This window comes from Triticum urartu, chromosome 2 (genome assembly GCF_003073215.2).
Source record: "Triticum urartu cultivar G1812 chromosome 2, Tu2.1, whole genome shotgun sequence".
NCBI classification, from domain to species: Eukaryota; Viridiplantae; Streptophyta; class Magnoliopsida; order Poales; family Poaceae; genus Triticum; species Triticum urartu.
In genome coordinates, this window is record NC_053023.1 from 478,856,625 (window position 1) to 478,928,713 (window position 72,089).

The window sequence follows — 72,089 nt, forward strand, 5'->3', positions numbered from 1 at the left end:
CCTGGGCGTGCCTGGGGGGGCAGGAGCGCCCTGTTGGGTTGTGCCCACCCAGGTGCCCCCTCTGATGGTTCTCAGCTCCAGAAATACTCTTTTATTGTATAAAAAATCCTCGCAAAGTTTCATTCCATTCCGAGAACTTTTATTTCTACAAAAAAACAACACCATGTTATTCCTGCTGAAAACAGCGTCAGTCTGGGGTTAGTTTCATTCAAATCATGCAAATTAGAGTCCAAAACAAGAGGAAAAGCATTAGGAAAAGTACATACATTGGAGACGCATCAACTCCCCCAAGCTTAAAACTTTGTGTGTCCTCAAGCAATTTAGTTGATAAACTGAAAGTGAAAAAGAAAAACTTTTACGAACTCTTTTGCTCTTGTTTGCATAAGTAAGCTTAAACAGCACCCAAGTTTTCAGCCAATATTATAACTAACCATGGCGACAATAACTCTTAAAAAGTATACTAACTCATATCAATGACATAATCAGCTAGCGAGCAATAATAAGATCTCTCAAACAGCAACACGTTGTCAAAACAACCATGATATAATATGACAATAGTGGTATCTCGCAAGCCCTTTCTGAGACCGCAAAACATAAATGTAGAGCACCTCCAAAGTTCAAGCAGCGACTAAACATTGTAATTCATGGTAGAAAAGATCCAGTCATGATGCACCCAACTTTAGGTACACACAATGCATCACCATGACAACAATGCTCTCAGGTTCTGGCGCTTATTTTAGAGGGTGATGACCCAACATAAAAGTAAATAGATAGTCCCTTCGCAGAGGGAAGCAGTGATTTGTAGAGGTGCCAGTGCTCAAGTTTTTAAAATAGAGGTAAATGAAATTTTAAGACATGCACCCTTCTTGTTTACTTCATGACCATCAGTTATCAATATCTTCCATGCTAAGCACGCTAGTGGCGGTTCCCAAGCAATAATAGCAAAGGTTTACTCCCCCTCGACCAACAATCACACTCCACGGCTTGTCCGAAACAATGGGTGCCGTCCATACCAACAGCAGTCCCGGGGGAGTTTTGTTTAATTATTTGCATTTTTGAGTTCGGGATGGGAATCTCTATTGCCACCCAACCTGAGAATAACCCGCTTAGCATGGAAGATACGGACCACCTCCTGTCGTTCCATGAACGATCCAGACACACAAAAGGGATATTTATTTGAAGTTTTTAGAGGTGGCACATGCAAATTTACTTAGGACGGCAGGGTAATACCGCATATAGGTAGGTATGGTGGACTCATCTGGAATAACTTGGGTTCAAGGTTTTTGATGTACAAGCAGAATTCCCATTTAGTACAGGCGAAGACTAGCAATTAGGTTGAGAAGCGGCCAGCTAGAGAGCAACAACGGTCATGAACATGCATTATGCATAAGTAACATTGGGCACTAGCATGAGTAGGATATGAACACCATGAACATAAATATCATATAGGCTATGTTGGTTTTGATTCAACTACATGCATGAACATGTGCCAAGTCAAGCCACTCGAACATTCAGAGGAGGATACCATATCATCATACTACATCACAATCATTTTAATGTAATGTTGATATCCAAGATAAATCATTATCCACCCCTAGCTACTTATGCATGGCATGAGAAACTATAATCTCTAATTGTCATTGCAAACATGTTTAATCATAATGGGCTGAATCATGGATACTAGGTTAAACATATTTACAAAAACAGAACAAGTCAAGTTCATACCAGTTTCTCTCTGCCACGGCCAGTTCATCGAATATCGTCATTATTGGCTTTCACTCGCACGACCCAACAATAGGAAAATAATAATAGTGCAAGAGTGTCGTGGACTAAGCTGGAATCTGCAAACATTTTATTCAACAGGAGAAGACAAGGTAATATGGGCTCTTTGTTAGATCAACAATAATGCATATGAGAGCCACTCAACATTTTCATCATGGTCTTCTCCTCGGTATGACTCAATAAAAGAAAGAAAAGAAACTCAGAAAAACACACTGAAATATTTTTGGAGTTTTTGGTTTTCTTGAACAAGCAAATAAAAGGGAAAGGCAAAAAACGAGAAAAACTATTTACACGGGAAAGCTCCCAACAAGCAAAAGAAGAACAAGGAAATCTTTTTGGGGTTTTGATACGTCTCCAACGTATCTATAATTTTTGATTGCTCCATGCTATATTATCTACTGTTTTAGACATTATTGGGCTTTATTACCCACTTTTATATTATTTTTGGGACTAACCTATTACCGGAGGCCCAACCCAGAATTGCTGTTTTTTGCCTGTTTTAGGGTTTCGAAGAAAAGGAATATCAAACGTAGTCCAAACGGAATGAAACCTTCGGGAACGTGATTTTCTCAACAGATAAGACCCGTGAGACTTGGACCCTACGCCAAGGCACATAACAGGAGGCCACGAGGTAGGGGGGCGCGCCCTACCCTACCAGGCGCGTCCCCACCCTCGTGGGCCCCCTGTTGCTCCACCGACGTACTTCTTCCTCCTATATATATCCACGTACCCCCAAACAATCAGAACATGAGCCAAAACCCTAATTCCATCGCCGTAACTTTCTGTATCCACGAGATCCCATCTTGGGGCCTGTTACGGAGCTCCGCCGGAGGGGGCATCGATCACGGAGGGCTTCTACATCAACACCATAGCCCCTCCGATGAAGTGTGAGTGGTTTATCTCAGACCTACGGGTCCATAGTTAGTACCTAGATGGCTTCTTCTCTCTTTTTGGATCTCAATACAATGTTCTCCCCCTCTCTTGTGGAGATCTATTCGATGTAATCTTCTTTTAACGGTGTGTTTGTTGAGATCGATGAATTGTGGGTTTATGATCAAGTCTATCTATCAATAATATTTGAATCTTCTCTGAATTCTTTTATGTATGATTGGTTATCTTTGCAAGTCTCTTCGAATTATCAGTTTGGTTTGGCCTACTAGATTGATCTTTCTTGCAATGGGAGAAGTGCTTAGCTTTGGGTTCAATCTTGCGGTGTCCTTTCCCGGTGACAGTAAGGGCAGCAAGGCACGTATTGTATTATTGCCATCGAGGATAACAAGATGGGGTTTTCTTCAAATTGCATGAGCCTATCCCTCTACATCATGTCATCTTGCTTAAGGCGTTACTCTGTTTTAACTTAATACTCTAGATGCATGCTGGATAGCAGTCGATGAGTGGAGTAATAGTAGTAGATGCAGGCAGGAGTCGGTCTACTTGTCTCGGACATGATGCCTATATACACGATCATGCCTAGATATTCTCATAATTATGCTCAATTCTGTCAATTGCTCAACAGTAATTTGTTCACCCACCGTAGAATACTTATGCTCTCGAGAGAAGCCACTAGTGAAACCTATGGCCCCCAGGTCTATCTTCATCATATTATTCTCCTACTACTTTGCTATTTACTTTGCCTTTATTTTACTTTGCATCTTTATCATAAAAATACCAAAAATATTATCTCTATCATATCTATCAGATCTCACTCTCGTAAGTGGCCTCATAGGGATTGACAACCCCTATTTGTGTTGGTTGCGAGGATTTATTTGTTTTGTGCAGGTACGAGGGACTTGCGCTTAGCCTCCTACTAGATTGATACCTTGGTTCTCAAAAACTGAGGGAAATACTTACGCTACTTTGCTGCATCATCCCTTCCTCTTTGGGGAAAACCAACACAGTGCTCAAGAGGTAGCAATTTTATTTTTAGTGCTACAGCTAACAACTCTAGAAAGAAAAATAAAAAAGAAGCAGGAAATATTTTTGGATTTTCTCAAAGTTTTTCAAACACACAGGAAGAAAGCGAGAAAATGAATTTAACATGGATAATACAATAAAAGAGTGTGGACACCGACAAACGAAATATGTGAACATGAATATAATGTCGGTGGAAATATGTACTCCCCCTGATAACCCACAAGTATAGGGGATCGCAATAGTTTTAGAAGGTAAAGTATTCAACCAAATTTATTGATTCGACACAAGGGGAGCCAAAGAATACTCTCAAGTATTAGCAGCTGAGTTGTCAATTCAACCACACCTGGAAACTTAATATCTGCAACAAAGTGTTTAATAGCAAAGTAATATTATAGTAGTGGTAACGGTAACAAAAGGTAACAGTAGTAAAACCAATGTTTTTGGTATTTTGTAGTGATGATAGCAATAGCAACGGGAAAGTAAATATGCGAAGAACAATATATGGAAAGCTCGTAGGCAATGGATCGGTGATGGAGAATTATGCCGGATGCGGCTCATCATGTAACAGTCATAACCTAGGGTGACACAGAACTAGCTCCAGTTCATTGATATAATGTAGGCATGTATTCCGAATATAGTCATACGTGCTTATGGAAAAGAACTTGCATGACATCTTTTTCCTACCCTCCCGTGGCAGCGGGGTCCTTACGGAAACTAAGGGATATTAAGGCCTCCTTTTAATAGAGAACCGGAACAAAGCATTAACACATAGTGAATACATGAACTCCTCAAACTACGGTCATCACCGATAAGTATCCCGATTATTGTCACTTCGGGGTTAACGGATCATAACACATAATAGGTGACTATAGACTTGCAAGATAGGATCAAGAACACTCATATATTGATAAAAACATAATAGGTTCAGATCTGAAATCATGGCACTCGGGCCCTTGTGACATGCATTAAGCATAGCAAAGCCATAGCAACATCAATATCAGAACATAGTGGATACTAGGGATCAAACCCTAACAAAACTAACTCGATTACATGATAGATCCCATCCAACCCATCACCGTCCAGCAAGCCTACGATGGAATTACTCACGCACAGCGGTGAGCATCATGAAATTGGTGATGGAGGATGGTTGATGATGACGATGGCCACGGATCCCCCTCTCCGGAGCCCCAAACGGACTCCACATCAGCCCTCCCGAGATGTTTTAGGGCTTGGCGGCGGCTCCGTATCGTAAAACACGATGATTTCTTCTCCCTGATTTTTTTCTCCCCGAAACTCAATATATGGAGTTTGAGTCGGAGAGGCAACAGGGGGCCCACGAGGTAGGGGGCGCCCTAGGGGGCCAGGCACGCCCCCCACCCTCGTGGAGAGGTGGTGGGCCCCCTGGCCTTCATCTTTTGCAGGTATTTTTCTTATTTTCTGAAAAGTGGCTCCGTGAAGTTTCAGGTCATTCTGAGAACGTTTGCTCCTGCACATAAATAACACCATGGTAATTCTGCTGAAAACAATGTTAGTCCGGGTTAGTTCCATTCAAATCATGCAAGTTAGAGTCCAAAACGAGGGCAAAAGTGTTTGGAAAAGTAGATATGTTGGAGACGTATCAACTCTCCCAAGCTTAAACCTTTGCTTGTCCTCAAGCAATTCAGTTGACAAACTGAAAGTGATAAAGAAAAACTTTACAAACTCTGTTTGCTCTTGTTGTTGTAAATATGTAAAGCCAGCATTCAAGTTTTCAGCAAAGATTATAACTAACCACATTCAGAATAACGCATAGTTCTCAAGTTTACTCATATCAATAGCATAATCAACTAGCGAGCCATAATAATAAATCTCGGATGACAACACTTTCTCGAAACAATCATAATATGATATAACAAGGTGGTATCTCGCTAGCCCTTTCTGAGACCGCAAAACATAAATGCAGAGCACCTTTAAAGACCAAGGACTGACAAGACATTGTAATTCATGGTAAAAGAGATCCAGTCAAGTCATACTGAATGTAAACTAACAATAATGAATGCAAATGACAGCGGTGCTCTCTAACTGGTGCTTTTTAATAAGAGGATGATGACTCAGCATAAAAGTAAATAGATAGGCCCTTCGCAAAGGGAAGCAGGGATTTGTAGAGGTGCCAGAGCTTGGTTTTGAAACATAGGTGAATAATATTTTGAGCCGTATACTTTCATTGTCAACATAACAACCAAGAGATGGTGATATCTTCCATGCTACACACAGTATAGGCGGTTCCCAAACAGAAGGGTAAAGTTTATACTCCCCCTTCCACCAACAAGCATCAATCCATGGCTTGCTCGAAACAATGAGTGCCTCCAACTAACAAGAGTCCCAGGGGGAGTTTTGTTTGCAATTATTTTGATTTAGTTTGCATAAAGCATGGGACTGGACATCCCGGTGACCAGCCATTTATCTCGTGAGTGAGGAGCGGAGTCCACTCCTCTTGAGAATGACCCGCCTAACATGGAAGATACAGACAACCCTAGTTGATACATGAGCTATTCGAGCATACAAAACAGGATATTTATTTGAAGGTTTAGAGTTTGGCACATACAAATTTACTTGGAACGGCAGGTAGATATCGTATATAGGTAGGTATAGTGGACTCATGTGGAATAACTTTGGGGTTTAGGGGATTGGATGCACAAGAAGTATTCCCGCTTAGTACAAGTGAAGGCTAGCAAAAGACTGGGAAGCGACCAACTAGAGAGCGACAATAGTCATGAACATGCATTAAAATTAATCAACACCGAATGCAAGCATGAGTAGGATATAATCCACCATGAACATAAATATCATGAAGGCTATGTTGATTTTGTTTCAACTACATGCGTGAACATGCGCCAAGTCAAGTCGCTTAAATCATTCAGAGGAGGATACCACCCTATCATACCACATCATAACCATCTCAATAGCATGTTGGCACGCAAGGTAAACCATTATAACTCATAGCTAATCAAGCATGGCACAAGAAACTATGATCTCTAGTTGTCATTGCAAACATGTTTATTCATAATAGGCTGAATCAGGAACGATGAACTAATCATATTTACAAAAACAAAAGAGGTCGAGTTCATACCAGCTTCTCTCATCTCAGCCAGTCCATCATATATCATCATAATTGCCTTTCACTTGCATGTCCGAATAGTGTGAATAATAATAATAGTGCACGTGCATTGGACTAAGCTGGAATCTGCAAGCATTCAATAAATAGGAGAAGACAAGGCAATATGGGCTCTTTTGTCAGATCAACAATAATGCATATAAGAGCCACTTCAACAATTTAATTACGGTCTTCTCCTATCGACCCCCAAAGAAAAGAAATAAAACTATTTACACGGGAAAGCTCCCAACAAGCAAAAGAAGAACAGGAAATATTTTTGGGTTTTCTTTTTAATTACTACTACAAGCATGGAAACTAAAACTAGCTAAAAGCTGCAACTATTTTTTTTGTTTTTATTAAGGTTTATTAAACACACAAGAAGAAAGCATAAAAAGGAAATTAAACTAGCATGGATGATACAATGAAAAAGTATGAGCACCGACATCTAGCAATGAGTGTGTGAACATAAATGTAATGTCGGTGGGAAATACGTACTCCCCCAAGCTTAGGCTTTTGTCCTAAGTTGGTCTATGGCCACGGCTGGCCTGGCGGGTATCCATAATAATAGTTTTGGTCGTACTGAGATGAAGAAGAGGAAGATTTCAATTGCCACCGGCTGACAATCATCTCCAGATCCCACTGGTAATTAGACTTAGGATCAACTTGTGGTTCCGGCTCTGGCTCCTCGGCTGGTGCATGGTTCCGGTAGGCGTGAATAGCCTTCAATGGAACAAGGTACGTGCCTGAAGATAAATCAAACAAAGAAGGAGCAGGCAGGGTAATAGCCTTAGGATGATGTTTATTAAAGAACAATTGATATTTAAGCTCTCCTTCCCTATTCTTAACAATAAAATCATGTGCCACCACACTTCTATAATCTAGATAAACACGAGGCAGCACCTTTTCTTCCTTCTCAAAATGCCTAATAGGTATGTTAAAATGTGCAGCTAGGCGTGAAGCGTAGATGCCTCCAAAGATGGGGCCCTTGGTACAGTTCAGGCTTAACCGTTTGGCAATAATACCGCCCATACTAAAAGTGTTATCACTGTATAAATTGTGGAGCAGAATAATAATATCAGGGATACTAAGGTTTCCACAGTTTCTGCGACCAATTAATCAACGACTAGCAAATAATGCAAAGTAACGTAAAACAGGAAAATGTATGCTAGTGATTCGTGCATCGGAAACCTTCCTTCTTTCCCCTACAGTTATAGTATCAATAAACCCCTCCACATCATCATGATGTGGTTCGTCTGTCTTGCCCTCAAAAGGGACTAAACAAATCCACAAAAATCATAAAGTGACATCTTCTTATGCTCATCATATAAATGAAACTCCACCGTAGGTGGCGAGTTCCTAGAATGGAAATGAAAGTTTTGCACAAAGGTATTTGTGAGTAAGAGATACTGATCGCGTTGGTCGTGGAGGAAAGCGATGCAGCCTGCATTCTAAGCCAATTCATGAAAATCTTCATAAATACCGGCTGCTCTCAAGAAATCATCGGAAGGCCATTCACACGCCCGAATCTCCGCGGTGCGCGGCAAATTATACTTAGGCTTTGGTGCCTTTTCCTTCGAGCTTTGGCTCGATGAGCCCCTCAATAGTCTCCTCATCATTTTCTGAAAAATTCTGAAATTTTTAGTGACTTCAAAATAAAAGTAAACCAAACTCAATAATATTGATAGCAACTACTCCTACAAGTGCCTATGGCCTATATCATGCATCAAAACTACTTTTGACCATATAAATTTGACATGCAAGCTCAAGAATAGGGTCACCTAAGCAGCAAAAATTTGCAATGAATAAAACACTAGAACAAAAACTATTGGACCAATGGAGGAGTCACATACTAAGGAACAATCTCCCCAAGCAGTTTTGTGAGAGGTGCTTTGATCAAGGAGATCGAAAATGGCAGCAAGATGAGCTAGAACTCATGCTTAAGCTGGATATTCGTGTTTGTGGGAGGAAGGAGAAGTGTATGGGTGAAAGAATAAGTGGAGGAGGGCCACCGTGGGCCCACGAGGAAGGGGGCGCGCCCAGGGGTTAGGGCGCGCCCTCCACCCTCGTGGGCAGGTGGTTGGCCCCCCTGTTGTGTTCTCAGTGCCAAATATTCTCAAATATTCTAGAAAAAAAATCATATTTAAATTTCAGGGCATTTGGAGAACTTTTATTTTTGAGGTATTTTTATATTGCACGGATAAGATAACAGACATAAAAATATTTATTTTTATTTTATTTAATATAAATAACAGAAAGTAAAAGTGGGGTACAGAGGGTTGTGCCTTCTAGTTTCATCCATCTCATGGTCATCAAAAGGAATCCACTAACAAGGTTGATCAAGTCTTGTTAACGAACTCATTCCGAATAACATGGAACCAGAGAAATTTTGAGTAACACTATGTTACCTCAGCGGGGATATGCACATCCCCAATAATAAGAATATCATATTTCTTCTTGACAGTACGAAGAGGAAATTCAAAACCTCCGAATATAATCGATGGAATTTTTCCAATAGAGTTGATACTATGAACTTGAGGTTTTTTCCTCAGAAAGTGTACCGTATGCTCATTACCATTAACATGAAAAGTGACATTGCCTTTAGTGCAATCAATAACAGCCCCTGCAGTATTCAAAAAGGGTCTTCCAAGAATAATAGACATACTATCGTCCTCGGGAATATCAAGAATAACAAAGTCCGTTAAAATAGTAACGTTTGCAACTACAACAGGCACATCCTCACAAATACCGACAGGTATAGCAGTTGATTTATCAGCCATTTGCAAAGATATTTCAGTAGTTGTCAACTTATTCAAATCAAGTCTACGATATAAAGAGAGAGGCATAACACTAGCACCGGCTCCAAGATCACATAAAGCAGTTTTAACATAGTTTCTTTTAATGGAGCATGGTATAGTTGGTACACCTGGATCTCCAAGTTTCTTTGGTATTCCACCCTTAAATGTATAATTAGCAAGCATGGTGGAAATTTTAGCTTCCGGTATCTTTCTTTTATTTGTAATGATATCTTTCATGTACTTAGCATAAGGATTGGTTTTGAGCATATCAGTTAATTGCATACGCAAAAAGATATGTCTAATCATTTCAGCAAAGCGCTCAAAATCCTCATCATCCTTTTTCTTGGATGGTTTGGGAGGAAAAGGCATGGGTTTCTGAACCCAAGGATCTCTTTCATTACCATGTTTCCTAGCAACAAAGTCCTTTTTATCATAACGTTGATTCTTTGATTGTGGGTTATCAAGATCAACAGCAGGTTCAATTTCTATATCATTATCATTACTAGGTCGAGCATCATTATGAACATTATTATTAACATTATCACTAGTTTCAGGTTCATTACCAGATTGTGTTTCAGCATCAGAAATAGAAATATCAGTTGGATTCTCAGGTGTTTCAACAATAGGATCACTAGAAGCATGCAAAGTCCTATCAATTTTCTTTTTCTTCTTTTTAGAAGAACTAGGTACATCTATATTATTTCTGTGAGAATCTTGCTCAATTCTCTTAGGATGTCCTTCAGGATACAAAGGTTCGTGAGTCATTCTACCAGTTCTAGTAGCCACTCTAATAGCATAATCATTATCCTTAGTATTCAATTCATTGAGCAAATAATTTTGAGCTTTAAGTACTTGTTCTACTTGAGTGGTAAGCATAGATGCATGTTTACTAATAAGTTTAAGTTCACCTTTGACGTTGGCCATATAATCACCCAAATGTTCAAGCATATTTGAATTGTATTTCAATTGTCTACCAAAATAAGAATTAAAGTCTTCTTGCTTAGCCATAAATTTATCAAACTCAACTAAGCATGGGCTAGCAAATTTAGTAAATGGGATTTCAGCTTTATCATATCTATAGAGAGAATTTACCTTTACTACCTGTGTCGGGTTATCAGGACCATGCGTTTCTTCAATAGGAGGAGGATTTGGATTATATGTTTCTTCAACAGGCGGTAAATTAAGACCATGTATTTCTTCAATAGGAGGTAAATTCTTAACATCTTCAGCTTTAATACCTTTTTCTTTCATAGATTTCTTTGCCTCTTGCATATCTTCAGGATTGAGAAATAGAATACCCCTCTTCTTAAGAGTTGGTCTAGGAATAGGCTCAGGAATTGGCTTCGGAGGTGTCCAATTATTTTCATTTGTCAACATATTGTTCAATAAAATTTTAGCTTCATCTTGTGTTCTTTCCCTGAAAACAGAACCAGCACAACTATCCAGGTAATCTCTGGAGGCATCGGTTAGTCCATTATAAAAGATATCAAGTATTTCATTTTTCTTAAGAGGATGATCAGGCAAAGCATTAAGTAATTGGAGAAGCCTCCCCCGAGCTTGTGGGAGACTCTCTTCTTCAATTTGCACAAAATTATATATATCCCTTAAAGCAGCTTGTTTCTTATGAGCAGGGAAATATTTAGCAGAGAAGTAATAAATCATATCCTGGGGACTACGCACACAACCAGGATCAAGAGAATTAAACCATATCTTAGCATCACCCTTTAATGAGAACGGAAATATTTTGAGGATGTAAAAGTAACGAGTTCTCTCATCTTTAGTGAACAGGGTGGCTACATCATTCAACTTAGTAAGATGTGCCACAACGGTTTCAGATTCATAACCATGAAAGGATCAGATTCAACCAAAGTAATTATATCAGGATCAACAGAGAATTCATAATCCTTATCAATAACACAGATAGGTGAAGTAGCAAAAGCAGGGTCAGGTTTCATTCTAGCACTTAGAGATTGCTTACTCCATTTAGCTAATAACCTTTTTAGTTCATTTCTATTTTTGCAAGCTAAAATAGCGAAAGAAGCTTCTTGATCAAAAACATAACCCTTAGGAATAACAAGTGATTCTTCATCATCACTTTCATCAGTATCATCAGATTCAATATTTTCAATTTCTCTAGCCCTAGCAATTTGTTCATCGAGAAAATCACTAAGTGGCACAGTAGTATCAGGCATAGAGGTAGTTTCATCATAAGTATCATGCATAGCATAAGTGGCATCATCAATAACATGCGACATATCAGAACAAATAGCAGAAGAAGGTGTAGGTGTCGCAAACATACTCATAACAGAAGTTGAATCAAGTGCAGAGCTAGATGGCAGTTCCTTACCTCCCCTCGTAGTTGAGGGATAGATCTTGGTTTTTGGATCTCTTAAGTTCTTCATAATGATAAGCAGATATATATCCCAAGTGACTCAAAGAATAGAGCTATGCTCCCCGGCAACGGCGCCAGAAAATAGTCTTGATAACCCACAAGCATAGGGGATCGCAACAGTTTTCGAGGGTAAAGTATTCAACCCAAATATATTGATTCGACACAAGGGCAGCTAAAGAATACTCGCAAGTATTAGCAGCTGAGTTCTCAATTCAACCACACCTGGAAACTTAATATCTGCAGAAAAGTGTTTAATAGCAAAGTAATATGATAGTAGTGGTAACGGTAACAAAAGGTAACAGTAGTAAAACCAATGTTTTTGGTATTTTGTAGTGATGATAGCAATAGCAACGGGAAAGTAAATAAGCGAAGAACAATATATGGAAAGCTCGTAGGCAATGGATCGGTGATGGAGAATTATGCCGGATGCGGTTCATCATGTAACAGTCATAACCTAGGGTGACACAGAACTAGCTCCAGTTCATTGATATAATGTAGGCATGTATTCCAAATATAGTCATATGTGCTTATGGAAAAGAACTTGCATGACATCTTTTGTCCTACCCTCCCGTGGCAGCGGGGTCCTTACGGAAACTAAGGGATATTAAGGCCTCCTTTTAATAGAGAACTGGAACAAAGCATTAACACATAGTGAATACATGAACTCCTCAAACTACGGTCATCACCAGTAAGTATCCTGATTATTGTCACTTCGGGGTTAACGGGTCATAACACATAATAGGTGACTATAGACTTGCAAGATAGGATCAAGAACACTCATATATTGATGAAAACATAATAGGTTCAGATCTGAAATCATGGCACTCGGGCCCTAGTGACAAGCATTAAGCATAGCAAAGTCATAGCAACATCAATCTCAGAACATAGTGGATACTAGGGATCAAACCCTAACAAAACTAACTCGATTACATGATAGATCCCGTCCAACCCATCACCGTCTAGCAAGCCTACGATGGAATTACTCACGCACGGTGGTGAGCATCATGAAATTGGTGATGGGGGATGGTTGATGATGACGATGGCGATAGATTCCCCTCTCCGGAGCCCCGTACGGACTCCACATCAGCCCTCCCAAGAGGTTTTAGGGCTTGGCGGCGGCTCCGTATCGTAAAACGCGATGATTTCTTCTCCCTGATTTTTTCCCCGAAACTCAATACATGGAGTTGGAGTCGGAGAGGCAACAGGGGGCCCACGAGGTAGGGGGCGCGCCCTAGGGGGGCAGACGTGCCCCCACCCTCGTGGAGAGGTGGTGGGCCCCCTGGCCTTCATCTTTTGCAGGTATTTTTCTTATTTTCTGAAAAGTGGCTTCGTGAAGTTTCAGGTGATTCCGAGAACATTTGCTCCTGGACATAAATAACACCATGGTAATTCTGCTGAAAACAGCGTCAGTCCGGGTTAGTTCCATTCAAATCATGCAAGTTAGAGTCCAAAACAAGGGAAAAAGTGTTTGGAAAAGTAGATACATTGGAGACGTATCACCCCAAGCTTAGACTTTTGGCCTAGCTTGGTAATCAGTCAGTAGCCTGGATAATAGTCGGTGTGGTAGCTCACAGAGGCTCTCGGTGCGGTTGCCTCAGCCTGCCATGCGGCCACAACCGTCGCGTTGTGAGCTCAGGCCTCACTCTCAAGAACGAAATATCTCCCCCTATTGTGATAATCAAAGAGTGCAGGTGCAGGAAAATATGTGTGCACAACAGAGTCTTGATTAAACAACAATTTATAAGTGAAATTATGGGGTTCACCTTTAAGGATCTTATGGCGTTTCATAACATCAAAGCCTAAATACTATGCGGGTAAAATAGGGTCATAGGGCAAAGGTGTAACACCCAACTCTCATGCTAAGTGTGTGTCATAAATGCCACCATAGAAAAACCACTATTAGCGTTGTGTTGCAACCTGCGTGCAACGACCTGTGAGAGCGGTGCATATGAGGCTCAAGTCTGGAGCACAAAGTGTACTACAATCTTGTTGGCCTACAATACACTTTCCATTAAATAATGTGAAGTACTAAATTGCGGGAAAATGAATGCTCTTTATTCTACCTTGCGTCACTCCCCTCGTCTCACTATACCAAAGACTAGTCAAAAACGATTGGTACTCGACTCTTGGTGGTTCATCAAGCGAACCCAGAATGGGATTTTGCAGTGGTAAGCAAATATCTCTAGTGATATGGTAAAGGGATTTTTATACAATTTAAATGACACCCTAGACTCGCGGGGATGGAATCTAAATCCTTTGACAAATGATTCAGTGAGAGTGTGGTGTTGGTTGCACTTATCTGAAATGTAGGGACCAAGAATGGAATTGTGAACATATTGCTCAAATTCCTCATTAATTCCCACATGCACCATTAATCATCGCATGGCCATAGGCATGTTTTGGTGGCGGCATCTCATATGGAACTTTCACTCGGTTCAACATAAGACCGACGAACGGAACTGTCACTAGAAGATGCCCTCGAGGATCTTCTCCTCGAAGAACTCCTTCCAAAGAGGTTTATCATATTCGCGTACAATTTTCTGGGAAAAAAATTTGGGGGTGAAAAAAATTTATCCACAAAACTTTACAAGATTGATAGCAAGTACTCATAGGGATACATAGAGGCCATATCAAGCATTCAAACTACTTAAAAATCTAAGAATTCAACATGCAAGCTCATCTATAGCAGCGCCAAGAGTAGCTAATTATTCAACATATAAACCACTAAAACAAAAACTAATTGGACAAACGGAGGAGTCACATACCAAGTGAGGGAGTCCTGGATTAGGGGGTGTTCGGGTAGCCGGACTATACCTTCAGCCGGACTCCTGGACTATGAAGATACAAGATTGAAGACTTCGTCCCGTGTCCGGATGGGACTTTCCTTGGCGTGGAAGGAAAGCTTGGCGATGCGGATATTCAAGATCTCCTACCATTGTAACCGACTCTGTGTAACCCTAACCCTATCTGGTGTCTATATAAACCGGAGGGTAGTAGTCCGTAGGACATCAACTCCATATACAACAGTCATACCATAGGCTAGCTTCTAGGGTTTAGCCTCCTTGATCTCGTGGTAGATCTACTCTTGTAATACCCATATCATCAATATTAATCAAGAAGGAGTAGGGTATTACCTCCATCGAGAGGGCCCGAACCTGGGTAAAAACATCGTGTCCCTTGTCTCCTGTTACCATCCGGCCTTGACGCACAGTTTGGGACCCCCTACCCGAGATCCGCCGGTTTTGACACCGACATTGGTGCTTTCATTGAGAGTTCCTCTGTGCCATCGCAATCAGGAAGGATGCCTCCTCCCGTCTTTAAAGACGGCGCCGTTGCTAAGGGAGCCTTGGCTGTCGGCCAAACTCTCCGACTAGGTGGATTCCTCATGACCGCCTGTTCGGCTGTTGCGCCGATGGTGACCTCTCGGGTCATCAAAAGCAACCTACACGTCAGCTCGGAGCTCGTCGAGCAGCTAGATCCAATGGAGCTCTCTTCCGTAAACGAGCTCTTGGATCGCATCGCCGCCCCGGGGGTCGCTACGGATTACGACCAGGTTGGGCTTAAACCCGATCTAAGAGAAATTAACTCTCCCCAAGTCACCCACCACATTGCCGTGGTAGAGGCGTAGTGCGGCGACCCTTCATCTATTTTAAGGACTAGCTACGTCCGAATTCCCGACCCCTCCAAGCCGGATACCCGCGGAGGGGAGGATGTAACTCAAGGCCTGAGCTTAGGATCAGGCAACGAGCCAGATTCATTGGACAACATCCAAGAATCCGAACTTCAGAGTTCGGAAACTCTTCGGCCTCCGAATCTTGGATTGGGTGAGGTTTCAGATTCAATGACACCCGCCCACCCGAACATAAGCGATCTCTCCCAAATCAGGCAGAGGCCCGAGGAAACAGTACATCATTACTAGGCCAGATTCCTCCTGGTTATGAACAGAATAAAGGATTGCCGCGAGGGAGACGCAATCTCAATTTTCTGCAGTAATTGCATGGACGAGGGAATCCTTAACGTCGTAAGTCATCGTGATATTACACGCTTCGCTGACTTGGCGTCCATAGTACAAAAATACTGTGCGATGGAAAGCGCCTGGAAAACCGAAATAAAATTTTGGGATAATCCGGCCTTGAATAGTAATCCCGTCCGAACTAAGAGGGTGCACCATCATAGGACGCCCGGGATAAACACGAAAAAGCCAAAACCCTCTACAGGGCATGGAACCGTACTGGAAAGGTGGCTTGATGGACCCTGTAGAATTCACAGTACAGAGGACGCCACACCAACTCACAGCCTTAGAGCATGTTGGATACTCCGGCAGGTGGCCAAAATTGGCGAGGACCTCTTAATTCTGGAGGCCGCAGAAAGCCAGCCCGAGGACACCAGTACCGTTCTCACAGTCTTCGAGACTTTCGCATCAAACAATATGCGAAAAAGAACAATCCGCAGCCTCGCTGAAGTCTATCAAGTTGCAACAATAAATCCATGGAGCGACACTGTTATTACCTTCAACGCAAGTGATGAACCTAGATTCCGAACAGCCCGAGCGCCAGCCGCATTGGTCCTCAGTCCCATAGTGGACGGCTTTCGCCTCACCAAGGTGCTCATGGATGGAGGCAGCGGACTGAACCTCATTTATGAGGAAACCCTTCAAAAAATGGAAATAGACTGGAACCGCATCGAGCCAAGCAGCACAACCTTTAGAGGAATAATCCCCAGTCAGGAAGCGCATTGCACAGGAAAAATCACACTAGATGTGGTGTTCGGCATGCCGGATAATTACAGGTCCGAAGAAGTCACGTTTCAGGTGGCCCCGTTCAAAAGCGGATATCACGCTTTACTGGGGCGGGAAGCATTCACAATCTTCCAAGAAATACCCCATTACGGGTACATGAAGCTTAAGATGCCCGGGCCGAATGGAATTATCACTCTAGCTAGTGATCCGGACATAGCACTCCGCGCCGAAAACAAGACGGCCGCATTAGCCCTTGAGGCACTATCCGAAGCCTTAGCGGCCGAGGAACTGACTGCGCTGCGCTCCACGGTTAGCAGGGATGATGTCATACTCGACAAGAGATCCAAATCCACATCCTTCAAGCCAGCTGACGAAATAGTCAAATTCCAGGTCCATCCAATGGACCCCAATAAAACAGCTTCCATCGGGGCACGACTGAACCCTGATGTAGACGCCGCACTGCGAGAGTTCCTACGAGAGAACTGGGACATTTTCGCCTGGCACCCTTCAGACATGCCAGGGATCCCACATAGGCTGGCCGAACATAGCTTAAATATCCTAAAAGGATTCAAACCTGTCAAACAAGCCCTTCGGTGTTTTTCCGAACCCAAGAGACAGGCTATGGGAGAGGAGCTAGCCAAGCTATTGGAGGCCGGATTCATCAGAGACATAAAACATCTGGACTGGCTAGCAAACCTGGTGATGGTACCAAAGAAGGACAAATCCTGGCGCCTGTGTGTCGATTTTAAAGACCTTAACAAGGCTTGCCCAAAGGATCCCTTCCCCCTCCCTCGTATCAATCAAATTATCGATGCCACCGCAGGACACGATTCGTTGTGTTTCCTCGACGCATACTCCGGTTACCATCAAATCAAGATGGCAGAATCAGACCAAGCCGCAACAGCATTCATCACACCATATGGCCCATTCTGCTTCAACACAATGCCCTTCGGGCTGAAAAACGCCGGCGCAACATATCAGCGCATGATCCAGACATGTCTGGCAAACCAGATCAGCAAAACAGTGGAGGCGTATGTGGATGATGTGGTTGTCAAATCAAGACATGTCGAATCTCTAGTAGACGACTTGAGGCTTGCATTCGATAACCTCCGAAAATATGACATCAAGCTCAACCCGGAAAAATGCGTCTTCGGCGTTCCAGCCGGAAAGCTCTTGGGCTCCATTGTATCCGGTAGAGGAATTGAAGAAAATCCAGCCAAGATCCAAGCTTTGTCACAATTGGATATCCCAAAGGACCTCAAACAAATACAAAAATTAACCGGATGCGTGGCGGCTTTAAGCCGCTTCATCTCCCGCTTGGGAGAAAAGGCACTACCCCTCTATCGCCTCCTTCGGCGCACCGAACACTTCGAGTGGACGCATGCCACCACGGCCGAACTTGATGAAATAAAAGTCATATTGGCAACAAACCCAGTCCTGGCCACGCCAAACACCAGCGAACCAATGTTATCGCACATTGCAGCAACACATCAAGTTGTCAGCGCAGTGCTCGTTTTCGAGCGAGAAACGGATGGACACAATTCCCCCTTCAAAGGCCAGTCTACTATGTATCCACTATCCTCACTCCATGCAAATCACGGTACCCGCATTATCAAAAGATTGCATACGCGGTATTCATGGCATCCCGGAAGCTATGACACTACTTTCAAGAGTGTTCCATAACAGTAGCCTCGGAAGTACCACTCAACGATATTATCAACAACTGCGATGCAACGGGCCGGATTGCAAAATGGGCCATCGAGCTTCTCCCGTTCGATATAACCTATAAGCCACGACGAGCTATTAAATCGCAAGTTTTGGCCGACTTCGTCGCAGAATGGACGGAGGCCGAGCTCCCTAAAGAGTACAGCACATATTCAAACTGGATTATGCATTTCGACGGCTCCAAAATGTTGGCCGGACTGGGGGCTGGCGTCGCCCTGACGTCCCCCACAGGAGACACAGTCCAATATGTGCTCCAGATCATGTACACGGATTCCAACAATGCAGCCGAATATGAGGCCCTCCTACATGGTCTCCGGATAGCAGTATCCATGGGTATCCAGCGCCTAGAGGTATGCGGGGATTCAAACCTCGCGATATCCCAAATAAATGGAGACTTCGATGCCAAGGACCCAAAAATGGCAGCTTACCGCAACGCCGTCCTAAAAATGTCAGCTCGGTTCGAAGGGCTGGAGTTTCACCATATAGCCCGAGAAAACAATCAAGCAGCGGACGTCCTGGCACGCATCGGAGCAAAACGCGATGCAGTCCCCCCCAACATCTTTCTGGAAAGATTGTTCAAGCCATCCGTAGCATCGGAGAGGGAACCTGCAAATAACAGCCCGGACCCAGCCGCACCACTCGACGCCGAACAATCTGAGACAATTGGAGGCTCTGCCAATGAAATTACACCTTCAGCCCACGTAATAATGGCGGTTATCGCCCCGTGGACAGAACCATTCCTAGCCTACCTTACTAGGCAGGAACTCCTGGAGGACCAAAACGAGGCCCGCTGCATAGTGCGGCGATCTAAGGCCTACAGAGTCCATGAGGGAGAACTTTATAAGAAAAGCACTACCGGAGTCCTTCAAAGGTGCATCTCCGAAGAGGAAGGGTGGAACCTTCTGGCTGAAATTCATGCCGGACTCGGTGGTCACCACGCCGCTGCTCGGTCCCTTGTTAGCAAGGCTTTCCGTACAGGCTTTTATTGGCCGACGGCCCGGGCAGACGCTCAGGACCTAGTCCAACGATGCGCTGGTTGCCAACTTTTTGCCAACCAAAGCCATGTGCCACCCACCGCACTCCAAACTATACCCATCACTTGGCCTTTTGCGGTCTGGGGGCTTGACATGGTCGGACCCCTTAAAGGTGGGACCGATAGGAAAAAATACTTACTGGTCATGGTGGATAAGATCACCAAATGGATAGAAGCTAAACCTGTTAAAACGGCCGAATCCGGACCTGTGATAGACTTCATATCCGGGGTCGTACACCGTTATGGCATCCCCCACAGCATCATAACCGATAACGGTACAAACTTTACCGCCGACGAGGTAAAACTCTGGTGCAAAAACATGGGCATCAAGCTCGATTATGCTTCCGTCTATCACCCACAAACCAACGGCCAGGTCGAATGCGCAAATGGTCTTATCATGAGCGGCATTAAACCCAGACTGGTGCGGTCCCTCAAGGAATCTAACACACACTGGGTAGAGGAGCTCGACTCCGTGCTATGGCGGCTGCGGACCACGCCAAATCGCACCACCGGATACACACCATTTTTTATGGTGTACGACGCAGAGGCAGTTCTGCCTTGCAACATAATTCATGACTCACCTAGAGTGCGCATGTACGAAGAAAGAGAAGCCGAGCTCAATCGGCAGGACAACTTGGACGCCTTGGAGGAGGAGCGTGACGTGGCAAAAGCCCGTTCCGCATTTTATCAACAGCAGGCCCGAAGATATCAAAGCAGAGAAGTACGGGCCAAAAATTACAATGTTGGCGAACTAGTTCTACGCCTGCCGGATAAGAAAAAGGACAAACTCAAGCCCAAGTGGGAAGGTCCATTCATAATCGACCAAGTCCTGACTGGTGGGGCGTACTGCCTGCGAGATGCGTCGGATAACCGACTCGAGCCGAACCCGTGGAACGCCACCCGTCTCCGAAGATTCTATGCCTAGTGCCGGACTCTGTATTTGTCTCCTTCCTCTGTCCATTTTTTGCATTTTTTTGTCTTACATTTCTCTCCTTCCCCTCTTTTCTTTTATAGCCCTTAAAGGCTCATATAGTGATGCGCCACTCGCGCTCATTAAACCTGGGGGCTTCTTTAATAGAAGCTTATTTATACGGGCTTCACGCCCAACACATGCGTCAAACTTCTGCATGTACCTTTTTCTTCACCATTATATGCATCGATATGACTTAAGTTTTGGCCAAGCTGGGTTGCCTGGCTCCTGTGCTTACCCCTACGTTCCCGATTGTTCGGCTAGGCGGTAAAGGGAGCACCTCTGTGATTGTTACTACCGGGTCAGCCGGATGTGTACCTCAGACTGGGTGAAGCCGAAAGCTAGCGTTCTTAAGAGAATATTCGGTCGGTGAAATAAAAGATGATCTTTTTACTCATTTTATGCGCCCCAGATGCTTTTTCTGCGTCTTTTCATGTAGTCCGGACATGCACTTTAGGGCATGCCTCCCAGCGAAAGGAACCCTTAACGGAACTATTCTATCTGTAAGATGTTTCTTAATAACCATGTAATATAACATAACTAGTTGGGCACTTGTCTGATAAAGCACTAATGACCCCTACGCCTGGTCTCCATGCATACCTCGGTTCTTATATAACCGCTATGGTATTCGGACACACTCCGGACCGTCAGATCCCGAGGTTGAAGCGAAAAGGTCGGCAACGACAAACGATCTACAATCCGGCTAGAAGGCATTACACATGTCAATTCAAAATTACATAGTCATTCTGACTGATTGTATTCCTCTTCTATACCATCTAACAGGCTGTCTAATTTACAATCTTGCTGGGAATACTTCGCGGCTAACTCTACTTGGCCATATACTAAGCTTACAGGGATCTCTTTCCCGTTAGGCCCCACTAGTCCGACCTCAGCCATGTGGTTTGGGTCAGACTTCGTAAAACGGGTCTTCACCATGGCCCATGCCTCCCTAGCGCCTTGTCGGCAGGCCAATATCTTCCACAACCGGAAGCGCCGCCGAGCTCCCTTCAGCTTCTCCGCAAGCTCTCCAAGGCCCTCGGGCATGGAGTGGGTAGGCCATAAGGCTTGAGCAACGCCTCGCATCGCCTACCGAATTCGCTCGTGCAGTTGCATGAGTTCGGGAAGAAGGTCACCCGTAGAACCGGGCATCTCCTCTGCAGGACGACCTGTGAGCATACCTACAGACATTACTCTGTTAGTCGACTTCCTCGCCGAACTCTTTTTTCAAAGTTCGTTCAAGCACTTACTAAATATGCCGCGTCGAAGCCGCTGATTCTCCTTCGTGGAGTCCGACAGCTGGCCACGAACATCTTTAAGTTCGACGTCCAGCCTGGTGTTGGCATCCTGAAGATCATTCTTCTCTCGCCTCACCTTTGTCAACGTAGTCTCACCGGCCTTTAGCCGACGTAAGAGTTGTTGCTTTTCCGGATCGAGTCTGGCGCCATCTGCAACATGATTTGTCAGATTTGCACCCACACCGCACAATACTAATCTTTCGAAGTGTATCTTACCTGAGGGGGTCTCTTTGGGCTCCCCTGCTACGGCTAGTGCGGCCTCTAGTTGGGCCTTGCACTTTTCCAGCTCATGGGACAATACGGTATTCTTCTCTGTAAGAACCTGCATATTAAATGATCCTTAAATCAGTTGCTCTAACTGTTTCAAGTCTCGGGGGCTACTGGTATATATATATTTGACCAAAATTTTCTTACCCGTATGTCTTTTACATACTGCTCCGTGGCTCTGGCTAAACCATTTTGAGCGGCACGGAGGTACGCATCTCCCGAATTAAAGGCATCTAAAGCCTCTTGGGAGAAACAAGCATCGCGTAGAACTGTCCGGCGACACCTGTGGTTCATGGCACTCTCCACTTCAGAATTTGTGGCAGACAGCCTGTCCGCATCCTATGTCGGAGGAGCGTCCGATGCGCGCCTTGTGCTCGCCTCCGCTTCCTGGCCAGACGTTGGAGCCTGGCTGGTGGAGGCGCGATTGGCAACCTCTCCGGATGTAGTCCGGCGAGGTCTCTTCGTTATGAAGATAACACGAACGTTAATATGCCCTGACAGAATAACACCAGGGAAACAGAGGGTGTGCTATACCTTTGCACCGGCATCTTAGTCCGGACTACATTCCTTTTTTCCCCATGGGGCCCTGTGGCCCCTCATTGGCTAGCCGCCGCAGGTTCGGCCTCCTGCCTCGGAAATCTCCCCTGCAAAACACGGTTGTTGTTAGAAACACCGGAATACGTGAGAGTGGAATCTCTCTCAAGGGAATGAGACTCCGGTTTCTGTCACCTGGGAGGCCGGGATTAACCCTGGGTAATCAGCCGTGATGGCTACCAAGGTATTGTCCTTGCTTAGCTGATGGAACACCCCGTCGATAAGCTCCACCGATATGTCCGAATCCTCTTCGGAGTCCGGATCGAGGGACCGTTCTGGGTCCTTGGGCTGTGGAGGGCGGCTGTTTATATCCTTTACCACCTGTCGCAGTTCCTGCATTGAAGTCATTAGACTACATATCTAACCGTGGGAGTATAAAAAAAATGGGCAAGCGCAGTTGTTCACTTACCCAACTTGGAGGATTGTACATAGTAAATCCGGCCTGCGGGTTGACGCGGAGGAATTCCTCCTTTTCTCCCTTGTACAAAGAGGATAAGATCTTTACTAGAGCGGCAGCTGAGGCCGGCCCCTTACGACCGTAACGGGTGGCGTCATCCTCCCCGTTGAAATCCCACATGGGGTGGCCTCTATATTGAAGCGGCTGCACCCCCCGCATAATGCATGCGGCCATGACTCCAATCATGGTTAGTCCGGAATGAGCCAACAGTCTTATCCGGCCCATCAGGTAAAGGACGTCTCTGTCGCTTTCTCTCTGAGAGCTCCGCGGACGCCAGCTCAAGCGTTTCCTCAATGGAGCACTGTTGAACTCAGGGAGACCGACCCGGATAGGGTCTGGTAGCGGGACGTCATCTATGTAAAACCATTCCGAAGGCCGGTCCTCGGACGCCTTCTTTGGGGTTCCGGATAGGTATCCGGTCCCTGCGATGCGCCATACTTCGGCTCTGCCCACTTGGTATATAGACCCCTCTCGAGAACGGGGCACCAGGCAGAATAACCTCTTCCACGGCGCGAAATGAGCCTCAACGCCTAAAAATAGCTCGCAAAGGGCGACGAAACCTACAATATGTAATACGGAGGCGGGCATGAGATTGTGCAGCTGGAGGCCATAGAACTCCGGAAGCCCGTGGAGAAATGGATGAATTGGAAACCCCAGTCCCCTTATTAAATAGGGGACGAGGCACACCCGCTCTCCTTTAGAAGGATTGGGGGTGCTCTCCGCTTGTTTTTTGCCATTGTAGGTGGCGAGACCGGCTCGGACCGGGACCATGTATGCTTGAGGGAGAAATCCCTTGGCCTGAAGCGACACTAACTCGCTATGCGGGATGGTGTAACTCTCCCAGTCCCCGGGTTTGGGACCGGAGGGGCGAGGGGAGGAGCTGCGACGGCTGGTCATGTTGGAATGGACCTTTGCTGGAAGCGCTCTGATGATAACTCGCGGAGAGGAGAAGATGTGGTTTGGACCTAAATCCCCATCCCGTTAAATAGGCGGCTCGTTTATACGGGTAGGGGTGTGGATGTAAAACCGCCCTGGCTTTTCGCATTCGTTTGACACGTGGAAGACGGCCATTATTGGGCGTGGGAGCCGAGGAGCGCTACATTACGAAAATCAGACATTATTCCTACAGGTACACAGGATTTGGAGAAGAACCCGCCTTGCAATGCCGAACAATCTGCGCGCCGGACTCGTCGTCATTGAAGCCTGGTTTGGGGGCTACTGAGGGAGTCCTGGATTAGGGGGTGTTCGGGTAGCCGGACTATACCTTCAGCCGGACTCCTGGACTATGAAGATACAAGATTGAAGACTTTGTCCCGTGTTCGGATGGGACTTTCCTTGGCGTGGAAGGCAAGCTTGGCGATGCGGATATTCAAGATCTCCTACCATTGTAACCGACTCTGTGTAACCCTAACCCTATCCGGTGTCTATATAAACCGGAGGGTAGTAGTCCATAGGACATCAACTCCATATAGAACAATCATACCATAGGCTAGCTTCTAGGGTTTAGCCTCCTTGATCTCATGGTAGATCTACTCTTGTACTACCCATATCATCAATATTAATCAAGCAGGAGTAGGGTATTACCTCCATCGAGAGGGCCCGAACCTAGGTAAAAACATTGTGTCCCTTGTCTCCTGTTACCATCCGGCCTTGACGCACAGTTCGGGACCCCCTACCCGAGATCCGCCGGTTTTGACACCGACACCAAGCAACAATCCCCTAAAATAGTTTCAAAAATGGAGCTTCGAGCAAAGAGATCAAAATCCGTGGGTTAGAGAGCAAGAACACGAGAGAGAGCAATGTAGATTTTTTTCTGGAGGTAGGTGATGATGTGGTATGAAGAGATAAGTGAGCATGCCCACATGGGGACCACAACCCACCAGGGCGTGCTTGGGGGTCCTGGCATGCCCAGGTGGGTTGTGCCCACCTGGTGCACCTCCCTCTGATGTTATTTGCACCAAAAATTCTTAAATATTTAGCAAAAAATCGTATTAAATTTTCAGGGCATTATGAGAACTTTTATTTTGGGTCATTTTTTATTGCACGGGAAATTTAGAAAACGGATAAAATATGGCTCATAATGTAGTGCTCACTAAATTCATCAACTTCATACCTCTCAAAAAATGATCCACTCATAATGTAACATCCCAAATTTCCAATTTGGAATGTTATACACTAGATCATCATGCATATCATATTTTCTTGCATTTTGGTTGATCCTAGAAATTTCACGCAACTCAAGGACCTTCGGAGAGAGTTGGAGATTTCGTTATTTTCATATTTGAGAGTCTTCTCGAATTTGAAAAGAGGATCATTTGATTCAATTATTTCATCTTCAATTATTTTCCGGTGTCAAAATATATAAGAGAGGGAATAATATGACTTTCCCAAATTTAGGAAAAATGAAGATTTAATAAATAGATCAATTTTGGTTTTGCCGGAGTTTTATTTGTATTTTATTTGGATAGGGAAAAACACGCGTTTTCAAAAATTGCATTTTAGGCCCGGAGTAAAGTTCATTTTGTTCGACTCATTTTTAGGAGTCGGGGAAAATTTACTTTAGAAATTTTGGAGCCCGTTTAGATTTTCTTTTCTGTGTTTTTCTGCGCGCGAAACCGTTTAAAAAAACTCCCGCCAGGCCAGCCGGGCCAAGGCCCAGCCAGCCGGCCGCCCCAACCCCCAGCTGCGCGCGCGCGCCAGGCAGGCAGCGCCGCCGCCTCGCCTCTAGGCCGAGTCCTAGTAGGACTTAGGCCGGTAGCCCCTCCCCTTTCCTTTGTTCCATTTTCCTTTTTCTTCTAGGACTCTTTTTCCTACTCTATTTCTTGTCCCCTACCCCAAGAAATCCTCTCCCCTCACCTATATAAATACCCCAACACCCCCCCTCTAAACCCATCAAATCAAACCCCAAGCTCTCCACCGCACCCCGCGCCCCTCACCCGCCGCCGCCGCCCTTTAGCCGCGCCGCCGCACCTTGCCCACGCCGCCGCCCTACGCCACGTCACCAGAGCCCCTCGCCGGAGGTTGCCCCGCGTCTCTTTTCCTCGGATCGTTTTTCTTCTAATCGTTCCGATTCTTTTCTTCTCTTCTGATTCGTTTTCTAGATCGGTTTTTCGTTTCGGTTTTCTTCTCTGAAACCCTAGATCGGATTCGTTTTCTTTTCTGTTTAGTTGCCTTTGGACAGTTCGCCGGACCGTTCGTCCTAACGAACGTGATCACCGGATTCTTCTAGGTTAACGAACGCCCGTTCGTTTAACCGTTCTTCTTTTTCTTTTCGTCGGATTTATTCCGCGATCGTGATCTCAGATCCGATCTTCTTTCTAGTCTTTCTTCTCGCTCGTTTATCGGAATCAGGTGATTCAAGCGCCTGGAGTTTCGTTGCGAAACCGCCGTTCCGTCTAATCAACTTAAACAAGTTTTTGCCCCGGTAAAATTTGACCTAGTTTCAACTTGCTAGAACCGAGTTGTTTTCTTCCGCCGTTTGTTTTACCATCGTCTGTTCGGTTCGTTCTTTCTTTGCAACCGGAGTTCTTAAACTGAACTTTCTGGTTCGTTCTCTTGTTCGAGTTTTACTTGTGCATTAGATGAGTACTTATTGTATGCTTGTTGTTTGTCTGCGATAGATCACCCGGATTGCGCCGCTTGTTACTTCGAAACCCTAGGTCTCGCGGATCATCAGCAAGGCAAGTAACACTTTGATCATACCTTTTCTACAACCAGTTTTATTGCATTAGATCAATCCTCACACATTGCATGATTAGGATCTAATTAAACTGTGGGATGGGAAGTAGATGAGGTAGTACCTATTACCTGTATTATTATGAAACCTTTGGGAGTTACTTCTACGTTTGCTTATTATGCCATGCTATGCTAGTAGACGTGGATTGGGTGAGTGATATCCATGACAGATGTGAGATTTATAATTAAGGGTTTATTTAAGGTGGCAACCTAACACACATCTGGGTGGATTGAGGCACCTGATGTCTATCAGGACTTGCCTGTTTTATTTTGGACCGCCACCCAGGCTCAAAGGGATCATAAGATCTTTCATGCTAGAAACTTCCGTGTGCAGCCACAAGCCATTATGGGCTCTGGCATAGTTGACTAAGTTGTGCGAACTCTTACAGTGGTAGACTAGAAGATGTAGGGGATGTAGGTGTACCGGTCTACCCGATCGTAAGGTGCTAGCGCTTCTGAAAGACTATGTCTCGGTCATCCGTTTCTCAAACACCTTGTAGTGCGAGAAACCAAACGGAGGCGATCAAGTCTTGTGGGGAAAAGTGCGCAAACCTCTGCAGAGTGTACAAACTAATCATGATTAGCCGTGTCCCCGGTTATGGACAACTTGAGTATCTAGTACTTGAATGTCATGCGAATCTCATCATGTTACTCTAAATTAATGTTGTTGGGTTTAAATGATGTTACTTAATTGGGATTGAGAATGCTGTCAACCATTCTCGATGTTTCACAACCACCATGATAGTTAAATAAATTTATTCCTTTGCAGTAGGGAAAAACTGGCTTTACGCAAAAACTGTAACCATAGAGCTTTCCACCAGCCATATATGCATATAGTATAGCTGTTTCATTCCATTACTCTCTATGTGTTACTTTGCCAGCATATTCCATGTGCTGACCCGTTTTCGGGCTGCAACTTCTCATGTTGCAGACTTTTCAGACGACGATTGAGGTGTTTTAGGTCGTGGTTCTATACTCAGTGATGCCGTTGGAGTTGATGGACCCATTTATCTTCCGAGTCTTCCGCTGTTATCGACACTAGATGGCCTTAAGCCCTGTTTATTGTAATAAGTTCTCTTTTGAGACAATGATGTAATAAGTGTGTGATTGCCACTCTGCTATAAATCCTTCGATGTACTGTGTGGTGTTAGCATTACTGATCTAGGGATGACACCTGAGCACAGAGTGCTTGATCCATTCGGGTCGGGTCGCGACAGAGAATGGTATCAGAGCACACGCTGACTGTAGGACACGACCACTAAGTTAAAGCCATAGAACACCATTCTCTTCTCATTTTCTAACTCCTCATCTTTTCTACTCTATTAGGATGACGAACGCGAAGATTAAGTATGCTCAACCGGATGAAGGCACACCATTTGGATTTCACTTGAAGGAAGTCACCAAGTACCTGAACATTGGATTACCAAGCTTCACGGGAACCTTCAATGCCACTCTGCCTGAAGAGGAGCGCTGGAAGATTCAAGCTCACGTTCCTGGAAGGACATTCGCACCAATCACGAAGCCTATAGATAGTGTTTTCAATGCACCAACCTGGAGTCTGGGAAGGAGCATGGCAGCTCATATCACCATAGGACGCATTGGAGAAGTTTATCAAGAAGACCTCAAGGACACTATCTACCAGATTTGCGGACACCGAGATGAACAATGGGAGTTAGTCAGCACCAAGAAGGATAGATCCATTGCATCTTTCATCCAGGAGTTAAACCAGCACATTCGACGCCACGAGAACCAGATGTGCAATGATATGATAGAGTTGAAGAATGCGAAGGCAAGGATCATCGAGCTAGAAGGAGAACTGAAGTCTACACGCAAGGACTACATGGATGAGATTGTAGCTCTAGCAAGACACAATGGCGATCTTAAGCAGGAGATTGAAGAACTCAAGAGGAAGTTAGCATCCAAAGAGGAAGGCGAGTACGTCACATGTCCGGACAACTACATCATCATCGACGACACCGATTCGGATCCAAGTGAACCCGACTTTGAAGACGAAGCTGGAGCAAATATCATGGAGTCTTCCACCGGTTCAAATTTCTAGATGACCACCAGATAGTAGTAGTATTTCCCCCATGTAAACACAATAGTTTGAGCACTTTTGTGATAGTTAGACAGTTTGTAAGCCCTTGTTTGATTGATTGAAGTGAATTGTGTGCTTTTGCCTCATGTGCATATGGGTAGTGTTTTCCCTTTAGACCCCCTCTATTCTTATATCTCATCTTTTCTAAACCCTCAGATGCCTCCGAGACGTGACAATGGATTTCCACCGGAGCTCACTCAGTTGATCCAACAGCAGAATCAATTGATGCAGATGTTAGTCCAGAACCAGCAGAACAACAACAACCCACCACCACCACCACCTGTTGACCACTTAGCCCGTTTCCTTAGGATAAATCCGCCGGTGTTTTCTAGTAGCACCTAGCCGATAGTAGCAGACGATTGGCTCCGCAAGATAGGAAGGGAGTTGACCACTGTAGGATGCACGGATGGTGAGAAAGTGAAGTTTGCCGCACATCAGCTTGACGGACCCGCGGCAGCATGGTGGGAGAATTTCACAGCCACTTACCCAGTTGACACTGTCACATGGGATCAGTTTCAGCAAGCTTTCCGCACTGCCCATGTTTCAGCTGGAGCTATGGCCATAAAGAAGCGTGAGTTTCGCAACTTAAGCCAAGGAGGAAGGACAGTTGGCCAGTACGTTGACGATTTCAGCAAGTTAGCAAGTTATGCCCCAGATGACGTTGCTACGAATGCAGCTAAGCAGGAGAAGTTTCTGGAAGGATGGAATGATGATCTAAGCATGCAGTTGATGGTAGCCACTTTCAACAACTACCAGGAGTTGGTAGATCGCGCCATCATGATTGAAGGGAAGCAACAGCAGATTGAGAACCGTAAGAGGAAGTATGGAAAGGGGAAGTATAACTCTGGAGCCCAGCAGAAGCCCCGTTTTGCCCCTAAACCGGGATTTCAGTTTCAGCACACCCATGGAGGAGGTAGCTCGCACAACCATAATGGCCACAAGAATGGTAATGGGAATGGAGGAAGCAACGGCCAGAACCGGACCACCCCATCAACCCCAGCCAAAAAGGACTTGAGCCACGTCACTTGCTATAAGTGTTCGAAGCCAGGGCATTATGCAAATGAATGTCCTGAAGGCCAGAATGGAAATGGCAATGGAAGCTCTGGGAAGAAGCTGAACCCTTTCAACAGGGGACAGGTGAACCACGTTAATGTGGAGGAAATTGAAGATTAGCCCGATGCAGTAATAGGTAAGTTTTTGGTTAAGTCATTTACTGCACTCGTTCTTTTTGATACTGGTGCATCGCATTCATACATATCAAGGGGATTTGTGGAAAAGTATAGTCTGCCCACTAGGATTCTTAAAACACCTATGTTAGTAAGCTCACCAGGAGCGGAGTTTATGGCTAGACGATGGTGTGATCAGTTACCATTAAGGATTGGTAACTATGTGTTTCCCTCAGACCTAATAGTATTGGAATCTCAAGGATTGGATGTGATATTAGGCATGGATTGGTTGTCGATGTATGGAGGAAACATCGATTGCGCCAATAAGACAATTTTGCTTACCACACCAGAAGGAAGAAGGATCAAGTATGTATCCCGGCATGTGCCAAACAGGACACAAGTAAACTGCCTAACAGGAGTTGTCCAAGAAGAAGTACCAGTGGTGTAGGATTTTCCTGATGTATTTCCTGAGGAATTACCAGGCATGCCACCGGATAGAGACATTGAGTTTTTGATTGAGTTATTGCCAGGTACAGGCCCAATATCGAAGCGACCGTACCGGATGCCAGCAAAGGATTTGGTGGAAATTAAGAATCAGATTAAGGAGTTATTGGATAAAGGTTACATTCGCCCAAGTTCTTTGCCTTGGGGATCACCCGTACTTCTAGTGGAAAAGAAGGATGGATCATTAAGGATGGTTGTAGATTATCGGGGATTGAATGAAGTAACCATTAAGAATAAGTACCCACTGCCAATGATCAACGATCTGTTTGATCGGTTGCAAGGAGCTAAAGTGTTTTCCAAGATCGATTTGCGATCAGGGTACCATCAGTTGAAGATTCGAGAGCAGGACATACCTAAGACAGCATTCACCACGAGATATGGATTGTATGAGTATACCGTTATGTCATTTGGATTGACTAACGCGCCTACCTATTTTATGAACCTGATGAACAAAGTGTTTATGGAGTTTTTGGATAAGTTCGTCGTAGTGTTCATTGATGACATCCTGGTTTATTCAAAGAATGAAGAGGAGCATAAGGAACATTTGCGTTTGGTTTTGGAGAAACTAAGGGAACATCAGTTATACGCCAAATTCAGCAAATGTGAGTTTTGGTTGAAGGAAGTTGGATTCCTCGGACACGTTATATCTGGAGAAGGTATAGCAGTAGATCCCTTTAAAGTCGAAACCGTGACCAAGTGGGAAGCGCCAACGACAGTTGGAGAGATCCGGAGTTTTCTTGGACTCGCAAGATACTACCGGAGATTCATTGAGAACTTTTCAAAGATTGCAAAGCCTATGACTGAATTGTTGAAGAAGGATACTAAGTTCAAATGGATTGAGGAGTGTGAGGCTAGTTTCCAGGAGTTGAAGAAACGCTTGGTCACCTCACCAGTATTGATTTTGCCAGATCAGACCAAGGATTATGAGGTGTATTGCGACGCTTCACGTCGAGGACTTGGAGCAGTGCTTATGCAGGAAGGGAGAGTTGTTTCGTATGCTTCACGAGAACTGAAGCCTCATGAGTTGAATTATGCCACGCATGATTTGGAGTTAGCAGCCGTAGTGCATGCATTGAAGACGTGGAGACATTTCCTCATTGGAAATCATTGTGAGGTGTACAAGGACCACAAGAGTTTGAAGTACATTTTCATGCAGAAGGAGTTGAACCTCAGACAAAGGAGATGGTTGGAGCTCATCAAGGATTATGATATGAAACTGCATTATCATCCCGGGAAGGCAAATGTAGTAGCTGACGCATTGAGCCGTAAGAGCCATGTCAACACCCTAGTGACGGGAGAAATACCAAAGGAGTTAGCAGAAAACCTTCGTGAACTATGTTTGGAAATAGTTCCGAGAGGCTATGTAGCAGCATTGGAGATTCGGTCAACATTGATGGATAAGATCAGAGAAGCTCAGAAATCTGACAAGGAGATTGCTGCTATAAAAGAGAAATTGAGCGAAGGAAAAGCAAAGGGATTTCGTGAGGATGAGCACGATACCTTATGGTTTGAGGACCGTGTTTATGTGCCAAATGACCCGGAGATCAGGAAGTTGATTTTGCAAGAGGCAGATGATTCACCATATTTGATTCACCCAGGGAATACCAAGATGTATTTGGATTTGAAGGAAACATTCTGGTGGACCGGAATGAAGAAGGACATTGCAGCATATGTAGCAGTTTGTGACGTATGCCAGAGAGTAAAGGCAGAGCATAAGAAGCCAGCAGGATTGTTACAACCATTGCCGATACCTGAATGGAAGTGGGATAAGATAGGCATGGATTTTATCACAGGACTACCCAGGACAAAATCAGGCTATGACTCGATATGGGTAGTAGTTGATCGTTTGACAAAGGTAGCACATTTTATTCCAGTCAAGACCACTTACACCAGTGCTAAGTTGGCAAACATATACATGACTAGGATCATTTGTTTGCATGGAGTTCCGAGGAGTATCTTATCAGATAGAGGAACCCAATTTACCTCAAAGTTTTGGAATCAGTTGCATGAGACTTTAGGAACCAGACTAGAGTTCAGCACAGCTTTTCATCCGCAGACAGATGGACAGACCGAGAGAGTCAATCAGATTTTGGAAGATATGCTGAGAGCTTGTGCACTAGATTATGGATCTAGCTGGGACGATAACTTGCCGTATGCGGAGTTTTCTTATAACAACAGTTACCAAACCAGTTTGAAGATGGCACCTTTCGAAGCTTTATACGGAAGGAGGTGCAGGACACCGTTGTCATGGGACGAAGTTGGAGACCGTCAATTCTTTGGACCAGATTTGATTAAGGAGTCTGAACGGAAAGTTAAGTTGATTCGCGATAGGCTCAAGGTAGCCCAGTCCAGGCAGAAGAGCTACACAGACTCTAAACGCAAGGAGACAGTTTACGAAACCGGAGACAGAGTTTATCTTCGAGTATCCCCACTTCGAGGAGTTAAGCGCTTTGGAGTTAAGGGAAAGTTAGCACCATGTTTCGTTGGACCGTATAAGATCTTGCAACTTATGGGAGAAGTCGCTTATAAGATGGAATTACTAGAGGGACTGTCAGGAGTTCATGATGTATTCCATGTTTCTCAGCTGAAGAGATGTCATGCCGAGTTGGCGGAGGTACCGCTAAGAGATACAGTACCGCTTGAAGCGATTCGGTTGAAGGACGACTTAACATATGAGGAGAAGCCAGTCAAGATTCTCGAGTTTGCCAGTAGAGTTACTCGCAGCAAGGTTATCAAGTTTTGCAAAGTTCAGTGGAACCACCACTCAGAGGATGAAGCCACATGGGAGAGAGAAGAAGATTTGCTCAAATACCACCCTCACCTATTTTCTAGCCAACCCGAATCTCGAGGGCGAGATTCATCTTAAGGGGGGTAGGTTTGTAACATCCCAAATTTCCAATTTGGAATGTTATACACTAGATCATCATGCATATCATATTTTCTTGCATTTTGGCTGATCCTAGAAATTTCACGCAACTCAAGGACCTTCGGAGAGAGTTGGAGATTTCATTATTTTCATATTTGAGAGTCTTCTCGAATTTGAAAAGAGGATCATTTGATTTAATTATTTCATCTTCAATTATTTTCTGGTGTCAAAATATATAAGAGAGGGAATAATATGACTTTCCCAAATTTAGGAAAAATGAAGATTTAATAAATAGATCAATTTTGGTTTTGCCGGAGTTTTATTTGTATTTTATTTGGATAGGGAAAAACGCGCGTTTTCAAAAATTGCATTTTAGGCCCGGAGTAAAGTTCATTTTGTTCGACTCATTTTTAGGAGTCGGGGAAAATTTACTTTAGAAATTTTGGAGCCCGTTTAGATTTTCTTTTCTGTGTTTTTCTGCGCGTGAAACCGTTTAAAAAAAACTCCCGCCAGGCCAGCCGGGCCAAGGCCCAGCCAGCCGGCCGTCCCAGCCCCCAGCTGCGCGCGCGCGCCAGGCAGGCAGCGCCGCCACCTCGCCTCTAGGCCGAGTCCTAGTAGGACTTAGGCCGGTAGCCCCTCCCCTTTCCTTTGTTCCGTTTTCCTTTTTCTTCTAGGACACTTTTTCCTACTCTATTTCTTGTCCCCTACCCCAAGAAATCCTCTCCCCTCACCTATATAAATACCCCAACACCCCCCCTCTAAACCCATCAAATCAAACCCCAAGCTCTCCACCGCACCCCGCGCCCCTCACCCGCCGCCGCCGCCCTTTAGCCGCGCCGCCGCACCTTGCCCACGCCGCCGCCCTACGCCACGTCACCAGAGCCCCTCGCCGGAGGTTGCCCCGCGTCTCTTTTCCTCGGATCGTTTTTCTTCTAATCGTTCCGATTCTTTTCTTCTCTTCTGATTCGTTTTCTAGATCGGTTTTTCGTTTCGGTTTTCTTCTCCGAAACCCTAGATCGGATTTGTTTTCTTTTCCGATTTAGTTGCCTTTGGACCGTTCGCCGGACCGTTCGTCCTAACGAACGTGATCATCGGATTCTTCTAGGTTAACGAATGCCCATTCGTTTAACCGTTCTTCTTTTTCTTTTCGTCGGATTTATTCCGCGATCGTGATCTCAGATCCGATCTTCTTTCTAGTCTTTCTTCTCGCTCGTTTATCGGAATCAGGTGATTCAAGCGCCTGTAGTTTCGTTGCGAAACCGCCGTTCCGTCTAATCAACTTAAACAAGTTTTTTCCCCGGTAAAATTTGACCTAGTTTCAACTTGCTAGAACCGAGTTGTTTTCTTCCGCCGTTTGTTTTACTATCGTCTGTTCGGTTCGTTCTTTCTTTGCAACCAGAGTTCTTAAATTGAACTTTCTAGTTCATTCTCTTGTTCGAGTTTTACCTGTGCATTAGATGAGTACTTATTGTATGCTTGTTGTTTGTCTGCGATAGATCACCCGGATTGCGCCGCTTGTTACTTCAAAACCCTAGGTCTCGCGGATCATCAGCAAGGCAAGTAACACTTTGATCATACCTTTTCTACAACCCAGTTTTATTGCATTAGATCAATCCTCACACATTGCATGATTAGGATCTAATTAAACTGTGGGATGGGCAATAGATGAGGCAGTACCTATTACCTGTATTATTATGAAACCTTTGGGAGTTACTTCTACGTTTGCTTATTATGCCATGCTATGCTAGTAGACGTGGATTGGGTGAGTGATATCCATGACAGATGTGAGATTTATAATTAAGGGTTTATTTAAGGTGGCAACCTAACACACATCTGGGTGGATTGAGGCACCTGATGTCTATCAGGACTTGCCTGTTTTATTTTGTACTGCAACCCAGGCTCAAAGGGATCATAAGATCTTTCATGCTAGAAACTTCCGTGTGCAGCCACAAGCCATTATGGGCTCTGGCATAGTTGACTAAGTTGTGCGAACTCTTACAGTGGTAGACTAGAAGATGTAGGGGATGTAGGTGTACCGGTCTACCCGATCGTAAGGTGCTAGCGCTTCTGAAAGACTATGTCTCGGTCATCCGTTTCTCAAACACCTTGTAGTGCGAGAAACCAAACGGAGGCGATCAAGTCTTGTGGGGAAAAGTGCGCAAACCTCTGCAGAGTGTACAAACTAATCATGATTAGCCGTGTCCCCGGTTATGGACAACTTGAGTATCTAGTACTTGAATGTCATGCGAATCTCATCATGTTACTCTAAATTAATGTTGTTGGGTTTAAATGATGTTACTTAATTGGGATTGAGAATGCTGTCAACCATTCTCGATGTTTCACAACCACCATGATAGTTAAATAAATTTATTCCTTTGCAGTAGGGAAAAACTGGCTTTACGCAAAAACTGTAACCATAGAGCTTTCCACCAGCCATATATGCATATAGTATAGCTGTTTCATTCCATTACTCTCTATGTGTTACTTTGCCAGCATATTCCATGTGCTGACCCGTTTTTGGGCTGCAACTTCTCATGTTGCAGACTTTTCAGACGATGATTGAGGTGTTTTAGGTCGTGGTTCTATACTCAGTGATGCCGTTGGAGTTGATGGACCCATTTATCTTCCGAGTCTTCCGCTGTTATCGACACTAGATGGCCTTAAGCCCTGTTTATTGTAATAAGTTCTCTTTTGAGACAACGATGTAATAAGTGTGTGATTGCCACTCTGCTATAAATCCTTCGATGTACTGTGTGGTGTCAGCATTACTGATCCAGGGATGACACCTGAGCACAGAGCGCTTGATCCATTCGGGTCGGGTCGCGACAAATAAGGTTGATCAGGTCTTATTAACAACCACTTTCGATTAGCATGAAACCGAAGAACTTTCGTAAATCACTAAGTTACCTCAATGGGGATATGAATTTCCACCACTATAAGCATTTCATATTTCTTTTTGACAGTAGGTAGAGGTAGTTGGAAACGTCCAATAGTGATTGTCGGAGATTTTTCAATAACATTAATACCATTCATTTGGAATTGTTTCTTTGGAAAGTGCACCGTATGTTCATTACCATTGGTATAAAAAGTGACCTTGCTTTTATTGCAACCAAATAACAGCCCCTGCAGTATTCAAAAAGGGTCTACCAAGGATAATCGACATGTTGTCGTCTTGGGGCATCTCAAGTATAACAAAGTCAGTCAAAATAGTAACATTAGCAACAACAACGGGCACATCCTCACAAATACCGATAGGTATGGAAATATATTTGTCAGCCATTTGTAATGATATTTCAGTAGGTGTGAACTTATTCAAATCAAGTCTTTTATATAAAGAGAAAGGCATAACACTAACACGAGCTCCTAAATCACATAAAACAGTTTTCACATAGTTCTTTTTGATGGAGCAAGGTATAGTTGGTATTCCCAGATCTCCAAGTTTCTTGGGTACTTCACCTTTAAAAGTATAATTAGCAAGCATGGTGGAGATTTCAGCTTCCGATATTTTTCTCTTATTGGTGATGATGTCTTTCATGTCCTTTGCATAAGGAGGCATTTTAAGGATATCAGTCAAGCGAGTACGCAAAAAGACTGGCCTTAGCATTTCAGCAAAGCGTTCAATTTCTTCATCATCTTTCTTTTTAGTTAACTTAGGTGGAAATGGCATAAGTTTTTGAACCCACAGTTCTCTTTCTTTACTGTGTTTTCTAGCAACAAAGTATCTTTTATCGTATCTTTTATTTTTAGGTTGTGGGTTATCAAGATCAACTGCGGGTTCTATCTCAACATCATTGTCTGGTATTTCATTATTTGGTTGACTATCTTCACACACCTCATCATTAACTTTTTCATTATCAGAAGGCGAGTGTTCATTACCAGGTTGAGCTTTAGCATCAGAGATAGAGACTTCATTATCAGGAGGTTTTTCTACTTCAAGTTCACTAGAGGCATGCAAAGTCCTATCATTTTTCTTCTTCTTTTTCTTTTTAGGAAGACTACATGCATCAGTGTTAGATCTTTTAGAGTCTTGTTCAATTCTTTTTGGGTTTCCCTCGGGATAATGTGGTTCCTGGGTCATTTTACCTCCTCTAGTTGCTACTCTAACAGCAAAGTCATGTATGTTATTGTTCATTTCATCTAGCAACTCTCCTTGAGATTTAGCAACTTATTCTAACTAGATTTGAACCATAGAAGCATCTTTTACCACACCTCTAACATCATTTGAGATTCTAAATAACAAGTCACTCAAGCGAACAATCATATCAGAATTGTATTTCAATTGTTTCATAACATTTGCATTGAAGTGATCTTGCTTTCTAATGTAGCTTTCAAACTCATAAAGGCATTGGCTAGGGTGCATATTGTGAGGATTGTCATTATCATTGAATTTCATTAGAGAATTTACCTCTACTACCTTAGGTTGTTGTGGTGTATCAAGCCCATGTATTTCTTCAATAGGGGGTAATTTTTTGACATCCTCAGATTTAATACCTTTTTCCTCCATGGATTTCTTTGCCTCTTGCATATCTTCAGGACTGAGATTTAATATACCCCTCTTCTTCAGAGTGGGATTAGGCGGTGGTTCAGGAAGAGTCCAATCATCATAATTTTTCAATATGTTATTCAACAATTCTTCAGTTTGCCCAATAGTTTGTTCCCTGAAAACACAACCAGCACAACTATCTAGGAAATCCCTAGAAGCATCGGTTAGTCCATTATAGAAGATATCAAGTATTTCATTTTTCTTAAGAGGATGATCAGGCAAAGCATTAAGTAACTGACGAAGCCTCCCCCAAGCTTGTGGGAGACTCTCTTCTTTAATTTGCACAAAGTTAAATATTTCCGGCAAGGCAGCTTGTTTCTTATGAGTAGGGAAATATTTTCCAGAGAAGTAATAAATCATATCCTGGGGACTACGCACACAACCAGGAGCAAGAGCAAGCCTTAGCATCACCCTTTAATGAGAACGGGAATAATTTTAGAATATAGTAATAACGAGTTTTCTCATCATGAGTAAAAAGGGTGGTTGTGTCATTCAACTTAGTAAGATGTGCCACAACAGTTTCAGTTTCATAACCATGGAAAGGATCGGATTCAACCAAAGTAATTAACTCTGGGTCGACAGAGAATTCATAATCCTTATCTTCGATAAAGATAGGTGAGGTAGCAAACTTAGGATCATATTGCATTCTAGCATTCACTGATTTTTCTTTATACTTGCATAATAATTTCTCTAGATCATCTCTATCCTTACAAGAAAGAATGTATCTAGTTGTATCCTCATTAATAACATAACCTTCCGGTACCTTAGGCAATTCATATCTAGGAGGAATAGTTCTAGTAGGTGTTTCAAGATTTTCAGTTTCAAGCTCATCATCAGTTTCAACAACATCATGTTGTCTTACTCTAGCAATTTGTTCATCAAGAAGGTCACCAAGTGGCTCATCATCATCATCAAACAAGGTACTAGCATCATTATAAGTATCATTCATAGCAGAAGTAGCATCATCAACAACTTGCGACATATTAGGATTAATAACATGTGGTGGTGTTGCAAGTTTACTTATAACAAAAGGTGAATCTAAAGCAAAGCTAGATGGCAGTTCCTTACCTCCCCTCATCTTAGAGGGAAATATCTTGGTCTTAGCGTCCTTCAGATTCTTCATAGTGATAAATTGATAATAATCCCAAGTGACTCAACAACTATAGCTATGCTCCCCGTCAACGGCGCCAGAAAAAGGTCTTGATAACCCACAAGTATAGGGGATCGCAACAGTTTTCGAGGGTAGAGTATTCAACCTGAATTTATAGATTCGACACAAGGGGGGCCAAATAATATTTGTAAGTATTAGCAACTGAGTTGTCAATTCAGTCACACCTGGAGATTAATTATCTGTAGCAAAGTGATTAGTAGCACAGTAATATGATAGTTTTGATAGTAGTAGCAATAACAATAGCAGCGGTAATAGTGATAGCAGTAGTTTTGTAGCAAGTGCAACATAACGATAGCAGTAGTAACTTAGCAAGAACAATATAGGATAAATTCATAGGCATTGGATCGGTGATTTGTTGGATGATATTCATCATGTGACAGTCATAACCTAGGGCGATACGGCACTAGCTCCAGTTCATAAATATAATGTAGGCATGTATTCCGTAAATAGTCATACGTGCTTATGGAAAGAATTTGCATGACATCTTTTGTCCTACCCTCCCGTAGCAGCAGGGTCCAATTGGAAACTAAGCGATATTAAGGCCTCATTTTAATAGAGAACCAGAACAAAGCATTAACACACGGTGAATACATGAACTCCTCAAACTACGGTCATCACTGGGAGTGGTCCAGACTATTGTCACTCCGGGGTTGCCGGATCATAACACGTAATAGGTGACTATAATTTGCAAGATCGGTTCTAGAACATAGATATAATGGTGATAACATAAATGGTTCAGATTTGAAATCATTGCACCCGGGCCCAAAGTGACAAGCATTAAGCATGGCAAAGTCATAGCAACATCAATCTCAGAACATAGTGGATACTAGGGATCAAGCCCTAACAAAACTAACTATATTACATGATGAATCTCATCCAACTCCTCACGAACTAGCGAGCCTACAAAGGAATTACTCACTCCCGGCGGGGAGCATCAGGGAATTGGCGATGGAGAAGGGTTGGTGATGACGAAGAACGAAGATGCCCCCTCTCCGAAGCCCCAAACGGACTCCAGATCTGGCCTCCCGATGAAGAACAGGAGGTGAGGGCGGCTCCGTCTCGTGGATCATGATAATTCTTTCTCCCTGAATTTTCTGGAAAAATAGGATTTTATAACGTAGGTTTTAGGGTCTGCGGGGCCACTAGGTGGGGACAACTCACACGGGCGCACCTGGGGGGCAGGTGCACCCTAGTGGGTTGTGCCCACCCAGGTGCCCCCCTCTGGTGGTTCTCAGCTCCATAAATCCTCTTTTATTGTATAAAAAATCCTAGCAAAGTTTCGTTCCATTCCGAGAACTTTTATTTCTGCACAAAAACAACACCATGGTAGTTCTGCTAAAAACAGCGTCAGTCCGGGGTTAGTTTCATTCAAATCATGCAAATTAGGGTCCAAAACAAGAGGAAAAGCATTAGGAAAAGTAGATACGTTGGAGACGTATCAGGTATCAACAAGGTAACTCCCAACATCAAAACCACCATCATTACTACTCCTTCATTATTAGATTGTGTTGATGATAGTGAGGTGGAGAAAGTTGATGAGAATGAGTTCACCAAGTTTGTGAGGAAACTCAAGGGTGAGTACAAGAAGCACTTTGTTTCTCTCTTGGAACAACTTGGTGAGGCCAATGGTATCATTGAGTCACATGAGGATACTATCTCCAAGTTGGAGGGGCATAGTCGTGAATATGCCAATGAGATTGCAGATCTTTCCTTTGCTCTAGAGGAAGAGCGTGATTTTCGTTTGACTCTTGAGGAGTCGCACAATGTTGATCATGCTAAATTACAAAAAGATCTTGATCATGCTATTGTTCTTACTCGTGTGCTTAAATCCGAGAAAGTTGCACTTGGGGTTGGCCATGAAAGACTCAAGAAAGAATTTGATACACTTGACAAGGCTCACAAGGTCTTCAAAGGTGCTCATGCTTCTCTCAAAGAGTCTCATGATCAACTCCAAGTGAAACTAACCAAGGAAATTTCCACTTGCCCTCCTTTCGTTCTAATTGATAATGCCAATCCTACTAACCTGTGTTGTGAGCATGTGCATCTTGTGGAGGAAAATGTTAAGTTGAAAGAGCAACTTGAGAAGGGCCTTGTGACTTTCATACAGGTCTAGAAGAACCTCAATGACCTTTTGAGCAATCAAAAGGAAGTTGTAGGAAAGGAAGGACTTGGGTTTGTACCCAAGTCAAAGAAGAAGAAGACCAAGCAACCTCTTCCGCCCAAGGACACCTTTGTCAAGGTGAGTGAGGGTGCTCATGAGAATAAGAAGACCAAGGAAGTGGGTGGTAATGTGAAGAAGGGAAAAACCGCTCCTAGCAACAAAGCCGACAACTTTAACCCCTCTTATGTGTTGTGCCGTGCTAGTGATTGGCATGTTTATGCCAAATTTGTTGGTTCTTCTTATGAGTACATTGAATGGTCTATTTGGGTTCCTAAGAACCTTGTTGCTAACATCAAAGGACCCATTCAAAAATGGGTACATAAATCGAAGCATTGATCTCTTGTAGGAGTTTGCTTCCAGTGGGGTGTCATGGTTGCTCGATAGTGGAGCGACAAATCATATGACCAGAAGCAAGGACTTGGTGGTGGATGTGCATCCAATTCCATCTATGCCCACCCATGTCCAATTCCGTGATGCTTCAACTTCTAAGGTATTGGGACATGGCAAGGTGGTCGTTTCTCAAGATTTATCTATTGAGAAGGTCATGCTTGTTGAGTCCCTTGCATAAAATTTACTTTCCGTTCGTCAACTTGCACCTATGGGCTTTGCAAAATTCTTTGATCTTGACACCGTGGCCCTTTTGTGGAGCAAGACTCTTAAAGTAGCCTTTGTTGGGAATGTCGAGAACGGTCTCTATGTGGTGAACTTTTCGGAGCGACCCACTAAGACCGTGACTTGCCTAATGGATAAAGTTGATGTGGGTTGGCTTTGGCATCATCAACTAGCCCATGTCAATATGAGATCTTTGCAAAGTATCCTCAAAGGGGACCACGTGCATGGACTAACAAATGTGAGTTTTGCCAAAGACCGTGCTTGTAGTGCTTGTATCGAAGGAAAGCTTCATGAAACGGCTCATGGACCATTAAATATCATCTACTCAAAGAGGCCCTTGGAGCTCCTTCACATGGATCTCTTTGGTCCTCCATCCTTTGATAGTCTTGGTGGAATAAAGTATTGCTTGGTGATTGTGGATGACTACACAAGATATACATGGGTATATTTCTTCAAGAGGAAGAGCGAGACTCAACAAACCATCATCAACTTTGCAAATGAAGCTCAACGTCAACATGAAGCAAAGATTTTGATGATTACAAGTGACAATGGCACCGAGTTCAAGAACTACACCTTGGATGAGTTACTTAGTGATGAGGGGGTCAAGCACCAATATGCCACACCCTATACCCCTCAACAAAACAGTGTGGCGGAGAGGAAGAACCGGACGTTCATGGATGCAGCAAGGACCATGATGGCGGAATTCAAATCTCCGTACAACTTTTGGGCCGAAGGAATCAACACCGCATGTCATGCATCCAATAGGCTCTACCTCCACAAAGGCTTGAACAAGACTCCATATAAGATACTTAACCAGTAACAAGCCCAACCTCAAGTACTTTCGTGTGTCAGTTGTAAGTGTTTCATTCTCAAGAAAGGCGTTCGTTTTTCTAAATTTGAACCTATAGCTCAAGAGGGCATATTTGTTGATTATGCAACAAATTCTCATGCTTACTGTGTCCTCAACAAGTCCACCGGACTCATTGAAGAGACGTGTAATGTGGAGTTTGATGGAAATAATGGCTCCCAAGTGGAGCAAAGTCGTCTCTATGATGTAGGTGATGAAATTCCTTCCCAAGCCATGAGAAGAATGTTCAAATACTCCCCAATGAAGAACCCCTTGTGGCCAAAGGAGAAGGACAATCACTGGTACGCGTCGGTGCTATACACACGTTTTTTAACCCCTTTCTGCGTCGGCAATTGGAACCGTCGCCAAGTGAGTGTGGGCAATAGGGGGTCCTTCCCACACAACCCAGAAACCATCAGGGATATATAGCCATGATCCAGAGGCCTTGCAAAGTGTAATCGTGTGTGATGCAGCACACACTAAATTCTTCCGCATGTGTGGGACCGGTGATTAAACGTTACTAGTGATGCAGTGAAACCAAACGGTGTGTCGTATGAGCCGCTTGGGAAATAGTATGTAAGGCACACGGGGCAACATATGAACTGTGTGCGATATGTGCCCCATCGCACACATGTTTTCTGCGGAACCCGTCTGCCATGCAAGATTCCATCGCACATGTTTCCCAACAATTACAGTGTGCGATAATGTTCTATCACAAACGGTTTAGGAGCCCCTTCGCACACATACAAGTGATGCAGACCGTTTGTGATTTGTTGTGTATCGCAGACGGTTGTGGCAAGAGTGACGTGTGCTTTTCGTTTGGGATCTCACACGTTTCCTGAAAAAACTACGACTGTGATTGTATTTTACATCGGGCACGGTTTACTCCAAGCTCTCGTGTGCAATATTGTGATACCACAAACAGTTCCGGAGACCCTACGCACACGTAGTAGCGCTGCAAATCATTTTTTGATCTGTTGTGTATCACCGACGGTTTAGCTACGATTGACGTATGCTTTCCAATGTGGGTCGCACACACTCATTTAGTTGAACCGTGTGCGGACCAATTGCTAGGTTAAAACAAAAATATCCCATTTTGAATCGGCATGCAAAAAGCAAATTCACCACAATATTCAATTGAACAAATAGTGTCCACGGGAAGAACATTCATCAGATCTCACAACAATTGCAATTGAACATATGGTAGCTAAATCCCAATGATTTGTCCACACATATATGCATTACATAATTAATCATAGTGTATGAAATATGAAGACCTCATCAGATGAAAAACAATGGTTCTATGCGCATATGTTTAGAGACTAACTCTTACTCAATGTTTCAGGAGAACGCATGCTGAAATCTTCATTTTCACCAGTGGGATTGATGTAGTGATTCGGGAAGAACTCGCTGATAAATCTCCAAACCATCAGCAATTCACCAGCCGGGAGCGGTTCAGGGGTCTTCAGTTCTAAGACGAGCTACAGTATTTTGATGATCAGAATGTGCCATATGAGTGGAGTAGAAGATATTAATTAAGATAGACTTACTGGTACTAATTCACGAGGATCATCACAACTATCAGTAGATTTGCATATGGAGACCATGCATGTGTCTGCAAACATACTATCCATAAAGGTTGGTCCCTACTTGTTGCTGAGGACACTGATTTTTTTTGTACAGAATTAGTCATGTATTTGTCCTGTTAGGAGCAAACTAACTGGTGTTAGATGTATTATTTTTTCTTTGGACAAAAATAGAAACATGTTTATTTAGAAGCTTGAACATTTGACTAGCATAAGAAAAGGTATTTGCAGACTATTGGATAAATTTTCCAAAATAACGAATTTTGGTGTTTTACCGGAGAAATGATATCGTGCTACAGAGGTAGTTCCCTCTTGAACAGGTTCCCTGGTTTAGTTTTCCACAATGCGAGCACACTGCAAATGAAGATGGATTTTGACAACATCAATTATTGAACTAGGTATGAATGCAAATTAATTTCAACATCATAGAATTCAATACCTATACATGAATTGTCGAAGATGCGTTAGATCCTAAGCGTTTGTTGATTCTCTGAGAGAATCCTTGTAGTAAACCGTGTTCTTGTTTGGAATAATGAATACCAATATCCAGTGATCGCTACATAGTAAGAAAGCCATGAACTTACGGATTATGTCGAAATCTAAAACACAATTAGTGCATGCATGGTTGTTTACTTGACTTGCCGTTCATGATATGGCCAGAGAAATGATTCTGCATGGGACGTGTTTTCAAAGAGATAGACAGCCGTGTTAATGGCTCAGTCCCATAGGTCCTTACCATCTAATGTTGTGCCATTTGCTAATGCAGGATCTATGAAATACACACATTCCCTTTTTCTTCTCTGCGCGTTCAATCCCCTAAGAGGAATAAAATGCAGTTAGCTATTTATCATTTACAACCTTGTATGGTGAATTTGATCAAAGTTTGTTAAGTACTTACAAAATCAGGCATCTAATAAGAGTGGCATCGAGCTCGTTGAAGTTGAAAAAGATATGTAAGTCCTCGAAACTCACATTGATGGCACCAACATCGTGTTAGAAATGATCTCTATTGTAGTAGACTAGAAAACCATGATGGCCTACTAACATTAGATCCATGCAATATTCATGTAACTCGCGACAACTCGAGCTGCACTCATCAAAGTATTCGCCAACAAGAAATGGTTGGCCATGGACGTAATTGCATGCTTCAAGTATGGCTGCTTTACTTTTAGCAAGCAACAACACTACTTCATCGTTCATGTCGTCGGAAATAATATTACTCCCCTATTCGAACAACCTGGTGTTAATTTGGTTTTGGGCGATGAGTGATTTAAGTAAGAGGCGGTCGTTCTATTTCCTCTTTGCTCTCCCGCCGCGCTTCCTCTTGGGTGCAGCCTTTTTGGCCGCTTCCTTCTTGGTACTTGAAGTATTTCTGGCAGAACATTTGGTTGGCTGCAAGGTAGACTGCTGAGCAGACAGTGAAACTTCAACGAACTGCTTAGCAGACGGTTTATCTATGCAGGACCGCTGAGCTGGCGGTGCTGTTGTGATGGACTGCTGGGTTGTAGGAGCAGAGGCATCAGACTGCTCACCATGCATTGAAGCTATGTCGGGTTTCTGCGTGGGCGGTGCTAACTTGTCGATGTGCTGAGGAGGCCGTGCCAACGCATTGGTTTGCTGAGCAGGAAGTGCTGACGCATTGGTATGCTGATCACGCGACTGCGGACCGACGGACTGATGAGCAGTCGGTTCTGGACCTACAGACTGCTTAGCAGGCAGTTCTGAAGCATTAGACTGCTTAACAGTCCGTTCCACCAGGTTGGTCTACTAAGCATGTGCTGCAGCGAGGTCTCCCCTTGCTGCTTCAGCGGACGGCATCGGTGGAGCGTCTTCAGCAGTTGTAGGCCTAGCCACTGGCTGCTCTGGGGCAGAGGATGACATGGCCTATATGACACAAAGTCGGGCCGGCTGATCACCGGTTGATGCATCAGCCATCGGATTACGAGTATTAGGTTCTTTGGGGGAAGCACGCGAGAGCTGCTATGGCAAGGAGAGCGTCATCGGTTGAGGGGCAACATTGGTTGCTCTTGGCGGGGCTTCAGGGATCTCATCGATGAACTCTATTTACTTTCGTGGCCACTGGATGTGATGTAACAGTGTTTCTCCCAAGGTCCTTTGCTCATCAAAGTCTCCTAGGACATTCTTCAGGGCAAATTCATTGAATACAGGCTTTACTTCACTCACGTAGCACTTCACACAGCCTGGCTTCAATGGCACATTGTCCAACAAGAGGCCCTCTTACAAGAAGGGTGGGAAAACCTAAGTTGTTGCACATTTTAATGTACCTTCATAATGTGTAAGCATGCCCTTCAGTCTATCTTTCATTCCAGATAATCAGATATAATATCATCATGAGCAGCTGCAGCTGCAGTCTCAGTGTCACTCGGGTCAGCTGATGCACAGCTACTCTTGTGCGGTGTTGTCATGCAATAAGCAGCATCCTCCATGCCCGCCTCCCCTCCCATCTGCTGGCTATCTGTCAGTGTTAGAGTCTTCTGCATCCTCATTGACTCCTTAATATCCTTTCGAACTGCCGGATACCTGTTCTTCCTCAACCTTTCATACAATTCATTCTGCTTCATTTCACTCCTCGCTTTTTTCATCATGAGCCTCTCTTCTTTGCTGACTGTGAAAGCCCTCTTCTGTGGGACATTAACACCTATCCCCCTTGCACGCCCAGGGGGGCTCTCTTGTTTCCAGAGCATCGAACAGAATGTCACATGGCCCTGAGTTCCTGAAGAACCTTCTAGGGATCTTGGAAGCCTCTAACATCACTTGATACCATTCTTCGGCATGTGAGTTTTCAAAGTAATAAGTTCCATCATCATGCCTCTTTGCACGTGCCCGCAAGTAGTCTCTGGCATGTTCGCCCCTGATTTCACTAAAGGTCGGTTGCCCACCCGCCGATACTGCTTCTTTGTCCTCCTGGTCCCATATTGGTTTCATGTCGTAGTATCCTGCCACACCCATACGGTGGGGGCGTATGTTCTTCTTCTAAAGTTCCAATTGCTTGGCACTCTTCTCAGCAAACTCTGTAGTTGCCCTGACCCTTTTGAATTATTCCAAGTCTGCCTTTGTAATTTGGGGTATGCGGGGATTGGGTCCTTGCCTTCACTCAAGTACTTCTTGTACAACACATGCTTCCAGTTTCTCCAAGCATCCCTAGCCTTCTTCAGAGCTGTGTGTTCCACCTGCATTCTCCATTGCTCTGGAACATTGAAGTGATCCATGATCTCCTGGACTATCCTTCACCGTGTTTCTGTGTCAGCCTTCCGAAACCCCAGTAGATTAATGTTGAGCCTTCCCTACCAACAAATCCACACACACTCCTGAACCTCATGCGTGCTTTATCTGGTTTAGTTGGAGCCCAAGACATTAAATCAATCTTGGTTACTTCATATACACCTTTAGGCTGGTGTGTGGGCTTCCTTGGGGCATTCCTCCGTGTCTTGACCGGAAGGGTAATTGCTGCAGCTCTATCTCGTTCAAGATTACTTGATCCCTCACAATCTGCTGAAGACCTAGGGTTGTCAGAATCAGATGAAGATACATCATCTGAAGCATGAGTGTTGTCGCTGCTACTCGGCATCAACAAAGAACACATGCGAAACTCAGGAAAGCAGGATAAGCATAAAACTAACAACTTGGTATAAAGTTGTCTAAACATGTAATGCAATAATTTAGAAAATGTACGGCTAATTTGATAAGTTTTCTAAACATGTAAATCGGCAGTAACTTATTGGAACAAATACAACTTATATGTATTAGTTAGGAAGGTAGATATGAACATATATACACTCTCCGTTATTTTATAGCCAATTTGGGAACATACGGAACGAAATAGGAGGAGGGATTGCGAGGAAATATGCCTCATCGTGATGAAGAGCAGCAACTAACAGGCTTCTTAATGCAAACCCGACCGGACCACAGGAGAGGCGAGTATTACAGGATCGATGTGCTCGAGGGTGGCTGGCGAGCAAACGAAGACGGTGAGGCGCGGGCAGCCGCATGTTGGGAATGGTAGTGGAGGTAGGCTTGACGCTGAAGAGCGGGCACACGGCCGGGGTGAGCACGCCGGTGCCGGAGAGGGTTCTGCTGTGGATCTGGGGGAGGGGGAGCTGGCGATGGAGATTGGGTGGACTAGTTGAGTGAAAGCGGGCGGGCGATGGGGGTGTTGGCAGCCTAGGTGAAAAGGGTAAAAAATATCCCCAGTCGTCGCGCGGAAAGGCCTATGCAAGCGGTTGCCTATAAATTTTCGTTTGAAATGAAGACGTGAGTTCATCGTCTCGCCTCTAAATTTTTCCCATGTTAAGCAATCACCATTATACCACGGGTTTGATTTGCAGGCGCATTTCAGGTCTTGTGTGCTATATTTATGATATTTTTTTGGCATTTACCATGCATTTTGGCATATAAATCAAATCCTAGCCGGACTAAATTTCCTGTCGAAAGGGATGAGGATTGTCGTTTGATCTGGGAGCATCCAACGGTGCAGATGTACGATCCGTGGGGTTTGGGTTCTGGCTGATCAGAACACACGACTCAGATCGCGCGCGCGGCAAAGGGGGCATCGACCACAGTTTGGTAGGCACACGGCTTGTGTGAGTGAACCGTGTGCTATTTGAAAACATTTACATGAACAGGAACTGCATGTGCTATCGAAAGGGATGAGGATCGTCATTCGATCAAGGAGCATCCAACGGTGCATACGTATGATCCATGGGGTTTGGGTTCTGGCCAATCAGAATGGACAACAAATATCGCGCGCGTGGCAGGAGGGTCGGGGGGTATCGGCCACGGTTTAGTGGACACACGTCTTTTGTGAGTGAACCATGTGCTATTTGAAAACATTTACATTAACTAACATCATATTTTTGTTTGAATGAAAACATGAGTTCATCATTGTGTGTCGTTTTGCGAGTTTTCATTCATTGTCTGAGAACGGGGAAAAACTTCAAACAGTTCGGCCGCAGGGTGCGGCCAGAGGCGTAGGCCTTGTTGGTATTTTAATTTCAGGAAATGCATATAGAGTCCAGAAAATAACGAAAATCATTGTGTCACTGTGGAGTGCTCTCACAATCGCATGGAAAATTTTTGGTAAAGTTTGGCAAAAAGTTATGGTGCTCACACCTTCCATATGAGAGCATCTCACAAGAAGGATCATAGTTTCCAAAATGAGAATCGGCACTTCGGACACCAAATGGTCAGTTACTACATTGTTCCGCCTTGGAAAAAAATTATGGTGAACAATTGCGGATATACCCTTGGTTTGATTTTCCGGCCCATTTTCAGGTCTCGTCTGCTAAGTTTAAGTCATTCTTTGCACTTACCTTGCATTTTAGTGCATATAAAGTCAAAAAACCTACTACAACTACATGTGGGTGTTTTAGTTATAGGCTATACTTAGGCTACTCATAGTGGAGAGTGTCATATACTAGTATCATGCATATATATATATATATGATACTACCTTTAATTATAGTGCATAGTATAATAGAGTAGTATCATAGATGATCATATTTATTGCCATCCATGACATAAATTAGCATCAGGTTTAACATGATACGGTATCTACCTATATGTTACTCTAACCCTCTCTATCTTATTTAATTCTTTGCCACACAAGCATACTTGCTATTTCTGACTGCATGATATCGGCTATGATACCACCACTATGACTAGCCTTATAGTGGTGAGTATCATATAACTATAGTATCATGCATATGATACTAGTGTATGATACTATGTACGTACCTTCATAGTGCATAGTATCATAGATGACCGTATTTATGGCCATGCATGACATAAAGTAGTATACCATATTTATTATGTTACGGTATCTACCTATGTTACTTCTTTGCCGCATCATCATATTTGCTATTCCCGAGTGCGTGATATCGGCTATGATACCCCCACTATGGCCACCCTAAGGCTGGTCGTAATGGGAGTATCATAAGCGGTATCATGCATGCCAACTACTAGACTTTTTGGATGATGTAGTGGCACATAGTTAAATGAGGAAAGAGAGGGTTGATAACCCACAAGTATAGGGGATCAATTGTAGCCTCTTTCGATAAGTAAGAGTGTCGAACCCAACGAGAATCTAAAGGTAGAACAAATATTCCCTCAAGTTCTATCGACCACCGATACAATTCTACGCACGCTTGACATTCGCTTTACCTAGAACAAGTATAAAACTAGAAGTACTTTGTAGGTGTAACGGGATAGGTTTGCAAGAATATAAAGAGCACGTAAATAAAAACTAGGGGCTGTTTTAGGTAAAGAAGCAATAAAGTTAGTATAGCGAGTGTGGAAAAGTGGTGGTAGGAGTTGCGAAATTATCCCTAAGCAATTGACTACTTTACTAGACCGATAGCAAGTTTTATGTGGGAGAGGCCACTGCTAGCATGTCATCCCTAACTTGGAATTCTATGCACTTATGATTGGAACTATTAGCAAGCATCCGCAACTACTAACATTCATTAAGGTAAAACCCAACCATAGCATTAAGATATATTGGTCCCCCCTCAATCCCATATGCATCAATTTCTATGCTAGGTTGAAGCTTCTGTCACTCTTGCCTCCAATAGATAGTCCTATCAACATACAACTAACCCTATGGTGTGATCCACGTGCGCGTTCATATCGTGGGCACCAAAGGACAACAACATAACCACAAGCAAATTAAACCAATCATAGCAATTCACTGATAACCCACAAGTATAGGGGATCAATTGTAGAATCTTTCGATAAGTAAGAGTGTCGAACCCAACAAGGATCTAAAGGTAGAACAAATATTCCCTCAAGTTCTATCGACCACCGATACAACTCTACGCACGCTTAACGTTCGCTTTACCTAGAACATGTATAAAACTAGAAGTACTTTGTAGGTGTTTTTAGATAGGTTTGCAAGATAATAAAGAGCACGTAAATAAAAAGTAGGGGCTGTTTAGATAAAGAAGCGAATAAATTAGTATAGCGAGTGTGGAAAAGTGGTGGTGGGAGTTGCAAAATTGTCCCTAAGCAATTGACTATGTTACTAGACCGATAGAAAGTTTTATGTGGGAGAGGCCACTCCTAGCATGTCATCCCTGACTTGGAACTCTATGCACTTATTATTGGAACTATTAGCAAGCATCTGCAACTACTAATGTTCATTAAGGTAAAACCCAACCATAGCATTAAGATATATTGGTCTCCCTTCAATCACTACAAAGAAAAGACACATCCGTGACATTTTGGGCCGAACGAAAAAAAATTCGGTCATACATATGACACTTCTATGACGACAATTGTGACAAAAACCGGTATCATCATAGATGTGGTGGGCTCCTACTTCTATGACAAAAAATCATGACAGAAAATGGGCTTTTCGTCCTGGGCGGGCCGGAGACGCAGCTGCATGACATTCTTTGGGCCGTCCATGACGGAAAAAACCGTGGTAGAAGAGGGGGAGGAAAATTTCGAGGAGTTCCCGGTTACGGTGGGAGGTCGGGGGCCGAGCGATGCGCGTTTCTCTCGTACACGTATGCGCGTGTGTGCGAGGCGTCGGCTCTAACTGAACCCGAGCGAGGCGTTGGGCTCTAACTGAACCCGAGCGATTGCACTGCAGGCTACGCGTTACTGAACCCGAGTGATCGATCGATGGCTGTTAACTGAACCCGATCGAGCGATTCCTTGGCTACTGCTGCTAACTGAAGCCGATCGATGGGATGAACAGTGAGCATTGTGGGGGGGGGGGGTTGGATGAACAGTGAGCGGTGGCGTTGCCTCTGGATGAACATGACCCCGTCGTGTGGTGGTGGGCTGGATGAACAGTAGACGGTGGAGGGGTGCCCGTGGAGGGGTGGATGAATAGGACCCCGTGGTGTGGAGGGCAGGATGAATAGTAGACGGTGGAGGGGTGCCCGTGGAGGGGTGGTTGAACAGGACCCCGTGGTGTGGAGGGCTGGATGAACAGTAGACGGTGGAGGAGTGGTTGAACAGTAGCCGGTGGAGTAGCGCACGGTGGAGGCTGGATGAACAGGAGCCCGTGGAGGCTGGAGGAGGTCGACGGTGGATGAACAGTAGCTCGTGGAGGCTGGAGGGGGTCGATGATGGAGATGAACAGTATCCCGTGGAGTCCCATTTTGCGGTATGCCACACCCCTCCCGATGAACAGGACCCCCGTTTCGACCGTAGCGCTCCAACACAAGTCCGTTTCCTCTGTTTTGCGGTATGCCACACCCCTCCCGATCAACTGGACCCCATTTCGACCGTAGGAGGTCCGTTTCCTCCGTTTTGCGGTACACCACACCCCTCCCGATCAACAGGACCCTCGTTTTGACCGTAGGAGGTCCGTTTCCTCCGTTTTGCGGTACGCCACACCCCTCGCGATCAACAGGATCCCCGTTTCGACCGTAGGAGGTCCCTTTCCTCCGTTGTGCGGTACGCCAGGCCTCGTTTCCATAGCCTCTTCCATCTAAGCCCTCCCGATGAACACGACCACGCATTCCGTTCTGACCCATGAACACGAGACGACGTTGTTTCTCCGTTCCGACCCAGCCATGTACACGAGCCCTCGTCGTACGTATGCGCGAGTAGGCGTTCGAGACCCTGCCCGTATGTACACATACGTCGCTGTATTTTCTTTCTTGCACCCTGGCCGCTGTACGTACGTGTACATGCTACGTGCGCGCCTCTACTACGACACGTGCGCGCCTCTACTACGACACGTGCACGCCTCTACATCCACCAGTATATATGTATGTACACGTTCGCGACCAGAATGACAACGCTACGTACGCTTCGACCAGGTGGGTCCCGACTGTCAGGCACTTCCTTGCGTGCGAAGGTGTAGCTGGTGGGTCCCAGCAGGGGGAAACGTTTTTTTCGCGAAATACGGTGGCGCATCCGGTGGGTCCCTGCTGTCAGGTGGAGGAAACATTATTTTTCGCGTAATAAGGAGGCACTTCCTTGCTGCGGCCGTGGACCCAGCTGTCAGCCTCTCCACGTACAGTCCACGTCCGATGGAAGTCGTTCCTTGACCACGTTAACCACGCCGCGCCGAGAGCACCACGGCAGTGGACGACGGCGAGGCCTAGGAAGGGGACGACGCGGAGCCGGGGAAGACGCAACAACGGAAGCCCGCGCGGAGAGGAGTACGAGGGTTCACTGGTTCAGCTGCGGTGTGAGGCTACCGTCGCCGCAGAATAACAGGGGGTGTGGGTGAGTAGAGGGATGGCCTGGCCAACGGTGGGAGTAGTACGGGGCGGTGAGGCCTCCGCGGCATCACAGCCGACCACGGGAGGCAGGAGCATGCAGCACGACCGGCGCTGCTTTGGGCGGCTGGAGCAAGAAGACTAGAGGTTGAAGAAGCACTACGGCCGTTGGATGCACATCGTACGGTCACTGGAGCTAGAATCGTTCATATTGACTAAAGTTGACAAAGGCCCCCGTCCCAGTCAACTTAGTAGGCCCACAAGTCAGCCTCCCACCATGGTGGGTCCCAGCTAGCAAGGGGAGTATTCATTTTTTTGTGAGTAATAAGGAGGCACTTCCGGTGGGTCCGAGCTGACAGCGGGGGGACGTTTTTTCGCGAAATATGCTGGCCCGTCCGGTGGGTCCGAGCAGTCAGGGGGCAACGTTTTTTCGCGAAATAAGGTGGCCCGTCCGGTGGGTCCCTGCTGTAAGGTGGAGGAATAATTATTTTGCGCGTAATAAGGAGGCACTTCCTTGCGGCTGCCTGGACCCAGCTGTCAGCCTCTCCACGTACAGTACTCTTCCGATGGAAGTCGGTCATTGACCACGTTGACCACGCCGTGCCGAGAGCACCAGGTCGGTGGTCTGGACGATGGCGAGGCCTAGGAAGGGGACAACGCGGAGCCGGGGAAGACGCAGCAGTGGAAGCCCGCGCGGAGAGGAGTATGAGGGTTCACTGGTTCGGCTGCTGTGTTAGGCTGCCGTCGCCGCAGAATAACAGGGGGTGTGGGTGAGTGGAGGGATGGCCTGGCCAGCGGTGGGAGTAGTATGGGGCGGTGAGGCCTCCGCGGCAGCAGAGCCGGCCACGGGAGGCAGGAGTAGGCGGCACGACCGGCGCTGCTTTGGGAGGCTGGACCAAGAAGACCAGAGGTTGAGGAAGCACTACGATCGTTGGATGGACATCGTACGGTCACTGAAGCTAGAAACGTTTAGTATTGACTAAGTTGACAAAGCCCTTGGTACGCTCCAACTTAGTAGGCCCACAGGTCAGCCTCCGAAATGGTGCGCCCCAGATGTCAGGGGGAGGAGTCATTTTTTGGGTGGCCGAAGCTAAGAATATCCGAAATTGAAGAAGAAGCACGACATCCGTTGGATAGAAATCCAATGGCCACTGCTGCTAGAACCGTGTGTTGACTATAATAAGTTGGCAAAGCCTTGCATACTCGTCAACTTATTTTTTTTAGGGGACGCGTGTGTGGCAGAGAACTTATAGCCCATTTACGTTTTGTAAGAATGTACAACCCATTTTGGAATACTAATGGAATTTACAACAGCCCATTTACAGTTTGTTAAAAGTACGGCCCATTTTCTAGCTAGGACAATGATTAATAATTTCAACCAACCGTTGAAGACAGAATTCAATAAAGTTTCCCACATTTTGATGGGCTCCGAAATATTTTTATCCTGAAATTTCTAGTCAGATTAAATATAAATTTGTATTACGTAAAAATCTAACGAAACATTGCGCGCGCAACAATGAAAATTTAAGATTTTCAAAATCCATAAATAATAGTTTATAAACTAATTTCGTGTTTGGTGCATTTTTTTATAGTTATTGACCAGTTTTTATAATTACATCCCATTTATTATTTTTTAAAGCCCATTTTCCTGTTAAGCCTAATGCATCCCTCCTAGGAAAGATTTGCAGCCCAGCGGGTATTCCTCAAAAAGACGTATAGCTGGGCTAGCCATTTTCATCTTGAAAAAATTAGTATGTGGGCTGGATATCTGGCCTGGGCTAAACGGGCCACAGCCCGCCCAGTTAATACCCTGCTCTCCTCAATACTGCTCGAGCTGCTTGGTCCCAGCTGTCGGCCGCACCTTGTGCAATTCTCTCATTTATATTGACTACATAGGTTGACAATGGTGTGGGACCGTGATGTCAGGAAACCAGGAGAAAGCAAAAAAATATAGTTGTACATAATAAGGAGGCACTTGCGTACGTACGGCTATGGCCCTAGTGGGTCCCTAGTGTCATCCAGTCAAAATAAAAGTCATCTCCTGAATCCTCATGTTCGTTGACGATGTTAACAATGCTCGGCGCCACGGCGAGCGCAACAATTCGAAGGACAACGGAGAGGGCCTCGCGGGCCCTACGGATGGTCTGATACAGCGCCCGCTACTCATTCAGGAAGCCAGGTTCATCGGACACCTATGAGCACCTTCGAGAAACTGAGACGGCATGAAATGGTAAGGCTGCGCTTGGGAGCTCTAGTTTATATCAAACCTGTATTAACATACAAGTGTAATTTACTCGTCATCGAAAACAGCGCGTAAAATACAGGCATAATGAAACCGAGGGCCCGAGGTCTGTAAGTAAAACCGGCGGGTTATGCGTGTAATTTGAGAGACCAGTGTATATTTTATGAGCACTACTATATGGACGACATTACCAGCAGCTAACGGCTGGATTAGCAATCGTCTGAGTGTCGTTCAGCGTTTTTATCATGTGTCAAGTACTTCCGATATTTTACTAGTCGAAATTGACCAACCAAGCGCCTTCGCCCGAGACCATCTTCTTTAATTTACAAGCGTCAGTTTTACAAGTGGTTTTGGTTGGAAAACGACAATCCAATCACGGCCTAATATCATGAGTTGGTCGGAAGATCATATGGTTTCATGTCTAACCAACCCGACTTGCCGCATAGGCTATGAATAAAACATCAGACGATGAACTTCTTAAGCACGGAAACAACAGAAGAGGATGATCTTCTTAACAAGCAAATCACTGGCATTAGATCGACATGCAAAACAATACGAAGCATTATTCTCAGGAGGCACGGTGAACAGCTCGTGATGCCGCATGCCACAACATTCCAAGCTCAACTTTGCAATCAAACACAAGGCCTGGCATTACATAGAAAATATTCAGAACAAACTCTTAACACAGGAATATCTCAACAGAGTAACTATCTACTTCTAAAATGAACACAGGAATAGGAAAAAACACTCGACGCTTCTGGCTAACATCAATGAGCAAATTTTGACAAGGTTTTCCAATTCCAATATATTAAACTAACGTCTTCTTGCTAACATCAATGATTAAACTTTGACAAGCTTTTCCCACTCAAAATATGTAATGCCTATGATCGTGGAGTCCTGTCGCTTCTTGCTAACATCAATGATTAAACTTTGACAAGCTTTTCCCATTCAAAATATGTAATGCCTATGATCGTGGAGTCCTGTAGCTTCTTGCTAACATCAATGATTAAACTTTGACAAGATTTTCCCATTCAAAATATGTAATGCCTATGATCATGGAGGCACTCCACGTGTTGTTAAATTGCCAATGGTCTCTGCAGACTAGTCATGTCACCGGTGTCTAATAATACTCTATAAAGCTTCTCGGTCATTCCTTCTGTAATGTAGCACAAACAGTGACTGCTTCTTTCTGCAAACTGGAACGACCAACTGGACCCAGTAATGCAGCAGTTTGCCTTGGACACATTGGCTCCTTTTGTGCAGTTGAACTAAAATCGAAGTCGGAATAAAACCGAGCTTTAATTTTGATATCCCTGTAAGCAACAAAAGGTATAAGGGAAACAATTACTGAGAAATAATGGTTGATGACTTGTACTCCCAGAAGAAAAACATCTACTGATCTACCTTATCTTAATGGGAAACAAAGCAGGAGAGTAGAAATTCTCAATCAGTGTGATTCATTCATATTAACTGAGACATTATCTTAACAATGCCTTGTTTCAAGATGTATAAAGAACAAAAAAGCAGAAAAGTATCATTCCTAAAACAATGCGACTGATTCATTTTAACAGAGACATTATCTTAACAATACCTTGGTTAAACATGTAGAAAGAACTACAAACCAGGATAGTACCATTTTTAAAACACTGTAAGTATGTAACTGATATATAATAACAGAGACATTATCTGAACAATACATTTCTTAAACATGTACTCCGGCCGATCCCTAACAGAAATGGTACTCCTGCCGATCCCTAACAAGTGTTTGCAGTTTTGAACTAAGATTCAGTAGTTAATTCGGAGGAAGGTCGGTACTGACCATTCAAGACCAAGATTTGAAACAACTCATGAGGAAGATCTCACAGAGATCTCAACACATATATGGGAATCCGGTCTCATTTTGTGCAGTTCCACCAAAATTAAGCGAAGCAAAATGTCGCAATAGCAACAAGTTGAAAAGATATCCCTGTTTTAACAGAGGCAAAAAAGGAATCAATTACTGGCCAATAAAGGAGGATGAAACATGCGGCCACAAAAATGGTAATCCAGCCAATCCCTAACAAGTGTTGCAGTTTTGAAATAAGATTCAGTTGTTAATTCTGAGAGTGGCGTCAATTACTGGCTTACAAAGGGGGTGATGCTGAATTTGTTGTAACAAAGCAACAAGCATCATGTCTGGGTTGGTCCCATTTTTGTTCACTACTTAATGGGAAAAGACAGCAATACAATAGCTTCAATTCAACATTTATTTAAAACAGTACCAATACAAGTAGCACAACATCTCAAAGCACACTGCACAATCATGTGGATGAAGGCCTGTACTGACCTTTCATGAGACCAACAACGATAAAATACGAATCTGCCAACACGAATAGGAAATCCAATCTCGTTTTGTGCAGTTGCACTGAAATCAAGAAAAGTGTTTCGCGTAGCGAAGCAAAATGTCGCAATAGCAACAAGTTGAATAGATATCCCTATTTAAACAGATGCAAAAAAGGAATCAATTACTGGCTAATAAAGGAGGATGAAACATGCGGCCACAAAAAATGGTAATCCCGCCAGTATAGGACTAACAAGTGTTGTAGTTTTGAAATAAGATTCAGTAGTTAATTCTAAGAGTGGCATCAATTACTTGCTTATAAAGGGGGTGATGCTGAATTTGTCGTAACAAAGCAACAAGCATCATGTCTGGGTTGGTCCCATTTTTGTTCACTACTTAATGGGAAAAGACAGCAATACAATAGCTTCAATTCATCATTTATTTAAAACAGTGCCAATACAAGTAGCACAGCATCTCAAAGCACACTTCACAATCATGTGGATGAAGGCCTGTACTGACCTTTCATGAGACGACCAAGATAAAATACGAATCTACCAACACGAATAGGAAATCCAATCAAGTTTTGTGCAGTTGCACTGAAATCAAGCAAAGTTGCCGGTGTGACATTTAAGTTTTCTATAGCAACAAATTGAATAGATATCCCTGTTTTAAGAGGCAAAAAAGAAAACAATTACTGGCCAATAAAGGAGGATGAAACATGCGGCCACAAAAAGAAGCATCTACCTTATCTTGATGGAAGTATAGGACAGTAGCATTTCTAAAACGGTTGCATTGATTCATATTAATAGAGAAATTCTCTTAAAACAGATCAGTAGTTAATTCTGAGAGTGGCATCAATTACTGGCTTATAAAGGGGGTGATGCTGAATTTGTTGTAACAAAGCAACAAGCATCATGTCTGGGTTGGTCCCATTTTTGTTCACTACTTAATGGGAAAAGACAGCAATACAATAGCTTCAATTCATCATTTATTTAAAATGGTTGCATTGATTCATATTAACAGAGACATTCCCTTGAAAAAACATTCGTTAAAAATGTAATTTACTTTTAACAGTGGCATTGCTTCAATTTTCCGGCGGCATTCTTAGATTACAACTGCAAAATAGCTGCATGGGACATTCCAGCACCATGTGCGTCCACACGTATAAATGGGTGATGCAGAGTATGTAGCCAAGCAGCATATATTCGCTGGTCCCATATTTGTTCTCTTTGAACCTTCTTCCTATGTGAGGGCAGCAAATCTAGTCGTGCACAAACTACCCGACCCCCCAGTTTATTTCCCTTTTCAACAAAGAGATCGGTTCCTTACAGATGTGTGTACTGGGTTACCCCCTTTTTCCCTTTTCGACCTACAAAGCGGCTGGATAGCCAGTCTATACTACTTTCCGCCCCTCCTTTCCTCATTGAACCACGTCCTAGATTCTTGCTCCAGCCCACCGCACCCTTCTTTCCTCTTTGAACCAAGACCTAGATTCGACTACAGATCGAAAAAGATCCACATGCAGCTAGAGCAATGACAGTTTCAAAGAAACTTATACCTTAGGGTCGTCGGGATGTGGCAAGGCGTGCGGCGGGAGGCCGGATCTGCCCACACTACGTATGGCAACGAGGAAGAAGGGGTCGGTGGCCCTCCCGCACAAGCGCTGGGTGAAAGAGAACAGCGTAGCCGGCAGTGGATTGCCTCCCTCGCCGAAGGCGATAGAGTGAACGCTGCACCTCCTCCCCTTCCCGGTGCGACGGGATACGGACGCCTCCTTCACCAGCTGTGAGGGGGGGGGGAGAGAGACAAGAGACCAACGTAGTCTTGTTTAGATCTGGTGAAGAGAGGTTGAGAGACTGTGAATATAGCAAACCCTAGCAAATGAATGCTGAGCCTCCAGCGTGTAACATATATGTAGTGCGGCGAGCGTGTGGAGAGTGCAAACCCTAGCGAACAAGCGCTGAGGCTCCTGCTTATATATCTCCATCTCAAATCATATTTGTCCAACTAGCACATTATTTACGTTGTTAATTATATACGCAGCAATATTAACGTACATCATCTCTTGTTTGCGCACGTCTGGACCGCTGCCACGGCCAGTCCTGACCAACACGAACCCTCTTCATCACCCGTGCGTGCTTCCGCCCAAAACGGTCAGTGCCTCATTCATGCCCGGCTAGAGCGGACACGACCTCTCACTAGCGACGACATTGAAGTGGCGTGCCGGCCGAGAGAGCGTCGCCCGCGCCGCTTCCGGGTGCACGCGGCTGCTCCGCTTTCAAAGGTCGCAATAGCCGGCTACAACATGCATGTAAAAAGTTCTTGGGAGTCCGTGCTACAGCTAGCTGTCCTCCCCCAACTTGTCAATCTCTTCCAGTAGTGCTAGTACTCCATGGCGCGATCCACCGACAAGCAGGCGGGAAAGTTATGGTATACTACTCGGTTTGCGGTGAGTGGCATGCCGAGCGACCGTGTGAGACACGAACACGACAGACGTGATTTAAACGTTGGTTTTGCTCGATGGTGCGATCCAACGAAACGAAACGTTGGTTTCTCTCCGTTTCCATTTTTTCTCCGGAAAAACGGAAACTTTTCCACTCCATTTTCATTCCTATTCCAAGGTTGCCCCATTACAACATTCCATCAAATACAAAGGAAAACTAACACGCATGCTGATGCATCTCAATGATTCACAGATCATAGCCAATATTTACTTCACAACTAAAGAAAAAAGTTGTGAGAGCGTGTATGAAAGAAAAACTACAGATGGGGACTTAAACCCTAAACCCTAAACATGATTTAATTTCATGGCCAGGTAGAACCTGTCGAAGGAAAGACGGCTAGCACCCTCGGATCATACGATGCTTTTGTGCAGTTCCACTAAAATCGACCTGAGCATCCCTGATGGCAAAGATATTGAAGAAGTGTGATTAGAATAATAGTACTGGCACTAGTTCATGAGACATAAACTCATCACAAGTAGAAGCCGGTAGAAGTAGAGAAAGATCGACATGGAGATGGAGCTACGGCAGTGGAGCAAGCCGGCTCCAAAAGGAAGATGGACTACCTGGGAAGTCGGGCTGTAGCTAGAAGGGAGGTTGGGACGCGGCATCGGCCCATACCGCGGTGACCCCCGATTGGGACGCACCGACTGTGGGTTTTCTCCCTCGCCGATGTCGACCGCGTCTACGCAGAACATTGTTCCCTTCCCCCAGCTGCGGGATCAGGCCCGTCATTCTATGCTTGTGAAGAGAGCAGCCTAAGCAAGCAGACTTGTAGCTTAGGCTCCTGCTAGTGTATATATAGTGGTTTTCTTTTTCTCTCTATATCAACCATTTTATATTGCGTATGTGTCATTCAAGAGTGAAATGATGGTTGCTTCTTCCGACTAACTTACTGTGTGATTTGACTGCTCCTTAGTGGCCCCTACACGTACCCCCCCCTATGTGTATGCAACAGTCACACGTACACATGGACGCAAAAATGCGCGCAACGCCCTAATGCATGCATGTCCGAGCACACGATGGAACACGCACGGTGACGCTCAAGTGCTCAACCTACACGTGCATGCACACACATACTTAGTCAGGGTGAGCTAGTGACCGTATGAACACCGGAAAATATATATATTGAGCGCAATGAGCGTATTATGAAGTCCACTGACCGTATTTTTACAAATATACAGTGACAGACAGTGTATTTATCTCATTTGAAATTAAGCCATGTTAACTGGAGAGGAGGCAGCATGGACTAGCATTACTTTGTTGTGTCCCATCAACTTGCCGAACGAGGAGAAGGTTGCAGGACGGGAGAAGCTTGCGCATGGTGGCTCACAGGACAAGGAGAAACTTTTGACTAATGCAAGCTCTCCCTCGCTCAGGCGGTGGACGTGCAACAGTTAATTCGGTGTCAGATTGCCAGAAGCATGCTACACTATACTACTAGGAACCGGATGGAGGAGCGTCTGCACTCTTATTATAATTTTAAAATGTGATAAGGCAATCTTCAACACATTTGGTTCTCTTCGAGGGTTCTCGCATGTGATAATGGAAGTTGATTGCATGGAACACTTGCCACAATTCTCGCTTAATTCTGGCTCATATCCTGTTACAAATAGTAGTGCTCAGTAATATTTCCTCTATTTTGTTATTCAGCATGTAAACAGGTCAGCAAACCTTACGGCCATCTTCGTGCGAACCGTGCGTGCTACACTTTGAATGTGGCCGAGAGCTGGCTTGATGAAACACCTCGCTTCCTACTTCTTTTTTTGGCTTCCTAGTGACCAGTGTCTTGGCTGATCATCCTAAGAATGCTTATATATGAATAAAGCTCTCTCATTTACCCGCAAAAAATATTAAGCCATATTAACCGGAAAGGAGGGAGTATGGACTAGCACTACTTTTTGGTGTGTCCCGTCAACTCGTAGAACGAGGAGAAGCGTGCAGGACAAGGTGAAGCTCGCTTACGCCTTTTGACTAATGCAACCTACCCTCGGTGGACATGCATCAGTCCATTCGGTGTCAGATTGTCAGAGGCATACACTGTAGTACCCAACATGCGGAGTACCATCATTGTTTGACTTCACGAAGGGGCGAAGAGCCAAGCGCAGTACTAGTACGCATACTTAGTTTTGCACCTTCATACTACTCCACCCTCCGTCACAGTTTACAGGGCGCGCTTCATTATGATGCATTTCTCTCAATGCATTTCCACCACCAGAGAGACTTTAAACACGTTTGGTTTAATGCTCAATTAATTAGGGCGTGGTAACCGCAATCAAGTCCACAATTTTCTCTCCATGTACTGTACTAATACGGAGTGCATGCATGTGTGTACCCGGGGTGGAAGCACTGCATGCATGTGTGTACGCATTATTCCCTCTAGTAATAGACGTCGTGCTATAACTACCAATGCTATTTTTCAGGCCGATCGCTAGTCGCCTTGGTCCCACAGATTTTTTTTCTTTTTTCTGAAGCGCGCTGTACAAACAGTGACGGATGGAGTAGTATGAGCAGATTCAAAGAAGAGCGTATTGATGGTTGCTTCTTCAGAGCAACTTACAGTGGGAAAGGTGGGGCTTATGATTTGACTGCTCATTACTCACTATTAATGCAGCGCAACGACCGGGCTGAGTCTCCCATGCGGTTGTGCACTACCCCCTCGGTTCTTAAATATACTCCAGAGTATTTGTCTTTCTAAAATATGTTGAAATCTCTGTTAAGACGAATAGAATATTTAGGAACGGAGGAAGTACACATACGAAGCAAAATCAGTGAATCTACACTCTAAAATATGCCCGTTTGAAATTTGTAAAAAGACAAATATTTAGGAACGAAGGAGTATAATTTTGTGCATGGCACATGGACCCGGATGATGAAGAGGCTTCTGGCAATGCTATCAAGCTTCCATCATTTGTTTACATAATTGACATACTATACAAATAATTTTCCAGCGACATGAAATTGTACAATGGTGTGAGCTTTCAGCTTTTGTTTCACGTGTCTTGCCATCGATGCTCTTTCGGAAACAATAAAAAACTAACTTCCTTGCTAATGCATGTCAATTATTAGCAGATCAGAGCTAATAATTACATCACAACTGAAGACAAAGTTGTGAGAAGGTGTTAAATTAAAATTGATCCATGCTTTCATTGGCAGCAACGTCCCCCCAGCTCTGTCTAAATCAACAAGGCATGTTGGGAAAAAAAGTAGCTGTCTGGAGCATGCAACATTCCGATCATTTTGTGCAGTTCCACTAAAATAGAGCTGAGCGTCCCTATTCCAAAGATATCAAGTGTGATTACGATAATAGAGGACTACTGATGAAACAATAAACACACAAATAGAAGCCAGTCACCTTTGCAGTCTCTCTTAAGACTAACTAGTTGGAGAAGATTAGGCTCGGAGTTGGATGAGGAGGATAGAGCAAAACCAATCTCCCTTTGTGCAATCGCACTGAAATGTAGAGACGTTGCCCGTGTGACATTTTAGTACAACTGCACAAAACACTCTTAAGAAAAAAGTGATTTGTGCAGTTCACCAAAAGGTCGCAATAGCAACAAGGTGAAATGGATAGCCCTGTTTGCAAAAAAGAGGTAGAAAGGAAACAATTACTGGCCAATAACAGTTGATGACACATGCGACGACAAAAAAGAAGCATATTCCTTGTCCTAAGGGAAGATAACAACACGGTTGTGTTTGTCTAAAATGGTGTGAGGACGAGAATGCAATATGGAAAGTACACGGGACGAGCTACGTTTTGGGCAAAGAACTATGGAATATCCACATGCAGCGACGTGGGAAAACGGGCAGTGGAGCAAGGCCGGAGGGGATACCTGGAGGTCGTCGGGATGTAACTAGGTGAGCGGTGGCGGGCGGAATCTGCGAGCAGGTGGCGTAGGCCCTGCCGCGCCGGAGCTTGGTCAGAGAGAACGACGTGTACCGCAGATCGGGACGTGCTGCCTCGGCGCCGTCGAATGGAGAAATGATGCACTTCCTTCCTTTCCCCGGGCGGACGGGATGCGGCCGAATCAGTGACCAACGGTGAGAGAGAGAGGCCACCGCACTCCCTTTCCCCCGGCGGACGGGATGCGGCCGGATCAGTGACCAACGGTGAGTGAGAGAGGCCACCGCACTCCCTTTCCCCCGACGGATGGGATGCGGCCGGATCAGTGACCAACGGTGAGAGAGAGAGAGAGGCCACCGGAGCCTTGTGTGAGATACTCTGAAGAGCGGACTACCTTTTCCTCCATAAAAATTGTTTTATATTCTGTGTACGTGCCATTGAGCGCTATAACTTTATTTAAAAATAACGTGGCAACGCGTCAAGTCGAACTTTGTTTCGTGCACGCGTGGTACACGACCTCCCTAGGTAAACAACCGCTACAGGCATTCAAATTAGCACGTGGGCTGCCATTTCGTAAAGAAATGAGCACCACCACCGTGTACCCGCGCGGGTGTGGCTGGGCACGAAGCGTGAGTACGTGCACGGTGCACCTATTCTCTTCTTGTATACGTACACCACCTACGTGGGGTTGTGTGAGAGAGATACAAACCTAGAGAGACATAGCGTGCGGGTTCTTGAGAGTTTTTTTGGGGGGGGGGGTTAATCAAAAAATTTAACATATGCAATGTGTGTGAAATAGAGTCCTGGATATAACATATATATAGAGGGGGCGATCCATGAGAAGAGAGTGGAGGTATCATCGGCTTGAGGTGTCTATAGAATCGAAGAGAGGGATGATGTGTGTGTGTGTGCGCGCGCGCGATCGATAAAGAGTGCCATCTAATATGTGTGTGCCCACGTCAAAGATATAGAGTGGCTGGCCTACTGGAATGTGAGATGGGACATGTGCAATTTGTCTCTGTGGCATGGATACCTACCTGCAGCGCTCGACTATCGGTGTGTGGTGGGGGAAGAGGGAGGCCCAATTAACTATAGAGGTACAATGGCTGGTATATGTGTGGAGGAGGAGAGAGGCCTACCTCATCTATTAAGGAGATCGATCTGCCTCATGTATTAAGGGAGATCGATCGGCATCCATGCGTATATGCAGGAGATGAATAAGGTTGGGAGAGAGACAGAGCTAGAGTGTTGGAGGGGTGGTAGTGGAGTTGCTTCTAACAAATGGTGGGATAGGCTTGCTAGACAAACGGAGGGCATGCCCGCAATATCAATAAGAGAGGAGATGGCTGCTTGTTGTCTGTGCACGTGTGTGTGAGAGACGGGTCAGGAGGCATGCACGAATGATGAGGGGGGATGATGTGGCTGTGGTAAGAAGACGTAACTACATAGGAAGATCAATCACCCTTTGTAATAGAAAGGAGAGACATAACTTGTGAGGTACGTCGATCGATGGGGGGGGGGTAGTTAAAGTCGATCTAGGTATATGTTGGGAGATCGATCGGTATACATGCATGTGTGTGTTAGAAGCAAATGAGGCACAAGGAGAAGGATAGAGAGAGAGGGATGCATGTAGAAGGTGGTACGAGAGGCATACTATATTGAGGGGGAGGAGTGTGCGAGTACAAGAACGATGAAAAGAGTGGTGGGAGTGAGGCATGGACGTTGACAAGAGAAGAGGGGAAGCTTGTGTTTGTGCCAGGCACACCTGGCTAGAGAGGCATATCGATCGATGTGTGCCATAAAGAAGGAGCTGGGGGGCCTACACACACTGTGGGTGAATGACCTAAAGTGAAAACACGAATTTGCGCGATGGAGCTAGAGAATGCTGAGGGAGGGTGAGAGGGATGCAGGCGTGTGCATGCATAAGAGAAAGTTAGCGCTAGCTACAAAGATAAGAGGGTTGTGTGGGTGTAAAAGACAAATAGAGATCATATATACTTCATTGTAAAAATGCAAATTCGGATATTTGAAGAATTTATCATAGTGTTTAAAACCGACGAATGTGTGAATATATATAACGGTGATAAACATGGTGTGGTTATGAACATGGTATACTACATTTAATATATTTTATCTCTACTCTTATAAAAAAAATGGAGTTGTTGATGATGGTGTGCCCGCCATCGTGCATTATAGGCCATCTGATTTATATCTGGCGGATAGCAAGGAAACTTTGATGGTTGAAGTTGGCAACAATCATGATTGTAGATTCTTATTGAAATAGAGAAACGAATTCAAATTTAGTTTGAATTGCAGCGGTAGTATAGACATTTGGAATGCACTAAAATGTTGGTATGAGTAGGTTACATGCATTATACAGCAAGCGAAAAAATTTAATCGGACATAACATGGATTCATACTCCCTCCTTCCATCTACATAGGGCGTAATGAGATTTTTAAGACCGCCTTTGACTATTGACAAGATTAATAGTACATGACATGCACAATGTGAAAATTATATCATTGAAAGAACCTTTCTCAGACGAATTTAACGGTGTGCTTTGTGTAAGTTGCATGTCATATATCATTGCTCTAATATTTGGTCAAAGTTAGCATCGAAAAACGCATTAGGCCCTATATAGATGGAAGGAGGGAGTAGCTTCGAATAGCATTTGTATAGTAAAATGGGCAAGACTCTCTCTTTGTGTGGTGTGAATAGTTTTATTTTTTTCGTTTTCTTTTTGGTTGAGGGAAGTGCGAATTGATTTGGTATGTACAAGTACAATATTAAGACACGTTAGGCTTGTCCCTGAAATTCAACCCGCGTCTTGTTATATCCCGAAAATTCAGATATCGTGCTCCCAAAACTGGCGCCTTCACAACCCGCGCCTTGCTATCCCGAAATTACAACGCGCGCGAAAACTCCCTCCAGCTGCCAAATCCCGACACGCGAAATCCCCCTTCTAACCCTGAGCCGAAAGCGCCGCTAGTTCAAATCGGTGGGGGGTACTTTTGTAACACACCCTACATTTTGGACAAGCGCGTTCCTAAGTCATGCTTCACCCCCTCCCATCACCCCCTTTTGGCCAATCGAAATCCCAGGCCGCCATAACCTCTCCGCTCCAACCGCGAAACCCCACCCTCCTCCGTCCGCCACGTCACCACTGCCCAGCCGGAGCCTCTTCCGCGACAACGTCGTCCACTGCAACAGCTCGACGTCCCTCATCCACCTCCCCGGATGAGGATCTGTCGTCCATCTCGCCGTCCCGCCAATTCAGCCGCCCCATCCTCCACCTCCAAGGAGCTGCTCCGACGATCTCCTCGTCTATCACGGCTGCTCCATCCCCACAGCACCGCCTTAAACCTGCTCCACCGGAACCGCAGCATCCTCACCGACTCCTCGGACGAAGCCGAGGCCTACTCGGCGCCACCAAAGAGGTTGTACACTCATCGCATCGCACCTTCTCCTTAACTCGACCTCCCGGCGTCGACGGTGCTCCATCCCGCACACCCATGGAGCGGCTACCTTGAAGCCAGTGCCGCGGGCGACATCTACACGGCGGCTCTCCCCCAGTGCGAGGCCCCTTCGGCGGCGGTGTCCATTCCAGCCGGATCTGCTGCTGCTGCTCCAGCTCTCGCTCGATCGCTCACTTGCCCAGCTGCTGCTGCTCTCCCCCTCGCTCGTGCTGCTGCTCTGCTCCGATTAAGCCAGATTTCAGTCGACTGAATCGACTTTTGGGTCAGTCGATTTTCAGGGGTTGGGGGGGCTGAAGGAAATATGCCCTAGAGGCAATAATAATGTTATTATTTTATTTCCTTATATCATGATAAATGTTTATTATTCATGCTAGAATTGTATTATCCGGAAACATAATACTTGTGTGAATACATAGACAAACCAAACGTCACTAGTATGCCTCTACTTGACTAGCTCGTTAATCGAAGATGGTTATGTTTCCTGACCATAGACATGTGTTGTCATTTGATTAATGGGATCACATCATTAAGAGAATGATGTGATTGACATGACCCATTCCATTAGCTTAGCAACCGTTTAGTATGTTGCTATTGCTTTCTTCATGACTTATACATGTTCCTATGACTATGAGATTATGCAACTCCCGTTTGCCGGAGGAACACTTTGTGTGCTACCAAACGTCACAACGTAACTAGGTGATTATAAAGGAGCTCTACAGGTGTCTCCAAAGGTACATGTTGGGTTGGCGTATTTCGAGATTAGGATTTGTCACTCCGATTGTCGGAGAGGTATCTCTGGGCCATCTCGGTAATGCACATCACATAAGCCTGGCAAGCATTACAACTAATGAGTTAGTTGCAAGATGATGTATTACGAAACGAGTAAAGAGACTTGCCGGTAACGAGATTGAACTAGGTATTGAGATACCGACGATCGAATCTCAGGCAAGTAACATACCGATGACAAAGGGAACAACGTATGTAGTTATGCGGTCTGACCGATAAAGATCTTCGTAGAATATGTGGGAGCCAATTAAGCATCCAGGTTCCGCTATTGGTTATTTATCGGAGACGTGTCTCGGTCATGTCTACATTGTTCTCGAACCCGTAGGGTCCGCACGTTTAAGGTTTTGATGACAGTTATATTATGAGTTTATGCATTTTGATGTACCAAAGTTTTTTCGGAGTCCCAGATGTGATCACGGACATGACGAGGAGTCTCAAAATGGTCGAGACATAAAGATTGATATATTGGAAGCCTATATTTGGATATCGGAAGTGTTCCGAGTGAAATCGGGATTTTACCGGAGTACTGGGAGGTTACCGAAACCCCCCGGGAGGTATATGGGCCTTAGTGGGCTTTAGTGGAAGAGAGGAGAGGTGGCCAGGGCTGGGCCGCGCGCCCCTCCCCCCCTAGTCCGAATAGGACAAGGAGAGGGGGGCGGCGCCCCCCTTCCTTCTCTCTCTCCTCTTTTCCCCTCCCGAATCCTATTCCAACTAGGAAAGGGGGGGAATCCTACTCCCAGTGGGAGTAGGACTCCTCCTGGTGTGCCCTCCTTCTGGCCGGCCGCACCTCCCCCTATTCCTTTATATACGGGGGCAGGGGGCACCCCTAGACACACAAGTTGATCCACGTGATCATATTCTTAGCTGTGTGCGGTGCCCCCTTCCACCATAATCCTCGATAATATTGTAGCGGTGCTTAGGCGAAGCCCTGCAACGGTAGTACATCAAGATCGTCACCACGCCGTCGTGCTGACGGAACTCTTCCCTGACACTTTGCTGGATCAGAGTCCGAGGATCGTCATCGAGCTGAACGTGTGCTAGAACTCGAAGGTGCCGTAGTTTCGGTGCTTGATCGGTCGGGCCGTGAAGACGTACGACTACATCAATTGCGTTGTGCTAACACTTCCGCTGTCGGTCTACAAGGGTATGTAGATCACACTCTCCCCTCTCGTTGCTATGCATCACCATGATCTTGCGTGTGCGTAGGAATTTTTTTGAAATTACTACGTTCCCCAACAGGGGCTCGCCGGAGTTAAGGAAGAACCACCCGCAGCAGGGACGGGGGCTCGCCGGAGAGGTACCCCACTATCTACCTTAGGGTTCAGGGTGGGGGCGGGGGGCCTAGAGGGCTGGCCGGGGCAGCGGTGGCGAGTTGTTTCGGGGCGGCGAGGCGGCGCTGGGGCCGGCGGTTCGGCCGGTGGTGGCTGGCGGCTCAGAGGGGTGCAGGTTGAAGATGAACTGCAGGCTCTCCCTAAACTACATGTCAAGTGCCTCTCTGCTACCATTGCGTTTAGTTTCGACAGTAGCATTCAGATTCCACAGTAAATTTCAGTTTCGACAGTTAAGTTCAGAGTCAACAGTTTTTACCTCATCTGTTGTAGTCAGGTGGTTTTTGGTGATGTTAATTTTACATCCATTTTACATCATCTATTGGAGATGCTATTAGAATCCCACTTGAGATTGACGATGTCTGTCTTGTGCTGCTTCAGCCTTGATGTCTTACGGCTCACCAGAGCTGCTCCAACGACAGAACGATCCATCACAACAGAGCAATGCCCTGGACGCCATCTACAGATTCCTTAGATCTTCCTCCACACCTCCGACAGCCACCTCTGCCTCAACTGCTTTAGCGACCAACCCAATGATGCTGAGGTCGACACGGCTACGACAAAGAGGTTGTACACTTGTTGCATCACTTATTACTATACATTCACGTCGATCCATTAGGGCTATTTTGGTTCAGCGTAAAAACATCGATCCACTGGTTGTTACCATCACTCTAAATTTCTGCATGCTCTCCTTACATAATCTCACCATATTTATTCGTATGCATGTCAGATATTGTACACCGTCATGCTGAACATGTAGAGAAAAAGAGAAGAGTTTTGCGCGGCAATACAATGTCATGCAGACATCGCTCCATGGTGGGTTCAATGGAAAACGCTCCCCACCCCTCTCCAGATTGTAATCTAGAGGAAGATATCTGTTCTGAGGCGGATTCGGACGCCGCTGACCACTCCTATTTACCCCCAAAGGTGTTTGCTCTACCTTGGCATGATGATGTTAGTCATATCATGCATATGTTGCCTTGCAGTGCCTACTTTTGACATCATATATGTCATCTGCTTAGTTTAGACATGTTCTGTAATGCCACCTGTTTAGTTTCTATATCATATATGGGAATTATGTAGTCTCATGTCTTTTAGCCAGCCATAATATATGTGAAATGTGCAATGCCATCTTGTTTAACCAGGCATCATATATTTGAATGATATCTTGCCCTTCCTTTTCTTCATTACATTTCCATTTGTCGACAATGTTTGTACATTAAACTACTCTTCCTGTGAATCAGCCATTTGGGTGGGAGATGGAAAAATCTGGAGTGAAAACAAGGCCTTCAGAGCAGACAGTGCTACCTGTCGAAGAAGGTCTCTTGTTGGGTCCGGATAAGTCCTCAGAGATGGATTCAGAGACAGATGACCAGTCCTATTCCCCCACTGAGGTGTATGCTCTAACTTGGCACGGTTATACTATTCATATCATGCATAGAGTGTCTTGCATTACATAGTTTAGACATCATATACACAATATTCAACACCATGTTCTTAGTTTAGACATCATATCGAATGCCCTCTGTTTAGCATATAAATCACATATGTGAATTAAATGATGCGATCCTGATTACTTAGATAACATGTAGGTGAATTATGTCATGCGATCCTATTTAGTTATTCATCATATCTTCGAATTATGTTATGCTATGCTATCCAGTTTAGATAGACATCATATATGTGAAATTATGTCATGCTATCCATTTTAGTTAAACAATATACATGTCAACTATTTCATGCCCTCTTTTTCCACACTATCTATTGCATCTGTCTCTCATACAATGTTTGTACATTCAACTATGTTTCCTGTTTATCAGCCATTTGAATTGGAGTGGGTGATGCCAGTATCTAGCGGACTAAAAACACGGTCTTCAAATAAAATAGTGCTACCTCTAGGTGGAGATAGCACCCGGGTTGTACATGCACAAGAACCAGCCCTACCACACATAACCCAAACTCTCATAGATTGTACCCCTACTACGATGGACAGAGAACCAGCTTCAC